Raw genomic sequence first — 72,089 nt, 5'->3', positions numbered from 1 at the left:
CTCCAAAGCTAAAGAGAGTCAAGTGATGTTGGGGCATCAAAACACTAAATTAAGCCCAATAATTGATATTTCGTTGGTCCCAGCCAAGCTTCTAGAATCACACGGTTTCTATGAAGGAAACCCCTATATTTGGGTTTTGAAGTTAAGAAAATCCACACCACACAAGCCTCTACAACCATGCCATCAATGCCAAACTAATGATAGAGTGGAGACCAAAAGTCATGCCTCTGATGTCAACTCCAAAGGTTAAGCAAGAATAGAGAATAGTGGCTTCCATCTCGACTTGTGTGTTGACACACACTTGCCCATGTGCAGTGGCCCTACCCATCACTATTCCCTTAAAAAGAGAGCCACCCATCCTTGTTCCCATGAAAGAATAGCCACCCATGGTGATAAACCCCAAGGATAATGGTACACCCCACAACCATCACCATGACCCCACAGCACCCATGTGCACCATACCGCAACATTAATTCCCTAACTAGAACTGGAAAGACAAATCTCAATCAAGTGCGCTAGTAAAATAAAGCTGGTTACAGTGATATCAAGGCTTTCATTGTGGATGGACAAGCAACTCTCTGCCTTTGCTCAATGAGGCCATACGGTAAAGCAATACCTTGAAACCCCATTGTACATATGTCACATAGCACTTCTTATTAATTGTACATACACATATACCTGGGAATGATAACAAACTTTAAACCCACAACTAAACTAAAAATGACTAGAAATTAAAAACGCACATGAACCTACAAAAAGCACAAAGTACATACACACCCCCAAACTCACCCGCATGTGCACCCACACATACATATACACACACTCATCCCCCCTTAAAAATTAACCCTCCTCATACATATACGCACACTCATCCCCCCTTAAAAATTAACCCTCCTCGTGACTTTTTAATTTTTCTCCCCCCTTAGACCCTTTAAAATTCTATCCCTAAATTTTTGAAACACTCCCTTCAACACACACACACACACACACACACACACACACACAAAGGCTTGAAAAAAAGTCTCATGTCATTACATTGGCTCATATATGCCATATCATCACATAGGCTCGCGTTGCCATGTCACTGCAAAAAAACTAAAAAAAAGTGCTACATTATCACATTAGCTCGTGTGCCATATGATCACATAGGCTCATGTCACCATGTTATAGGTAGGCTCACGTTGCCACATCATCACATAGGCTCGCGTTGCCATGTCACTGCAAAAAAACTAAAAAAAAGTGCTACATTATCACATTAGCTCGTGTGCCATATGATCACATAGGCTCATGTCACCATGTTATAGGTAGGCTCACGTTGCCACATCATCACAAAAAATTCTTTAAAAAACATGTTATCACATGGGCTCATGTGTGTTATGTCATCACATAGGCTCAAGTTGCCACATTATCCCTTAAAATTTTTAAAAAAAGTTACCACGGCATCACAATAGCTCTGTTAATCCCATTTTAGATCAACAAAGATGCTCCTCCAATTGAGGACATTAATAAGTGTCATGTAAAGGCACTATAAAAGTTGTACATTTTGAGATACTGGCCACCCAAGGTCTTAGTTATTAGTAAGTTTTGGGCGCCCAAGTGTGAATAAGGGCCAACTGTATAAAAGGCAAATTGTCATAATGAAAAGACACAATCCCCCCTTGTGCTATGAGAGCTCTTGCTTTGTCTTATGTGTGTGTGAGAGATAGTGAGAGTGTACTCTAGTGCATGTTCCTTTTCTATGCATGTGTGTGTGGAGGAGTGAGAGGTATAACCCCCAAGCCTAGCTGACTTCACCAGCTTGTAGAGCATGATGCTTGAAAACCCCCAGGCCTAGCTGGAATTAGACCAATTTGAAGCGGGTACGTCATATGGAGCTTTTTCCCAAAATATTTTGGTGCCTGCAAATCGCGTTGCCACCGTCATTCTACGCTGAATTTCTTCGATTGCTTTGAGCTGAGTGTAGGCCCTTGAGTCTAGTATGAGTCTCTAAAAGGGCTTGGGCAATGGTTATGTGTGAAGGGAGAGAGAGCTCCTCCATTGGCTGGGGGTGCAGAGGCTAGTTGAAAAAGTTGTGAAAATATTAATTTTCTACTAATCCTAATTAGCCAGGTGATTAGCAAGATAATGGGCTCACAAATTGATGGATTCTAGGCTAGGCTCTGATACTGTGTTGAAATTACAGCAATGTGATGAGCTATGGATCAAATGCTAGAATCAACATCATTAACAAAGAGATTAGATGATAATTAACATGTGATTAGTGAGTAATTAACTGATAGCTTAATGTAGGCATGGATAATCAAAAACCAGCAAATTCTCATTAGGCCAATGCCTCAATTTATAGAGTTTACATCCAAGCATCTAATCCCACTGATTTCTCCTTAATTCACTCCACCTCTTTTGCTTGATTCTCTCCACCTCTCCCAGAATATCTCTACACCTCCTAAATCTCCTCATGCTACCCTTTATTCTCTCCCAGTAGATTCTTCTCACCTTTTCGCAGGTTCTCACATTTACAGATTCTCTTTTACAGCCTCTAGCCAAGGGCTTGTTCCCACACACACCCTATTCACTTGTATATTTCAATAGGGGGTAGCTCCTTGAAGGCCAATTGTGAATCCTAACATGGACCTAAACGCAGTCACAAGGGCAAATCTTCTAAATATGGCCGTGGAAATGGGCCGAGGTATGGTTAGGGAGCGACACTGACCTGGAACCAGACCATCCCAGATGAAGCCACATATTATTTTAAAGCTTGTGCAAAAATTATCGGGAGATGGGGACCCGATCCAACATGTAGAGGTCTTTGAGTCTACTTGTGAAGAGCGACATAACCATGATACATGCTTTTTCTTTGACCCTAGAAGGGAAGGCTCACCTATGGTATCAAACACTAAAACCTGAGGATAAAGTCGATTTCACTCGACTTAAAAATGTGTTCATACTAAGCTTTGCTCGAAGTGGTGACAAATGAAGTCCTGTGGCTCAACTCCACAATATCAACAAGCAAAAGGAAAATGTGTCCATGCGAGATTATGTTTCTCGGCTCAAGTACTTAAATTCAAGATGCAAGTTGAGGGAAAGGCTAAGTGATGATCACTTATTACCTTGCTTCCGAAGAGGAGCCCGAGATCATAAGATGCATGATTATCTAGTGTTAGCCTGGCGACCAGCTACTCTAGATACTTGTTGTAAGCTAGCAATTAAATATGAGGACAATATGTTTGAGTTACCGAAACCACCAAAAGATGATGCCAAGGCAGCTTCAGTAGTGGCAACATCGCGAGTCTCAAGTCATTAGGACGACACAGGAACCAAAAGCAAGTAAGTTGGCAATATGATAGTGGAAGAACTCAGTAATGCCATCTTGGAGAAATTAAAAGTCAGGGATGGGAGAGAAGCATCGGGAAATGCTCATCTCTACCCTCGAAGAGAACTAAACTGGTGCTCAATTTGCAGATAGAATCACACGAGCACTGAATGCCCTCACTTAAGACCAAGGCAGTTACTCCATTGTGTTGACTGTCAGAGATTGGGAAACTATGACACTGCCATGTGTAGATATCCGAGGGTCTAGCCCTTAGCATAACTGTCAGCACCCAAAGTGCCGCTAGCCTTGCTAGAACCTCCAGTGCAAACAAATGTGACTACAGGGCAGCCACCTACCTACCAAGAGGGATGTTCCAAATAGAGGATATGTCACCTTTGCCGCCACCTGTTCTACCCCCACAGGCCAAAAATCTACCAGGTGTTGATTGAGGAGCCCTTGGATGAGGGAGAAATCATGTGTGAGGTAGAAGTCAATAATGACTACTACGAGGAGCCCACGGAGATCACACCAGAGTATTATGTCTTACAGATTAGCATGCCAGTAGTACTAGTGTTTCAAACCGTGGTACAATGGAAGAGAAAAGACATAAACTCAACTATGAGGAGGGGACCCATATAATGTTTTTATTGTTGTAATGGACCTCATCGAGTAGTGGAGTTTCCTCTTAAGAATGTGGCTAATGCTTGCCAAGCTCATTTGGTCACAACACATACCAACATGATGTGTACACTTTCATGTGTGAAGTGTGGTGTCAATCATTTGTTCAAAGACTGCCCATATCACGCCAGTAGTTCCGCTTATACTTTTAACCATGCCACTATCAAGACTATAAGTGTGCAGCTTGGGAATATCACGTCATTGAATGTCCTAACATGAGCCTGGGAAAAACCCAAGAGGTGTTACAACCTCTAAGACTGGGAGAAGAAGAAGAGTGAAAAAAGTGAGCAAGCCAGATACCATGGTCATAATTCAGGATGATTTAAAAAGATACCATTGACACTGGATCCACCCAATCAAAGGAAGAAGGTAACCAAGTGCCAAAACAGGATGGGCATGCCCAAGAATCTACAAGAGAGAGACCAGTAACCCCTAAGGGAATTAGAGAGTATCCAAATGCTGAAGAAGAAAATAAGAAAGCTTAAAGAAGCTAAGGACTTGGTTGAGGAGTGTTAACGCAATCACAAAGCCAAATTAAGAGCTAACCCGACTAGGGATACAATGTATCCAAGAACTGGGCTGTTAAAGGAAAGGAGATTGGATGTGCCTATCCAATCCCAAAAGAGCCGAGAAAGGGACTCAAAGTGACCTCATGGCAAGAATGTTTGAGGAAGCAGATCAAGATTTATCAATCCATTCATTCCCTAGGATTGAATACATGACAAACACATATAAGAAGCCCTCACTTGCCAGGGAACCTAGAGACATAGGCATTCTCATAGCCATATTGTCCACAACTATCAAAATGCCACTAGGACCATTGCTACGCAACACATTGGCACTGTGGGGGGCAGATGTCAAGGATTGGGTAGAAGGGCTATTGAACCCAATGTCCACTACAAAGGGGAGCCAATCACCTCTGGAAAAGAAAAACCTAATGTACGAGGAAGAAGGAACAACCAGATTTGTCAAAATACCTATCAACCAATTGGGACAGTATTATGAGAGTGATGATATGAATGCCACAAATCCAATCCACCACAATGGGTACCAAGCACTGACTATCCTGGATGGAGGCGCGGGTGTGAGCATTATTACCAAATAATGTTGGGAAAATTGGGGAAAACCAGAATTGGAAAGGGCAAATCTAATTGTCAAGATGGCAGATGGAACATCCTCTCAAGACCAATGGGGCTGTTGAAAAATGTTAGGCTTAAGGTCTTTTTATTCCACTACCATCATACATTTATTTTAATGGAATTTCTGTGCCAGCCAAATTCATATGACATTATCTTGGGCAAACCCTTCATGACGAAAGCCAAATTGGTGCATGATTGGGCATTAGATCATGTGCATGTTCGAAAAGATTCGCACATTGTAAAAATCGATCTACATACATGGAAGGCAACCCCTATGAAAGGAAACTATTTGGAAATGATTTGGTCACACCATTGAGCGAACCAGATCCTTACAAGTCTACCAACCCAGTTGAGGAGAATTCATGGGAAGAGGAAGAGGCTGCAATGTATACGTCGCTTCCACCTCCGGATTTTAATGAAAATTGGATGCACATGCTTGCCACTATAGATGTGTTGCCCCCCAAAGGAACCTAGCACGTTGAATCGAGAAACATTCCTACCACCTCAGTGCCCATGGTAGATGTGCAACCAATAAAAGAGGAAATAGAGGATAAAGCCTCCAACATAGAGGGGTCTAGGTCGCAAGGCCACAACAGCACCCAACACCTCAAGAGATGGCGTAAACAAAAGAGGTATATCACTTAACGAAATTCTCTACTACAAGTAAACACACAGATGCCCATTGGCTAAGATATCTTGAGGTCACTAAGGTGTACAAGGAGTTTTCTAAGAATTGGGGTGAGGAGTTGTGAGTAAGATTACCCTAGAAGGAAAACGAGAGAAAAAGGTTATGCCAAAAGAGCTAGAAACACCTAAACTCACTAAGTTAGGACGTAGAAAACAAAATAAAGCTCTGGTTGAAGCCAAGCACAAGGCAAAGAAGGCAATGGCTCGGATGAAGGATGAGGAGGACAATAAGCCATACCTACTCTTAGTACCAGACCATTTCAAAACATATACCATTGATGAACGAAAGGTGGTCCAATTGACGGCGAAAAGGGTAAAGGAAGATGGCCAATCTACTTCTTACAACAACGGCCCAACTGAAGTTAACAACTGAAGTTAAGGAGGTTGATATTACAAAGCCGGACACCAACCCTGTCTACATTGCTAAAGACTTAACTACGATTGAAGGACTAAAGACTTAACTACGACTGAAGAAGACGAACTCATTGCTTTCTTAAAAGAATTCAAGGACTATTTTGCTTGGAAGTGAAGGGTGTACCGCCCGAGGTGTTCAACAAACTATCCTAATCATGGAAGGATCGAGACCATCCAAGCAAAAACCATATCAGATGAATCTGAAATATGTGGCAATTATAAAGGAGGAAATTGATAAACTCATTGCTGCGGATTTCATCTATGAAATCGAGCACATAGATTGTCTTTCATCAATCATGGTGTGCCAAAGAAAAATGAGAAATTGAGAGTCTATGTTAGTCTCAACAAAAAGGTCAATGCAGCCACTAGGAAAGGCCACTATCCACTACCATATACAAAACATGTATTAGAATAGGTAGCAGCACAGGTGAATAAGCATACAGCTTCTTAAATGGGTTTTCAGGTAATCAGGTGACCATAGCACTAGAAGACTAGCACAAGATAGCCTTCAATATGATGTGGGGGACATATGCTTATAAGGTTATGCCTTTTGGCCTCACTAATGCCCTGGAAACTTTCTAATAACTAATGTGCACAGCCTTCAAGTACAACTTGCAAACGTGGCTGGAGGTATTCATTGACAATCTATGTGTACACTCACGTTGGATTGAGCACTTGGCTTGCTTGAGGAAGGTCTTTGAAAGATGTCAACTATATCGTATATCCTTAAACCCTTTAAAGTGTCAATTCTGGGTCAAGCACGATATAATCTTAGGGCATATTGTGTCTAAAAATGGTATTTCCACTGATGAGAGCAAGGTAATATTGATCTTGGAATTACCCCCACCAACCAACTACAAAGGCGTACAACGGTTTATGGGCCACGTTGGGTATTATGGACGATTCACCATATTCTATGATGTTGAAATTGCCAGGCCATTGTATAAATTACTCATCTTTGAATGGATTGAGGAATGCCAAGAGGCCTATGATAAGTTAAAGAACGGATTGAGGAATGCCAAGAGGCCTATGATAAGTTAAAGAATGCATTGGCTCGTGCGCACCAATCTTGAGACCACCCAACTGGGATCTTGTATTCCACGTGCACATCGATGCATAAAACTTTGCTATAAGATGCATATTGGCGCAACCTGGGGAATCCAAATTGGATTACCCTGTTTACATTGCTAGTCATCAAACTAAATGATCTAGAGATAAACTACACCACCACCGAGCGTGAAGGGTTAGCCATGGTTTATGGTCTAAAGAAATACACACATTACCTACTGGCCAATAAATTTGTATTCTTTGTGGATCATCAAGCCCTATTGTATCTAGTGAATAGGCCTTACACCACAGGAAGAATCACGCGATGGTTGCTTCTACTCCTGGAATTTGACTTTAAAATCACAATGAGAAAAGAAACGCAACATGTTTTGGCGAACCATATATCTAGAATTCCTAATGGAGAACCAGCAAAAGAGGCATTGTCGATGACCTTCTAGGTGCTTTTTCATTCAAACTTGACATGGTGCCTAAGTGGAGTGAGGAAATATCTGACTATCTAGCTCATGGATTCCCACAAGATCAACCCTTCAACAAAGATAAGATGCGTCAGCTTATTAAGCTGGTTGCACCTTACCAATTGATTGTTGGATAATTATATAAGCTAGGTGAAGACGACATCCTTAGGAGATGTGTGCGAGAAGATAAGTTTGTCTCACGATCTTAGAAGAAGCACACATAGGAATAGCCGAAGGATATTTTGTGGGAGAAGTTACAACTCACAAAGTACTTCAAGCAGGACTATGGTGGCCTAGTTTATTCAAGGACACCATAGAATTTGTAAAGAGATGCAAGGAATGTCAACCATTTGCTATTCCACAACAAAAGGACAGGATGCCGCTCACTCTTGTGATTGTGAGACAACCCTTTGGGTATTGATTTTGTTGGACCCATTAGTCCGATTGCACATCTGTCCATAAGCCCATTATGTGATCGTGATGGCTACAGATTATTTCACCAAGTGGGTAGAGGCGAGAGCCTCTAAAAGAGCTGATGCTCGGACTATGGCCAAGTTCTTATATGAACAGATCATTTCTAGATTTGGCTACCCACTTCAATTAGTCAGTGAACCGAGGTTCACATTTCATTAATGAGGTGATTGAACAATTACTTACAGGATTCCTTGTAGTACACTGTAAATCATCACCTTATTACCCACAAGAGAATGGCCAAGCCGAGAGTACAAACAAGATATTATGTGCTATCTTGACGACTAAGACCTTGGAAGCCAGTCGCACAGATTGGGAACTCAAGCTGACTACAACACTATGGGCCTATCGCACATCATATAAGGTAGCGATCGACGGGATACATCCCCCGTCTAGCTTATGGCATTGATGTGATCTTGTCTATGGAATTTTTAGTTCCCAACCTACGAATTGCCGTATAAGAGAGGCTCACTAAAAATGCATTAGCCAAAAGGTTGGTTAACTTGGAAAAACTCGATGAGACCCAACTGATTGCCTCACATGGGCTTATGGTTGAAAAACTACAAAGAAAACACCGGTTTAACCATTACTTGAAAACAAAGAAGTGGAAATGGGGGATCTCGTCCTCATGTATGGTGTGGAAAGCACCAAGAAAAGGAAACTAAAATACAGAGGGTTAGGGGGCCCAAAATCACCCCTCAAGGGTTAGTGTGCATTGAAACTATCGAAGGGGTAGCAATGGAAGGGTATATCAATGGAAGTAAACTCAAGAAATATTATGGACCCCTAACCTAGGAAATGCTCAAGAGCATCTCCTAAAACAAAAAAAAAGAGCTTGTCAAGGAAAACATCAAACAAGCTGAGAAGGAATCCAAGGGGAGGGAAACCAAAGCAAAAAAAAGACTCCAAGGGAGAACGCTACACGTCAACATGGCTTCACTCACCTTTCTTGATAAGGATGACTTGGATATTGAACCTGCACGAAAGGTCTCTACAAAGGAGAGCCACACGCGACAGGCATCACACTCATTGATAGAGGGTCAAGTCATAACTTAATTTCCTATGAGACATGGGTAGCCTTAAACAAACCCCCCCTAGAGGCAACTAATGTCGAGGTTCAAAGTGTGCATCCATCTGTTACACATACAATAGAGCTTTTGAATGTAAACATCTCTGTCAGAAATAATCCCTTGGTCGAGAAGGTGTTTGTTATGCTTGTAAGGATAATGGAAGAGGAAATGCTTCTTAGATGAACTTGGACTTGCGCCAGCAATTGCCACATCCAATGGGCAAAACGAGAAGTACAACTCAATGATGGCAAAGACACCATCACCATGCCATTATAGAGTCCATTGAATAAGGGGAAACATGCAGTGACATGCAAGATGGAATCTCCACTGCCTCTCACGAAAAACAGAAGTCCTAACAGAACAAGCATCCACATCGAAAGGTCTTTCCTCTTCAAGAGAACCAAAGCAAAGGCAACAAAAGTATCTAGGAAAAAAACAGTGGGTTTCCAAGGCCCAGCTTCAAGCACAAGGATACTATGAGACAGAGAAAGCCTCATGTTTATTCGTTTCATGTGTACACTTCTATTCCTTAGAATGCATAACATATAGCCTTGGAATTCTTGAGCATATAGAAAACAATAGGGTATCAATATTTGCATGCATAAGGGTACAAGTTGTTTCACGTTGTGAACCGGTTCAGGCTAGTTCATGCCATGAACCGCTCCGGACTGCGTCACGCCGTGAAACAATTCAAAATGGTTCACGCCATGAACCAACTCATGCCACTTCGTATCGTGAAACCGTAAAAAAACCCTCCACAAATCGCGAGCAAACACATGGCATACCCCGATTATGTGCATCGCCAGTGTGCTTCTTCCGGTGATTACTTATGACCATTGATTCCCAGGTAGGAGATCTTCACACTTTCAATAATTTCATTCGTCTTCATTGCATCAATGAAAACCATGGTTTAAGTCATTTTCATTAAAACATCTCTCCACTGCTACACACATTGACTAAATATGTGTATTTCTTGTATTCATCTAGTCATTCTTGTTTTAATCTTGAGACCAACAAATCTCATCATAAATGCATATGGGTATGACCCGTGAAATAGCAGTCTGCTATTTCACAGAGTCAAATGCGAATCTCGGGTTGGGAAAAATATAGTAAAATGGCTAAGATAGCATTGCCTACATCTAGGCTACCCATCACCACCGATAATCTAACACACCTGCTCTTTCACGAATTGACACATGCTTTTTCACACGAATTAATGCCTGCTACTTCACAAGTTAAGCCTTTCACGACTTAAGCCCTTCACGGGTTAAGCCTTTCTCGGCTTAAGCCCTTCACGAGTTAGCACTTCACAAACTAACCTTTCATGTGGTAACCCTTCACAGGTTAAAATCTTACGAATTAATCTTTCATGCACCACTCCTTCACAGCCTGCTCCTTCACAATTTAGGTCTAACTCCCGACAAACACTAATTCACACGCATCCCATCTTGATTTATTGCTCACCACACTAACACTCTTCCCATCATACACCCATTCAACTCACTAACACATTAATACTAATAAAAAAAGGAATAAGGAGGCCTAAGAGCTCCTACCAATCACAATGGTTGACTGATGTATTTTCACATGTTACAAATGGCCTCCTCCGCTACGTCCGAACTAGAGGTAGAAAGGAACTCGACCGTAACTCAAGCCAGTACCACAGGGTCACCAGGTAAAAAGCAGAAGAGAGCACCATGTGGCACCAAGTTAACCTACCTTGTGTCGTATGCACACACAGTCCAAGGTATAGTAATCCAAAAAGACATTCAGACAACTCACATAAAAATTATGTTCTAGTACCACAACCCTGAGTGTTTGAGGATATTAGAGGATACACATGTCAAGAACAAGCTAGAGAAAGTAGGCCTTGGCAGAATGGTAGAGATCCTCCCTCGCACCATCAACCCAACACTATGGGCGGAGTTCCTAAAGACATATAATAGAAACACCAAGAGGGGTACTGTCACAAAGGCAGATGGGTCCAGTGATCAAGTCCTCATCACAAAAGAAATGATCCGGGAATCTCTGCAGCTATCCCCACCCATGCCAACACATGTCCATACCATCGATTAGATGCCCATGAAGGATATGCTAAAGAGGGTCTCTTTCAACTCAAATGGAGCAGAATATCCCCACCCATACCAACACATGTCCATACCATCGATTAGATGCCCATGAAGGATGAAGTGGATGAAAAAGCTTGTAGAGCAATATCCATGCTCATGCAAGTCAAGCCAGTGGGCAGGTATAACAGGGTCCCCCTCAACAGAATAGCAAAAGTCCATGAGGAAAAACAAGAAGACTAGGCTTGGTACATCCACCGAGAGATGGAGAATTACCTAAAGTCACACTAGTCCAAGGTGTGTAATCCATATCTTCTCACCAAACTCCTTAGTCATGCAGCAAATCTTCCCATCCCCCAAGGCACTCAGGAAGTAGGGGTATCTCAGATTGAAGGATATTTGGAGCCCTCTACACACATTTCAGAAGAGCTGCAGTAAGGACATGCGGTCTTAAAAGAGACAAAAAAAGCTCATTCAAGAACTAAAGGGGGGTATGAAATCAAAGAAAGGTAAAAATATGTGTGACACCTTATAATAATTGGAATCCGAAACGCAATGTATGGAAGACAGGATATTGCATCTTTTCAACAGGTTTTGGAGTAAAAGGAGGCCATCGAGGTCCCTTCTTCCTCGGCCACCACAAGCTTTTCCACCTTTTTATACCCCTACCTCTCCACCCCCACTTCCTCCTTCCTCGACTTCTCCTCCTGCTCCTGTGCAACGGAGGATTTCCCCCAAGATTCCACGATGGCTAGAAACCACTATTCGTGATTCTCATCTCTTCGATATGGAACTTCATCAGCTTGATGATTCCTCAGCATAATCTTTGACACGGGCACAGAGATTATAGCATCTTTGTCATTCTTGTAACATCACCCTAAAATGAGTATAGTTATATAGTCATATGAGCCTACTACAGCTAAAGAGGCTCTTGCTCTTCGTGAGTGGTGGGGTAGCCATGGAGGTCGATCTTAATTCCATTGAGAGGAACAGTACATGGGAGCTTGTGAACCACCAACCTCTGCATGACAAGTTATTAGGGTCAAGTGAGTCTTTAAGACCAAGTTATGATGGATCTCTGGACAAACACAAAGCCACATTGGTTTGCAAAGGGGTACTCTCAGATTGAGAGTGTGGATTATGAGAAAACTTTTGCTCCTACAGCTAGATACACCACCATCCAGACAGTTCTTGCTCTTTTTGCTCATGAGAGCACTAGCCAGTTTACCAAATGGATGTCAAGTATGCCTTTCTTAATGGTGACTTACATGAGGAGGTGTATGTTGAACAACCTCAAGGTTTCCAAGTTCTCGACATGAGAGTAAGGTGTATAGATTACACAAAGCCCTTCATGGTTTAAAACAGGCACCCAAGGTGTAGTATGATAAGATTGATGCATTCTTTCTTTCCCTTGGATTCCAGAGATGCTTTGCAGACAACAATCTCTATGTCTTTACTGAGGGTGATCTCTATTTGATTGTCTTATATGTTGATGATCTAGCTCACATCTTACCAAAATTTAATAGCTCTGGTCAGATTTAGCTCTCACCTTTGAGATGATTGATTTATGACTTCTCCGCTACTTTCTTAGGATGGACATCTATTAGTCTTCTGATGGAGTATTTCTTAGCCAGTACATATATTTGCAGCAACTCTCATAGACATTTGGGACCGAGTGCCATTCAATTTCTTGTTCAATGGATCCTAACTCCAAGCTCTCCCATGATGATCTCTCTCCCCTCTTCGAGGATGGTACATAGTACAGAAGACTTGTTGGTTCCAAACTATAAAAGTATATATATGTAGACCCCACCCTCACTCTTGCAAAGTTTGGTCACCATTGGAGCACATTTGAATGCAATATTCTCACTGGCAAGCCTCTCTGAGGGTTCTGGACTATGGTCTCTCTATCAGAGGAGGCACTAAGCTAGTTGATTACTCTGATGTTGATTGGGTAGATGATCAAGATACTCGACGATCCACTTCTGGTTATTGTTTCACTTTTGGTTCCAGCCTTATTTTTTGGAGATCCGAGAAGCATATTAGAGTTTCATTATCTTCTACTGAGGCTCAATACCATGCTTATATGGATACCTACTATGAGATGTTATGGTTGTTTTCTGATGTTAAGCAATCTTGATGTACTCTCGGATTATCGGATCCATATTCTTAATGGAAAACTAGAGTGCCTTGGCGTTGACTCTCGAACTTCATCCTTCCATGGAAAGACCAAACATATTGAGGTCCACTTTCACTTTGTTTCCGAGCTGGTAGCTGACAACATCATTAAATTAGAGTATTGTCCTTCTTAGGACAACCTTGTTGATCTCTTCACCAAACCTCTTCCTCAAGATACTATTGATTAGCTCCTTACTCATGGGAGTTGGACCCCAGTGCTAGACTTGAGAGGAGGTGTTGGGCATGTCATCTCTAGCACATTTTGCTCCATTTTATCCCATTTTATTTCCCCTTTTATCCAGATATTTATCTGATGTAATTAGGTATTTTTTCCATATTTTTAAAGCTATTTTAGGCATTTTTACCAGTCGTGGACATTTGGCTCTATGGATATGTATATAAGCATGGACATTGTTTATTCATAATTAAATCAATACATTCCAGTTTCTAGCTCAAGTGTGGGATCTCTCTTGGCTGTCTTGTGTGATCTCTATTTGCTTTCGCTTCATATTCACATATTCTCACACCTCATGCGTGTGTTTAGATTCTTTTCCTTCTTCTTCTTCTTCTTTGAGGGTGACAGCATGAATCACACTCACCTTTTCCTTGCCTTGGGTATTGGGTTGAAAGTTCACGAACAGACCCAGTGTGATAGAGAAGCTTAGGAAATATAGTATAATTTTTATTATCAGTGTTTAATATTTCACAATTAGAGTATTTTGGCCTTATAAATTGCTCTAAAACTTGATAAGTGATAGATAAATGGTTTGAGATGTTTTGAAGGATAGAGTTTATAATTCTTTTTATATTGTGTTTTTTTCTCATAAACTCATTTTTATCAACAAGAAAACTTGATTAAAACTAGATTAAAATATTTAATCGATTCTTTTGTTTGTATTAAAATTAAACCCTCTTTTTCAAGGATTAGGTTTGAGAAAAAGGATAAGAAAGTTATATTGCCCTCGCCCCCTTCTCTCTCTTTTGGATGCTTTATGGGTGCCCACAATCTTGATCTCTCTTCAGTGCCCCTTTGGACCTACTTTGGTGCCGCTTAGTTTCCTCTGAGAGTTGTTATTGGGAAGATTTTGCCTTTGCACACTTTGTGAGTGTGAAGCAAAATTTTGAAGAGTCGTATTCTTCAAATTTGCGAATGGAGAGTTGATTGAAGCCTCTTTGATCACCGTTCATAATTTACTCTAACTTATAAATTATTTTTTTGGTGTTGCATATTAACTCTAACCTATTAATTAATTTTTTGGTGCTGCATATTCACTCTAACCTTATATTTATTAAGGTTTAAAACCTTAATAAATATAAGACTAAAAAAGAAATATAACAAAAATTAAGGTTGAAATGAACATAAGAAATAATAAGGTTCAAAGGTTTACAAATTTTACAACAAAAAAAAGAAAATTGTAAAGCGTATATAAATTCATCGACATCATAAAAGTAACGAAATTGTAAAGCAAATACAAATTACATATTGAAATTGTGTACAACGTTTAAAATTTTAACAAATGTTCAAGCTTGAATTTAAAAAAAAAGACAAGCTAAGAGATATGCAATAACGACACATGTTATTTATTCAAAAAGCTTACAATCAGCGGGGTGGAGTAATTACATTTGTGGAGAAGGAAAACATGACACTACACAAAACAGGCTTCTTCTTCTGTGTGAGACCAACGAACTTACAGACTTGAGGGGAGAGAGGGACAAATTCATCACCATCCACAATGGCTTTTTTAAATTTATATGCTCTCTCCCATACAGATAGATAAGATGTGCTGTAGTCATGCGATGATTGGGGTTCTTAATCATCATCAATGACTATTGGATTTGATCGACTTCCTGGTGTTGTATTGTTGTTGCCAACTGTATTTTGGATTCCATCACCATCGTCACTTTCCTCCTCTTGCATTGACGGGGTCAAAGTACCTAGTAGGAGGAGTATCCACAAAGAAAATCTCTTCTATATCTATGCACTGAGTGAGATGTGGGAGTTTCATAACTTTCCACACTGCCGCAGAACTTTTTTTGCTCATACCCGAACCAGTTTTTGGAATAATCCATGAGGCTGCCGGGTAGTACTTTCCAGTACGGACCATTTTGAGAAGAGTGGTTTGTAAAGATGCACCAAGTTTTTTGGCTATATAATTATCCATATAGACGTATGCTCTTTCAAAAATATTGACAGATGACAAGCACACTTTATTCTTTAAGTAAGCCTGGCCATATAAAGCATATAGCTAACGACCTCTAGTAATCTCCTCAGCAGATATGTTGTGCGAGAAAAATTTAAAGTGTGGTTTGTGCAAATCTTTCATACAATAACCTACCATGCCTTCGAGGGTGTGCATCTTAACCTTTCTAAGACCTCTACACATAACCAATGCACCCTCAGGCTTAAACAAATCCCATCCTAAAGATCTCTTTATAGTTTTTCCTATGCTTATCAGGGATGGTGCCATCAAACTAGCAACCATTTGAAAGTGCAAGTGGTTTAAGGTGCCTCCTTTCTTAAGTGCAAAGAGACCTTTTAAACACTCCCATCCTCACAAATTCCTCCAAGGGTTCCCAGCATGATAAGTGAATATCTCTATTCCTAATTGCAATTGTAACAGATACTTCAAAGAGCTTAGTTTTTTTTTTCAATGGAAAAGAAGGGATTATGTGTATAGAAGGTTCGAAATCTGCATTTTTTTTTTTGCTCTGCATTGGTTTTTTTTCTTTTGCATCTAGTTTGCTTGATCCTTCAAAAAACATGTGAAACGACAGCAAATTAAAACGTTAATAGGTTGAAAGAAAGCAAAACAAGCACATAAAATGTGTGAATGAAAGGGGATTAAATAAAGCATAAAAAAGGATCTCGCCATACTTGTTGTTCTTCGAGATTTTGTAAGGTTCTGGAAATGTTTCGAGGCACAGCCACATAATTGAGCGTTTTAATAATGAGAGCTCAGCCCAAATCCTTCTATTTCCTTTAAGAGTATCGAGTTCTATGGGTGATGCCCCCTCTGATGGGTCTATTGGAAGAGTGTTGATAAAAATTAAACATACAAGTAGGTGACCTGCATGTTGCTATGGCCAAGCTATACAACCAAAAATACTTTCTCAAGCATGACCCAAGCTTGAAAAATTATACCTTCATTTCACATTTCAAAAATAAAAAAATCCTCCTTTCTCCTTGGCCCCTTTTCTCCCTCTTGTTTGACCACATGGAGAGGGAGTCAAGTTGTGTTTAATAAAGAGTCGATAGATACTTAATTTCAATGTTAATGAAATGTTTACCATAGCATTCACTAACATTTTTCCATGGTATTGCACTACAAACTAGTTGTTTTTCCACGGTATTGCACTACAAACTAGTTGTTTTTCCACGGTATTGCACTACAAACTAGTTGTTTTCAAGGCTGATGTGTGTGGTATTCATTCATTTTTTGAGGTAATTTTTCTCATTTTTATAATATAGTTAATGAGTGGTTGAAAATTCAAGCATTGTGTGATAATGATCATTGATAAATTATCACCGATCTAACGTGGAATAAATATATTTGGATTGATGACATAACTTTTGAAGTTGGAAGTTGGAAAAATGTCCATTAAATCATCGGGATGTGGCCCACTGGCCCCTAGTGGTGTGACCTAGCATGATGATGTGTGAAGATCTCTTTTTCTCCTTAGTGCAATGTGATACAGGTATGTTATTCCACACTTACATGTAGATATAGGTATGTCATCCCACACTTACTTGCATTGTGATATATGTATGTCACCCACACTTACATGTAGCCTACTTAGCGTGATACTAAGCTTACTTAAGCCACCAATTAACCATCTAACAACTCACCCCGGTGTCCAAACCGGACTCTATTGGGCACCCATGCTACTTTAGAACACAGTGGCTGCACCTCATAAAGAGAGCCTTACAATGTAGAGCTAGTCGATACACCCACACAGTGAGGGTGGAGCAATGATATCCAACATAAACTTGTTGCATATGGGGGTTGAAATGGGTTGAAAGAAAGCAAAACAAGCACATAAAATGTATGAATGAAAGGGGATTAAATAAAGCATAAAAAAGGCATAAAATTTTTCACCATACTTTTTCTTTGAGATTTTGTGAGGTTCTAGAAATGTTTAGAGGCAAAGCCACATAATTGAGCATTTCAATAATGAGGAGCTGAGCTCAAATCCTTCTATTTCCTTTAAGAGTTATGTGGGTGCTGCACCCTTAAGAAGCGTGATGGGTCTATCGGAAGAGTGTTGAGATGAAAATTGAGCGGACAAGTAGGTGACCCGCACGTTGCTATGGCCAGGCTATACAACCAAAAATACTTTCCCAAGTATGACCCAAGCTTGAAAAATTATACCTTCATTTCAAATTGAAAAATCCTCCTTTCTCCTTGGCCCCTTCTCTCCTTCTTGTTTGGCCATGTGGAGAGGGAGTCAATTGTGTTTAATAAAGAGTAGACAGATACCTAATTTCACTGTTAATGAAATGTTTGCCATAGCACTTATTACTGACATTTTTCCATGCTATTGCACTACATAGTGCAAACTAGTTGTTTTCAAGGCTGATGTGTGGTATTCATTCATTTATAGAGACAATTTTTTCTCATTTTTATGCTTGTGACTCGTGAGGCTCAAAAAGTCAGGTTCGAAAACAGCCCATAAGGGAGCCATTTAATAATAGTCAACGTGAGTGGTTATAATTTCAGGGGGATAGATATAATTGGATTGATGACCTAACTTTTGGAGTTGGAAGTTGGAAAAAATGTCCATGAAATCATCGGGATGTGGCCCAGTGGGCCCTGGGGAGTGGTGTGACCTGGCACGATGATGTGCGAATTCACAAGGTCTACGTGGCTCAAAAAATAAAAAGGCAGCATTTTTGCTGAGACTAATGTAATAATGACGTAACCTTCAGGTAGCTTTGCCGCACTCCAACGGTAACACGTCAGAAGTTGGGGCGACCGGCTGCTACCGGGAGCGGTGGTCGTAATTAAGCGGGGTCAAGAGGAATATGTGACTGGCAACTGCTGAACCGCGCACATTTCCCGTCTCTGGGAAAAAAACCAGCTGCTGGCACCATCTTTGTGTTTTACTTCTCTTCGATTTCTTCTGCAAGACCCCGTTTTTCCCGTTGTATGTCGACAGAAGATCGCCTTGCGTTGAAGGGACTGGTTTTCTTCATCGCAGCCATGCCTGTAAAGCTTCCTGCTTGGCTGCCATAGGCTGCCGTTTGGCTGCCATCGCCTGTGTTTTTCAGGGCTTGGCTGCCGTCGCCTGTGTTGTTATCCGATCTTGGCTGCCAAAGGTTGTGTTTTTCGTGCCACATACTGTCTTTTCTCAGGGTTCCTATCAGAAATCAAGACCGAATTCCCCCTACCGAGCGAAAGGAGATGAATTTGGCTCCCTCCGACATACGAAACAGTGGAGCCGTATACGAGGGATGGCTCTACCATGTTGGCGTGAGTTCCCTTGGCTACCAGTTCTGCCGCTCCCGTTATCTCATCATCAAGGGGAAACATGTGGAGATGTACACTTGCAATCCACAAGAAAGGCTTAGAAAGGTATTCTGCATTTGCCCTCTGTGTGTGTGTGTGTGAGAGAGAGAGAGAGAGAGAGAGAGAGAGAGAGAGATTCCTCCTGTGCTAGTCAAAGGCATGCCATTAACAACTCCCAATGAAAAGAGCCTAGAAAATCCCCATATCATATGAGGTTTGATAGCATTTTCCCATGCATGCTAAAGACAATGATCAAAATTACAAGTCCCTGTATCTCTTTAGTTTGTGAAAGCGTTTCTCCATGCATCCTGAAGATAATGCCAATTATAATGATTGAAAGCCATGTTGGCTCACTGTCACAATGTAGATTGAGTCTGAGCCATTGCAATGTAGTCTGAGTAGAGACACCTAGAAACGTGGGCCACCTACTACTCCCAGAAATATGCTTACGATGTACACGTACATGCAGTGTAGGGTCAAGCATAGCTGTTTGCCCTTACTCATGCAAAACATGGTTCATCATCTACTACTCCCAGAAATATGCTTACCATGTTCACGTACATGCAGTGTAGGGTCAAGCATAGCTGCTTGGCCTTACTCATGCAGAATACTATCGTTGAAAGATCCTAGTTGATAGTGAAGCTGGATTTTAGAATTATTGGCAAGCATAGGTAACGTTTTTGCACCAATCTTTTTGCAGCCTGTCCGATGTGGTATTGTGGGAAATAATCTAATGGTCGAGGAGCTCGGTCGACAGATTTATCATGGCCGGGTAAGCTTCATTTGTGCTTAGAGGCATGGCTGTGGTCTCTAGTAAAAGTGTAATTTCTGGTATTGACTCTGTTTGTGATACAGGCCTTGTACGTGCTGAGAATTTACAGTCTTGTAGACTGCAACAAACAGGGAAAGGTATCTTGTATCAATCAAAACTCTTGATGTTTGTGTTCATTTTCCAGTGAATCCCCATGCTACTTGCGTCAACTTTACTAGTTAAGATTAGTGCTAGTTAAAAGTTTTTGGTGGCTAGCTTGCCTGCAGCAGTGCTGGAGAGGCTCAAAAGTGGCTTGCTGCATTTCAACATGCAAAAGACGAGGTAAGATTGTTGAAGCAGTTGTATGCCAAGTGATCATTTGGAGACTTGTGTTTTTCTCATGTTTGTTAATACAGGTTGCGTATGAGAATGAGAAGAGTACTGCTCGTAGGATGCTTGGAGCCGAAGAAGAGTAAGCAGACAGTTTTTGGTTTCTTTGTTGAGGGAACCAATTCCTTGGACTCCAAGGAGCTTTAAGTTGTGATTCTTGAACTTAACAGGTTTAGACTTGGTGGATCCTTACGCGACCATGCACGATCTTACATCAAAATACCTCGCCGTTCGATCAGAATTGGAAGAGGTTTGCTTTTGTCACTTTGGCTTGTTTTTTACTTCCATTAGCATTCGTGTTTACGAAAAACCCCTCTTTTCCATTTTTCTCAAGAAAGACAAAGAGATGGAAAAGAATTATGACAAGTAAAAGTATCTCCATGAAATTTTTTAAAAAGGCTTTCGCATATGGTGACAAAAGGGAAAAGGGATGGATTGTTTTGTCTAAGAGAAAGCCAAGCTACTTATAAGGAAACATCAAAAAGAGAGAAACTGGAGGAACGTTTTGAGAGAGAAGGTTCAAAGATAGTCTCCCAATCGGTAAGAGAGAGAGAGAGAGAGAGAGAGAGAGAGAGAGAGAGAGAGAGAGAGAGAGAGAGAGGGAGGGAGGGAGGGGATTAAGCTTTGAAATGAGCTACTAGCTGCATTTTTGCAAAAAGTGATTTAAGATCTTCTAGCTAGAAAGGCTCAAAGATAGTCTCCCAGGTTCAAAGATAGTCTCCCAATTGATACGAGGAAAAATGAGAGAGAGAGAGAGAGAGAGAGAGAGAGAGAGAGAGAGAGAGAGAGAGAGAGAGAGAGAGAGAGAGAGAGAGAGAGAGCAAAAAGTGATTTAAGTCATGAAAGAGCTTCTAGGTGCATTTTTTGTAAGTTTTATAATAATTGAGTAAACTTTTTCTGTGTATCAGGTCCAGAGTCATTGTTGTGGCGTCCATCTATGGTGGCACAAGATCCGGATGACATGGATAATTATTACAAACATCAAAAAAGTGATGCTATTGAGCAAGAAGATTGGAAGTGCATCATGACAGTTGATGGTAATTGACCACTCTAGCAACATTGAGGCTTTAGCAATGTTTTATATTCTCGTAATGAAAACTATGTTTCGCTTGTTTGAAGGTTTGCGGATTTTTGAAGATATCTCTAGTGCAAAGGTGAGTACATTCCTCGGTCGCCCATGGCTGCATTTACATTTGTTTGTTTTTCTGCATTAATGCCTTTTTGGGGACTAATGGTCTCGAGGTTTGTTTATATACTTTGGTCAAGTAGAATTTGAGCCCCTCTTGCTTGAGGTTCTCAAACGTTGGGCAAGGTTGTGCACTCTGGAAGCTTTTAACCCTATAATTACTTATGACTATGCCTCTACTTATAGATAACTATGCCTCTAGTTATAAGCCTCTTCCCACATTAGGGAAGACGCTAGGCACCTCACGTCCGGCCTCTAGTCTGACCCTGTGCGAGTGTGCACCTGCCTTGGACGTAACATACTTTCCCCCTTAAGGACCATTGATGTCCTTAGCAATGAAGCTGGGACTAGGCTTTGAGATTCCTCACAGATTCCAACGTAGCCTCCCTCTCAGATCTCCCCCTCCGCTTAATTAAGTACTCATTATGAACATAACATCTTGAATGCTTAGAATGTTGATGAAAATCTGTGAATAAGTGGTTGCAAGAAGGTACAATGCAAGCCATTTCAAGTTATACAATATATCATGTAGAACCACAAAAACTGATGGTAGACCAAGGAGATGGCGGGGAGATGATTTCCACCAATCTGATGATGAAGAGTCCACAAGAATATGTTGATGAAGAATCTCATCCATAGACACTCAAGTGTGCTACCATCTGTGTCGATGTAGCCACCTGATTCTGTTCCATGTGTTTGGGAAGTCAGCTTCATCTCCTGAAGTCCACATGGTGAGTCCTCTCTTGGGTCTTGAAGTTACAACACCAAACAAGTAATTGCATTCTAGAAATCATTACATCATTTTCTTGGACAACAACCCTCGAGTTCTAGAATACTCAATTCTCTGCACTCTCCTTTGTTCTTGGTTCCTTGGATGTCAAAATACAAAGGCCGATAACATCCCCTCGGCTTCTAATGAGTTGTCATCAAATGTAAAGCTTCCCGATATGCGTGATAAATTTTTATGGATACTCCGCAAAGAAGTTCTCATCCACCCACTTGGCATCCATAGCCGAATAATTCTTGAACTTGACAAGATACTTTCTAGTAACCTTGCCATGCGATTCCTTTCTTTCCTTTGAAAGACAATCTGCTCTAGTTGAAGAACTTCCTCTAGTTCTTCAACTTCTAGTAGATCCTTGCTCACTGGTTCCAAAAGGTTTGGGACTCTTATAAGCTCTTAGGAGACTCACATGAAAAGCATTGTGAATCCTCCAATGATCAGGTAATGCCAGTCTAAAAGCCACATCGTTGATCTTTTCCAATATTTGGAAAGGTTCATAGTACCTATTGGACAACTTAGGATAAACCTACTCTTTGCTTTCTCAAGCTTCAACAATACCCAAGCACATTCCCTGTACTCCTCCGTCCATCTATACTTATGCATAGCCTTTTTTTGCTCAACCCTTGGTTGTCCGCACCTGTGCAAAAGCCGTATCTAAATCTGTGATAGACTCATATGTTGCAAAGATCTCATCCTTAGTCCTTAGTAGTGGTAGTACGACTTTTTCCTAAACAACATCATACGTTGCCTATCGTGTGGAACTATGCATTGTATTGTTGTAGGCAAACTCTACTAGTGGAAGATACTTCTTCCACTCCGTTTTTTGTTCTGCCACATAGCACTTTAACAAATCCAATACGGTTGAATTTGCTATCTCACTTTGGCCATCCGTCTGTGGATGATACAAGGAAAAAAAATCCAATTTCGTTTCCATATTATCAAACAATGCCCTCCAAAATAAACTGGTGGTCCTGGGATCTCGATTACCAACAAGAATGGTGTTTGAACCATAGTAGCAACGGAATGGGAACGAGAATGGAACGAAAGCCCCATCAGGGAACGAGAACGAACCAAAAGGGGAATAGAAAGGGAGAATGACCTAGATAATTCCTAGAAATGACAGTAAATCTTAATATACATTGTGCATTTTAAAACTCTTATTACATAACCTAAAAACAAAAAGACATACTTATAGAATTTGCAAAATCCAACTAAAAAATGCCGTGCTTTCTAGCCAATCCAATACATCATCAATCCCTTTGTATAGGAAACGCATTCTTGATTGTAATCTTGTTCAAGGCTTTGTAATCCATGCACATGCGGAATGAGCCATCCTTCACTGGAGAACAAAATGATGAAGAACTAGGCTGTATCAACCCCTTTGATAGCAAGTCCTGTACTTGTGTCATAATCTTTTGCACTCACACGGTAAGGAGGTCGATTTGGGGGTGAACTCCCTGCAATCAACTCTATCACATGATCCTCTGGTTGTTCAGGAGACAACTCTCCTGGAATAACATCCATGAAGCAATCCTTGTATCCTTGTAGAAACTGTAGCCTCTCCCTCTCAAGAGAGTTCACATCCTTCACCGAGTCTTCGCACTTATCCTTTACAAAGATCATATACATGAAGATGGAAGATTCATCTGCTTCAAAAGTTGCGGGTAGAAACTTCTTGTTGAACATAATCTTGAAGTCGGTGGGTCCATGTCTTCGGCTCAGTTCCTTCAAGTACATGCGAACCATGTGAAGCTTGGACTTTTCGGAGAATTCTTCTCCTGGAATTGCTTAATAAAAGATAAAGCTTTTTGTGTATCCTGCTTACCATAGAAAACATCAAACTTGGCACTCTTCTCTCTTGGCTTAAAGTCCGCTTTGGCAGTTGTTGTGGGCTCCAGCAGCCTTCCTTTCTCTTGCTTATCTCGAAGAGGCTGCATTCAAGAGAGTAGCGCCTCCCTATCTCCTCTGCGAGAAGCAGACCCGGTGGCTCTAGATCTTTCCACAACGGTATCACTCCTTTGTCACGGAGATAGGCTTTAGTAGCTTCAACTCTTCGGCTTCAGTGGCTCTCCGAGCAAGGAATTCTTCATCCTTGAGCAAATGCTTGAATCGCAATCATTGTACTCTTCTGAGGACATGGTTGCGGTCTCATGAGTAATGGATCGACGACCCTGGTTGCCAGCATAGTTGTTCCCATCCTAAAGTCTTGGATTAGCCTCATAATTGTTCCCTTCATTAGGCCCTTACTCTCGACATGGTTCTGTCACCCCAAGAAAGATTTTTGGAGAGAAATCCTACTCTGATACCAGTGTAAGCCCAACGGGGCATGCTATGACAGATTCCACCATGTATCCAAGAGATAGAAAAATAGAGAGAGAATGAAATGATATATTGACGTCTCTAAGAGGTCATAATGGCCTATGAGACCAAAACTGAGAGTACATTTGAAGTTGGTGTCTCATCAAAGAGAACAACTAAATGAGACTAAAAAGTACAATAAATTGATTGTCTTACAGTTATAAAAAGAGAATTGTAAGACTCTGAGATGATACTGAGTAGAAAATACTAGAAAATATATATCAGGTAGATCCATGTATGCTGATCAGTTGAAGTATTGCCCTCTCCTTAGATGAAGTATCTCCACCATGGGGCTGTCTAGAATGGAGAGGTCATAGAAGCGAGGTAGGCGCCTCCGATGCCGAGCAATAATGGCTCTGATCTGGCGATGGTGAGGATGCCGTGGTTGGGATCCTGGTGGGTGTGGCCGATGAGCACGACATAAGATGACTGCTCTATCAGTGGTGACTCCTTGGGAGCGTGGTCGGTGCCCTGATGGCCCAATGGAGAAGGTATCAGGAGGTGTGTGGGCTGGGTTGCTTGTGCGTGTGCCGAAGAAATCTGTCAGGGTCCTCTGTCTAGATACATCATGGCTCGGTCTCCTTCCTGTCTGCCAAGAGGGTCTCTTTGTGTCTCCTGAGCTCAAGTAGGAACAATCCCAGGCATCTCTGATCCTCAAACTCCATGACCCTGCGTAACGGCCCAAAAACCTCTCGGAAGAGGTAGTGATATCTCCCTTGGATCTCATAATAGACTGTACATCGGCAAATGTAGTGTCACGTGCATCTCGCACTTGGATGCCACGTAGACATTTCTGTACAGAAGATGCAGGACTTGGGATGGTGAAGTGGTCCCATGTGAGCCCAGTCCGGGACGAGTCAGCCAGGGATCCATCTCAGTCGTCCGAGGTCAGGTGTGCATTGTCCTGCACATGAGTCCAAGGTCAGGTGTGCACTGTCGTGCACATGAAACAGTGCCAGTCCGCGCTGTGAGTCTCCCTCTAGAATGATGTCAGTGGTTCTGTGTATCTGGTATAGTATCGTATGCCAGATCACTGAGTAGATTATGTTTAGGACAAGGGGCCAGCCCATAGGACTACCCCGGATCTGAGTGTGGGCATGGGAATGGTGTAGAACCACCCCCATGAGGGCCAGGAAGGCCCAGGCTGTACCCACCAGCCATGGAGGGGCTGTAGGACAGCCCTAGGGCACAGATAAGGCAATCTCCAGGAGATTACAGCCTTTGTATGGCTGTAGGGCATGTATGGGGCAGCCCATACAGGCTGCCCAGCCTTGGGATTGTGGACAAAAGTGGTGTCCAGCCAATCAAAAGCAGGCGCATCACTTTCAGCCTGTTAGGGAAAAAAGGTATTATTTTTTGTGATTTAATTCAGCATTTATTGCTGAATTTCACCAGTCGTGGGACAAAGCTTGTTTTTTCAGCTGGCCGACTACTCCTCAGGAGGAGTATAAATAGTGGAGGCCATAATCCCATCATTCATCTTAGTTTTCACCAAGTGCTCAAGCCAATCAAGGGCCAGTCAAGCCAAGGAGATTGCCAAGAAAAGGGGTGGACTTGTGAAGGTCAAGGGCAGGATTTTCCAGCCAAGAAAAGGTCAAGTTTTCTGTATTTGTTTTCAGATTTACATCATTCTAATAAAGCAAATACACCATCCGTGGTGGGGGTCCTACAGAGGGTAATTGGGACCCAATACTATGTCCTCTCCATCTCCCCCTTCTCTCTCTATTTTTTGCACATCTCCTTTCAGTTTGTGCGTTAATTCCGTCGCGAAAAGAGTGCTGATTTCTGAGTTTTGAAGTACCGATCCTTCTCCGAAGCTTCCGCATATTATAGTGGTATCAGAGCCTACTTCAAGGACAAAGATTCAGCAAAGAAAACCAGAATTTTTTTTTTCGCTCGTGTGGTTGGTTTTTAGACGCCGGTGGACTACCCCTTTCGGAGTGACTCCTGTCCCTCGAAGGACGGTTGGTTTTTAGCCTCCGGAAGCCTCCGGAAGTCTCCCACATAGATAGTGGATGGTCAGATTGCGTTCCGGAAAGGAATTGCATTTTCCCGCTATGACGAGCTTTGGCGACGAGAGAGAACCAGAACCATGGGACCAGAGTGCACCAGGCAGCCCAGCGAGGGCACCCGGCTTGAGTGTCACAGACATGTTCCAGCAGATGATGCGAGCAATCGCAGACCAGACAACCAAGTTGGATGAGCAGAAGGCGCGGATTTTGGCTCTGGAGGAGCGTTCTCGCTCTCCAGCGTCGCGTTTTCCATCTCCTCCTCCCTCTCCTTCCGTATCCCAGATACCAGATCCTCGTCAAACAGGGACCCTCTCGCTGGGTCACAGCCGCAGCCAAGCTCCTTGCTTGAGATGCAGCTGCGTGCATTGGAGATCCGACAACGAGAAGACGACGCCATGCGACGTGTGGAACACGAGCGTTACCTCAGAGCTTTGGACGCCAGATTGACACCGGCGGCGCCCTCGAATCATTTTCCCGAGAAAATGAATTTCAGTAAGTATAATGGTAAACTCGATCCCACAACTCTTTATTCATGGTTGCATCAATTTGAAGCTTACTTTGCCGCAGTTAGAAAAACAGATACTGACAAAGTGATCTTAGCTAGTTGGTACTTGGAAGGTGAGGCCATTCCTTGGTGGACTCAGTGGGCTCATGCCCACACCAGAGCAGGTATGGCAGCTTAATTGTGGGACGAGTTCGTCCGCGACCTTAAGCAGCGGTTTCTACCGCCCCACTACCTTGAGCGACTCAAAGACGAGTTCAGGGGAGCGCGTCAGAATGCGCAACCAGTCCTTCAGTTTGCCAATAAAATTTCGACCTTGTGTCTACAATTAGGCTTATCTGATTCGGACAAGAAAGGGCAGTTTTTGTATGGCCTGGACACGCAAATCCAATGGGAGGTGCGTATGTTTAGGCCAGCCACCTTTGAGGACGCACTCTCGCTTGCGCAGAGTGCAGAAATGAAACACAAGACTTCCCAGCCGGCTTCTCCCATAACGCCTCGGGGGGCAAAAGCCAGAACTAGACGGGGTCTTCCCTAGGACAGAGCCCGGGAGCCTCTGGCTCCAAGAACTCGAACAATGCATCTAAGCTTACTCCAGACCAGAAAGCGGAGGCAGGCAAGACAGGTGGCAAGTCGAGTGCTGAGGAGCTTTCTCAGTACAAGAAGGAGGGTAGATGTTTCTTTTGTCACACAAAAGGACATACTTCTCGGGATTGTTCGAAGAAGCCTCCAAAGGCCGTCGCCGCCTCCACAGCTTCCGTGGTGAGCACAGCACCCACACAGACCCCAGCGGCTACCCCTAGTTCTTCAACCCCCGGTGCTTCAGTTGGAGCAATTATTAGCCGGGAGCTCGAAGATAAGCAGAAGGGCGCCCATGACCAGGAGTATGAGCGCAACGAATTGCTCAAGTCCTTTGGCTACATAGGTGGCCAGAGAGTCGTTGTCTTGTTTGACAGCGGCGGCACGGAGGATGTGGTCACAGAACAGGCCGCTAGGCGTGCCCGTTTCTAGCTGACTCCAGTGGACAAACAGGTTGAGGGTTTTAGCACAGGTATGACAACGAGCGTCAAGTATGAAGCTCTAGGTGCTAAGTTAGTGATTCAGGGCATAGAGTTTGTGCGTGACTTAATGGTTGCCCCTCTTGTAGGAGCATACATAATTTTGGGTATCCAGCGGTTTCACAAGTTTCTTCCTGATGTCAAGTGGGACAAGCACACGTTCCAGAACAATCGGAATGTGTCAAACACCTCGGTGACCATTAAGTGTGAGCCAGGGATTCCAAACTTTCCGCCCATAAGCCACTTGCAGGCTAAGCGAGCAGTCAGGAAAGGCGCACAGTGTGCGATGATTTACATCCAGACAGCCCAGACGGTGGCCAGTGCTTCCGAGAAGTACTCGGTTCTCCATGAAAAGTTCCAGAAGATTTTTCTTCGGGACAGTCTCCCTCCCCAGCTCCCCCCGTCCAGACCGGAGGATCACAGGATTGACCTCCTCCCAGTCTCGGAACCCCCGAGCAAGTTTCCGTATCGCCTTTCTAAGGCAATGGAATCGGAGTTGGACCGCCAACTCCAAGAATTGTTGCAAGCTGGCTTCATCCACCCCAGCGTGTCGCCATTTGCAGCACCGATCTTGTTTGTCAAGAAGAAAGATGGATCTTCCCGGTTGTGTGTCGATTATCGTGCCCTCAACAAGCTGACTATCAAGAGCAGATTCCCGATGCCTCGAATTGACTATATTCTCGAGAGGTTGAATGGAGCAAAGGTGTTCTCAAAACTGGATTTAAAGTGTGGGTACCACCAGGTACAGATTGTTGAGGGGGACATCCCCAAGACAGCCTTCCGTACAGAACGGGCCCACTATGAATTTGTGGTCATGCCATTTGGATTGACGAACGCCCCCGCTACATTTAACCGCATGATGATGCGTATTTTCCGGGAGTTGATTGGAGAGTGTGTGTTCATATTTCTGGACGACATACTCATATTTTCAGCTACAGTTGAGCAGCATGACATTGATGTGGAGAAAGTCCTTAAGTTGCTGGAAAGCAACGAGCTCTATGTCAATGAAAAGAAGTCAGAATTTTATCTGTTCCAGGTACATTACTTGGGATATATAATTAGTGCAGAAGGCATTGGACTTGATCCGGCTAAAGTGGCCGAGATTGTTAACTGGGAAGTACCTCAGACCGCTTATGACATTAGATCATTTGTGGGTATATGCCAGGCATATTCCACCCACATTGACAAGTTTTCTGATCTCTCGGCAGACCTCACTGATCTCCTAAAGGGAGTGAAAACAAGAAGGCAAAAGATTCGAATGACTCCACGAGCGTTGGAGGCATTCCAGAACCTCAAGGTGGCTTTGTCAGAAGCGCCTTGTTTAGCCCTTGCCTCGTGGGACGAACCATTTCAAGTGATCACCGATGCGAGTAACATCGCAATTGGAGGTGTATTGCAACAGAATGGTCATCCGGTAGTTTACATGTCTCGTAAGTTACTGCCCGCCGAAAAGAACTACTCAGTCTATGATCGTGAACTCCTAGCAGTTATACAGGCCTTGAAACATTGGAAACATTTCCTGTATGGCCGTGACTTCGAGGTTCGCACTGACCATCAGGCATTGCGCTGGATTCAGACGATGCCAAGTGCACAGTGGAGTGATCGATAACACCGCTGGAGTCAGATATTCCAACAGTTCGGTGGCATGATTGAGTACCTTCTAGGAAAGGCCAATCCAGTGGCCGATGCTTTGAGCAGGAAGGGACAAGTATTTGCGATTCAGACCACTACACTAGACTTGACCTTGTTGGTACAGGACTAGAAGACATGAAGCACACGTACGTGGATTCCGAGGAATTCGGTACTCAGTGGGAACAGGCATTGGATGCCACAGGACCATGCCATTTTCTGATACGCGATGGTTGGCTTTTCTATAAAGGCTGACTATGTGTCATGAAATCATTCCGGGCAGCTCTTCTCCATGATGCCCATGACGTCATTACAGGTGGTCATTCGACTCTGGAGAAATTAGAACGGCAATACTATTGGCCAAAGATGAGGCGTGATGTGTTTACATATGTACAACGCTGTGACATTTGTCAAAAGGTGAAAGCTCCTCGTTGAAAGAAGATAGGGTTGTTACAGCCTTTGCCAATTCCTGAGGGTCCTTTCCAGGACATTTCGATGGACTTTGTCACAAATCTGCCTCCTAGTCCGAGTAAGCGTAATACGCAGTGTTTAACTATTGTTGATAGGTTCAGCAAATTTGTTGTGCTTATTCCTTGCAGGGCCAATGTGACCGCCGAGGATGTTGCCCAGCTATTCATTCGGCATTGGTACCTGATTGGCGGGATTCCTAGAACCATAGTGTCAGACCGAGATGCCAAGTTTACCAGTCATTTTTGGAGGGCATTGTTTGATAATTTTGGTACTAAGTTGAATTTTTCCAGTGCATTCCACCCACAGACAGATGGCCAGACAGATGTGCTGAAGTGTTATGTCCACGATCAGCAAGGTAAGTGGGAATCGTTTTTGCCTTTAGTTCAAGCTGTTTTGAATGACTCTTTTTCTTCAGCTATTGGCAGGACTCCATATGAGACAGCGTTTGGAAGACCTTTTCAGTCGTTGTTAACCAGGACTTCGTCTTCAGTACCTGAGGCGAACAGAGTGACAGAGTCTTACCAGGAGATCCTAGAGTCCGTTAAAGACAGATTGGCTAAAGCGCAAGAGGCTTACACTCGACAGGCCAATAAAGATCGAAGGGACATGAAGTTTTCGGAAGGGGATTGGGTGTATCTTCGGACTATGAAGCAAAGATTGAAGCAGGTGGGCAAGCGATGCCCAAAGTTGTCTTTCAGGAGCTTCGGACCTTTTCCCATCCGGAAAAAGATTAATGAGGTGTCTATGCAGTTAAAGCTACCTCCGAGTTGGACTATGCACGATGTATTTCATGTCAGTTGGTTAAAGCCTATGCAGGTCCACCCCCTTCAGAGGTCAAAGACGAAGCGGAACCAGACATTGTTGATGAAGCAGAAGTCATGGTTCCAGAACAGATCCTTCTGCATCGTTTCAAGCATGGCTCAGGCCGAAGACTACGACAATTCCTCACGAAGTTTCAGGACCGAGGAACTCATGAAGCGGTATGGCTCGACAAAGAATTTTTCGAAGACTATCCGGCATTATTGACGGATTATTTGGAGGCTATGCAGCTTCCGTCAAGTTAAGCAGAAGGGGATGTCACGTGCATCCCGCACTTGGATGCCACGTAGACATTTCTATACAGAAGGTGCATGACCTGGGATGGTGAAGTGGTCCCATGTGAGCCCAGTCCGGGACGAGTCAGCCAGGGATCCATCTCAGTCGTCCGAGGTCAGGTGTGCATTGTCCTGCACATGAGTCCAAGGTCAGGTGTGCACTGTCGTGCACATGAAACAGTGCCAGTCCGCGCTGTGAGTCTCCCTCTAGAATGATGTCAGTGGTTCTGTGTATCTGGTATGGTATCGTATGCCAGATCACTGAGTAGATTATGTTTAGGACAAGGGGCCAGCCCATAGGACTACCCCGGATCTGAGTGTGGGCATGGGAATGGTGTAGAACCACCCCCATGAGGGCCAGGAAGGCCCAGGCTGTACCCACCAGCCATGGAGGGGCTGTAGGACAGCCCTAGGGCACAGATAAGGCAATCTCTAGGAGATTACAGCCTTTGTATGGCTGTAGGGCATGTATGGGGCAGCCCATACAGGCTGCCCAGCCTTGGGATTGTGGACAAAAGTGGTGTCCAGCCAATCAAAAGCAGGCGCATCACTTTCAGCCTGTTAGGGAAAAAAGGTATTATTTTTTGTGATTTAATTCAGCATTTATTGCTGAATTTCACCAGTCGTGGGACAAAGCTTGTTTTTTCAGCTGGCCGACTACTCCTCAGGAGGAGTATAAATAGTGGAGGCCATAATCCCATCATTCATCTTAGTTTTCACCAAGTGCTCAAGCCAATCAAGGGCCAGTCAAGCCAAGGAGATTGCCAAGAAAAGGGGTGGACTTGTGAAGGTCAAGGGCAGGATTTTCCAGCCAAGAAAAGGTCAAGTTTTCTGTATTTGTTTTCAGATTTACATCATTCTAATAAAGCAAATACACCATCCGTGGTGGGGGTCCTACAGAGGGTAATTGGGACCCAATACTATGTCCTCTCCATCTCCCCCTTCTCTCTCTATTTTTTGCACATCTCCTTTCAGTTTGTGCGTTAATTCCGTCGCGAAAAGAGTGCTGATTTCTGAGTTTTGAAGTACCGATCCTTCTCCGAAGCTTCCGCATATTATAGTGGTATCAGAGCCTACTTCAAGGACAAAGATTCAGCAAAGAAAACCAGAATTTTTTTTTTCGCTCGTGTGGTTGGTTTTTAGACGCCGGTGGACTACCCCTTTCGGAGTGACTCCTGTCCCTCGAAGGACGGTTGGTTTTTAGCCTCCGGAAGCCTCCGGAAGTCTCCCACATAGATAGTGGATGGTCAGATTGCGTTCCGGAAAGGAATTGCATTTTCCCGCTATGACGAGCTTTGGCGACGAGAGAGAACCAGAACCATGGGACCAGAGTGCACCAGGCAGCCCAGCGAGGGCACCCGGCTTGAGTGTCACAGACATGTTCCAGCAGATGATGCGAGCTATCGCAGACCAGACAACCAAGTTGGATGAGCAGAAGGCGCGGATTTTGGCTCTGGAGGAGCGTTCTCGCTCTCCAGCGTCGCGTTTTCCATCTCCTCCTCCCTCTCCTTCCGTATCCCAGATACCAGATCCTCGTCAAACAGGGACCCTCTCGCTGGGTCACAGCCGCAGCCAAGCTCCTTGCTTGAGATGCAGCTGCGTGCATTGGAGATCCGACAACGAGAAGACGACGCCATGCGACGTGTGGAACACGAGCGTTACCTCAGAGCTTTGGACGCCAGATTGACACCGGCGGCGCCCTCGAATCATTTTCCCGAGAAAATGAATTTCAGTAAGTATAATGGTAAACTCGATCCCACAACTCTTTATTCATGGTTGCATCAATTTGAAGCTTACTTTGCCGCAGTTAGAAAAACAGATACTGACAAAGTGATCTTAGCTAGTTGGTACTTGGAAGGTGAGGCCATTCCTTGGTGGACTCAGTGGGCTCATGCCCACACCAGAGCAGGTATGGCAGCTTAATTGTGGGACGAGTTCGTCCGCGACCTTAAGCAGCGGTTTCTACCGCCCCACTACCTTGAGCGACTCAAAGACGAGTTCAGGGGAGCGCGTCAGAATGCGCAACCAGTCCTTCAGTTTGCCAATAAAATTTCGACCTTGTGTCTACAATTAGGCTTATCTGATTCGGACAAGAAAGGGCAGTTTTTGTATGGCCTGGACACGCAAATCCAATGGGAGGTGCGTATGTTTAGGCCAGCCACCTTTGAGGACGCACTCTCGCTTGCGCAGAGTGCAGAAATGAAACACAAGACTTCCCAGCCGGCTTCTCCCATAACGCCTCGGGGGGCAAAAGCCAGAACTAGACGGGGTCTTCCCTAGGACAGAGCCCGGGAGCCTCTGGCTCCAAGAACTCGAACAATGCATCTAAGCTTACTCCAGACCAGAAAGCGGAGGCAGGCAAGACAGGTGGCAAGTCGAGTGCTGAGGAGCTTTCTCAGTACAAGAAGGAGGGTAGATGTTTCTTTTGTCACACAAAAGGACATACTTCTCGGGATTGTTCGAAGAAGCCTCCAAAGGCCGTCGCCGCCTCCACAGCTTCCGTGGTGAGCACAGCACCCACACAGACCCCAGCGGCTACCCCTAGTTCTTCAACCCCCGGTGCTTCAGTTGGAGCAATTATTAGCCGGGAGCTCGAAGATAAGCAGAAGGGCGCCCATGACCAGGAGTATGAGCGCAACGAATTGCTCAAGTCCTTTGGCTACATAGGTGGCCAGAGAGTCGTTGTCTTGTTTGACAGCGGCGGCACGGAGGATGTGGTCACAGAACAGGCCGCTAGGCGTGCCCGTTTCTAGCTGACTCCAGTGGACAAACAGGTTGAGGGTTTTAGCACAGGTATGACAACGAGCGTCAAGTATGAAGCTCTAGGTGCTAAGTTAGTGATTCAGGGCATAGAGTTTGTGCGTGACTTAATGGTTGCCCCTCTTGTAGGAGCATACATAATTTTGGGTATCCAGCGGTTTCACAAGTTTCTTCCTGATGTCAAGTGGGACAAGCACATGTTCCAGAACAATCGGAATGTGTCAAACACCTCGGTGACCATTAAGTGTGAGCCAGGGATTCCAAACTTTCCGCTCATAAGCCACTTGCAGGCTAAGCGAGCAGTCAGGAAAGGCGCACAGTGTGCGATGATTTACATCCAGACAGCCCAGACGGTGGCCAGTGCTTCCGAGAAGTACTCGGTTCTCCATGAAAAGTTCCAGAAGATTTTTCTTCGGGACAGTCTCCCTCCCCAGCTCCCCCCGTCCAGACCGGAGGATCACAGGATTGACCTCCTCCCAGTCTCGGAACCCCCGAGCAAGTTTCCGTATCGCCTTTCTAAGGCAATGGAATCGGAGTTGGACCGCCAACTCCAAGAATTGTTGCAAGCTGGCTTCATCCACCCCAGCGTGTCGCCATTTGCAGCACCGATCTTGTTTGTCAAGAAGAAAGATGGATCTTCCCGGTTGTGTGTCGATTATCGTGCCCTCAACAAGCTGACTATCAAGAGCAGATTCGCGATGCCTCGAATTGACTATATTCTCGAGAGGCTGAATGGAGCAAAGGTGTTCTCAAAACTGGATTTAAAGTGTGGGTACCACCAGGTACAGATTGTTGAGGGGGACATCCCCAAGACAGCCTTCCGTACAGAACGGGCCCACTATGAATTTGTGGTCATGCCATTTGGATTGACGAACGCCCCCGCTACATTTAACCGCATGATGATGCGTATTTTCCGGGAGTTGATTGGAGAGTGTGTGTTCATATTTCTGGACGACATACTCATATTTTCAGCTACAGTTGAGCAGCATGACATTGATGTGGAGAAAGTCCTTAAGTTGCTGGAAAGCAACGAGCTCTATGTCAATGAAAAGAAGTCAGAATTTTATCTGTTCCAGGTACATTACTTGGGATATATAATTAGTGCAGAAGGCATTGGACTTGATCCGGCTAAAGTGGCCGAGATTGTTAACTGGGAAGTACCTCAGACCGCTTATGACATTAGATCATTTGTGGGTATATGCCAGGCATATTCCACCCACATTGACAAGTTTTCTGATCTCTCGGCAGACCTCACTGATCTCCTAAAGGGAGTGAAAACAAGAAGGCAAAAGATTCGAATGACTCCACGAGCGTTGGAGGCATTCCAGAACCTCAAGGTGGCTTTGTCAGAAGCGCCTTGTTTAGCCCTTGCCTCGTGGGACGAACCATTTCAAGTGATCACCGATGCGAGTAACATCGCAATTGGAGGTGTATTGCAACAGAATGGTCATCCGGTAGTTTACATGTCTCGTAAGTTACTGCCCGCCGAAAAGAACTACTCAGTCTATGATCGTGAACTCCTAGCAGTTATACAGGCCTTGAAACATTGGAAACATTTCCTGTATGGCCGTGACTTCGAGGTTCGCACTGACCATCAGGCATTGCGCTGGATTCAGACGATGCCAAGTGCACAGTGGAGTGATCGATAACACCGCTGGAGTCAGATATTCCAACAGTTCGGTGGCATGATTGAGTACCTTCTAGGAAAGGCCAATCCAGTGGCCGATGCTTTGAGCAGGAAGGGACAAGTATTTGCGATTCAGACCACTACACTAGACTTGACCTTGTTGGTACAGGACTAGAAGACATGAAGCACACGTACGTGGATTCCGAGGAATTCGGTACTCAGTGGGAACAGGCATTGGATGCCATAGGACCATGCCATTTTCTGATACGCGATGGTTGGCTTTTCTATAAAGGCTGACTATGTGTCATGAAATCATTCCGGGCAGCTCTTCTCCATGATGCCCATGACGTCATTACAGGTGGTCATTCGACTCTGGAGAAATTAGAACGGCAATACTATTGGCCAAAGATGAGGCGTGATGTGTTTACATATGTACAACGCTGTGACATTTGTCAAAAGGTGAAAGCTCCTCGTTGAAAGAAGATAGGGTTGTTACAGCCTTTGCCAATTCCTGAGGGTCCTTTCCAGGACATTTCGATGGACTTTGTCACAAATCTGCCTCCTAGTCCGAGTAAGCGTAATACGCAGTGTTTAACTATTGTTGATAGGTTCAGCAAATTTGTTGTGCTTATTCCTTGCAGGGCCAATGTGACCGCCGAGGATGTTGCCCAGCTATTCATTCGGCATTGGTACCTGATTGGCGGGATTCCTAGAACCATAGTGTCAGACCGAGATGCCAAGTTTACCAGTCATTTTTGGAGGGCATTGTTTGATAATTTTGGTACTAAGTTGAATTTTTCCAGTGCATTCCACCCACAGACAGATGGCCAGACAGATGTGCTGAAGTGTTATGTCCACGATCAGCAAGGTAAGTGGGAATCGTTTTTGCCTTTAGTTCAAGCTGTTTTGAATGACTCTTTTTCTTCAGCTATTGGCAGGACTCCATATGAGACAGCGTTTGGAAGACCTTTTCAGTCGTTGTTAACCAGGACTTCGTCTTCAGTACCTGAGGCGAACAGAGTGACAGAGTCTTACCAGGAGATCCTAGAGTCCGTTAAAGACAGATTGGCTAAAGCGCAAGAGGCTTACACTCGACAGGCCAATAAAGATCGAAGGGACATGAAGTTTTCGGAAGGGGATTGGGTGTATCTTCGGACTATGAAGCAAAGATTGAAGCAGGTGGGCAAGCGATGCCCAAAGTTGTCTTTCAGGAGCTTCGGACCTTTTCCCATCCGGAAAAAGATTAATGAGGTGTCTATGCAGTTAAAGCTACCTCCGAGTTGGACTATGCACGATGTATTTCATGTCAGTTGGTTAAAGCCTATGCAGGTCCACCCCCTTCAGAGGTCAAAGACGAAGCGGAACCAGACATTGTTGATGAAGCAGAAGTCATGGTTCCAGAACAGATCCTTCTGCATCGTTTCAAGCATGGCTCAGGCCGAAGACTACGACAATTCCTCACGAAGTTTCAGGACCGAGGAACTCATGAAGCGGTATGGCTCGACAAAGAATTTTTCGAAGACTATCCGGCATTATTGACGGATTATTTGGAGGCTATGCAGCTTCCGTCAAGTTAAGCAGAAGGGGATGTCACGTGCATCCCGCACTTGGATGCCACGTAGACATTTCTATACAGAAGGTGCATGACCTGGGATGGTGAAGTGGTCCCATGTGAGCCCAGTCCGGGACGAGTCAGCCAGGGATCCATCTCAGTCGTCCGAGGTCAGGTGTGCATTGTCCTGCACATGAGTCCAAGGTCAGGTGTGCACTGTCGTGCACATGAAACAGTGCCAGTCCGCGCTGTGAGTCTCCCTCTAGAATGATGTCAGTGGTTCTGTGTATCTGGTATGGTATCGTATGCCAGATCACTGAGTAGATTATGTTTAGGACAAGGGGCCAGCCCATAGGACTACCCCGGATCTGAGTGTGGGCATGGGAATGGTGTAGAACCACCCCCATGAGGGCCAGGAAGGCCCAGGCTGTACCCACCAGCCATGGAGGGGCTGTAGGACAGCCCTAGGGCACAGATAAGGCAATCTCTAGGAGATTACAGCCTTTGTATGGCTGTAGGGCATGTATGGGGCAGCCCATACAGGCTGCCCAGCCTTGGGATTGTGGACAAAAGTGGTGTCCAGCCAATCAAAAGCAGGCGCATCACTTTCAGCCTGTTAGGGAAAAAAGGTATTATTTTTTGTGATTTAATTCAGCATTTATTGCTGAATTTCACCAGTCGTGGGACAAAGCTTGTTTTTTCAGCTGGCCGACTACTCCTCAGGAGGAGTATAAATAGTGGAGGCCATAATCCCATCATTCATCTTAGTTTTCACCAAGTGCTCAAGCCAATCAAGGGCCAGTCAAGCCAAGGAGATTGCCAAGCAAAGGGGTGGACTTGTGAAGGTCAAGGGCAGGATTTTCCAGCCAAGAAAAGGTCAAGTTTTCTGTATTTGTTTTCAGATTTACATCATTCTAATAAAGCAAATACACCATCCGTGGTGGGGGTCCTACAGAGGGTAATTGGGACCCAATACTATGTCCTCTCCATCTCCCCCTTCTCTCTCTATTTTTTGCACATCTCCTTTCAGTTTGTGCGTTAATTCCGTCGCGAAAAGAGTGCTGATTTCTGAGTTTTGAAGTACCGATCCTTCTCCGAAGCTTCCGCATATTATAGTGGTATCAGAGCCTACTTCAAGGACAAAGATTCAGCAAAGAAAACCAGAATTTTTTTTTTTCGCTCGTGTGGTTGGTTTTTAGACGCCGGTGGACTACCCCTTTCGGAGTGACTCCTGTCCCTCGAAGGACGGTTGGTTTTTAGCCTCCGGAAGCCTCCGGAAGTCTCCCACACAGATAGTGGATGGTCAGATTGCGTTCCGGAAAGGAATTGCATTTTCCCGCTATGACGAGCTTTGGCGACGAGAGAGAACCAGAACCATGGGACCAGAGTGTACCAGGCAGCCCAGCGAGGGCACCCGGCTTGAGTGTCACAGACATGTTCCAGCAGATGATGCGAGCTATCGCAGACCAGACAACCAAGTTGGATGAGCAGAAGGCGCGGATTTTGGCTCTGGAGGAGCGTTCTCGCTCTCCAGCGTCGCGTTTTCCATCTCCTCCTCCCTCTCCTTCCGTATCCCAGATACCAGATCCTCGTCAAACAGGGACCCTCTCGCTGGGTCACAGCCGCAGCCAAGCTCCTTGCTTGAGATGCAGCTGCGTGCATTGGAGATCCGACAACGAGAAGACGACGCCATGCGACGTGTGGAACACGAGCGTTACCTCAGAGCTTTGGACGCCAGATTGACACCGGCGGCGCCCTCGAATCATTTTCCCGAGAAAATGAATTTCAGTAAGTATAATGGTAAACTCGATCCCACAACTCTTTATTCATGGTTGCATCAATTTGAAGCTTACTTTGCCGCAGTTAGAAAAACAGATACTGACAAAGTGATCTTAGCTAGTTGGTACTTGGAAGGTGAGGCCATTCCTTGGTGGACTCAGTGGGCTCATGCCCACACCAGAGCAGGTATGGCAGCTTAATTGTGGGACGAGTTCGTCCGCGACCTTAAGCAGCGGTTTCTACCGCCCCACTACCTTGAGCGACTCAAAGACGAGTTCAGGGGAGCGCGTCAGAATGCGCAACCAGTCCTTCAGTTTGCCAATAAAATTTCGACCTTGTGTCTACAATTAGGCTTATCTGATTCGGACAAGAAAGGGCAGTTTTTGTATGGCCTGGACACGCAAATCCAATGGGAGGTGCGTATGTTTAGGCCAGCCACCTTTGAGGACGCACTCTCGCTTGCGCAGAGTGCAGAAATGAAACACAAGACTTCCCAGCCGGCTTCTCCCATAACGCCTCGGGGGGCAAAAGCCAGAACTAGACGGGGTCTTCCCTAGGACAGAGCCCGGGAGCCTCTGGCTCCAAGAACTCGAACAATGCATCTAAGCTTACTCCAGACCAGAAAGCGGAGGCAGGCAAGACAGGTGGCAAGTCGAGTGCTGAGGAGCTTTCTCAGTACAAGAAGGAGGGTAGATGTTTCTTTTGTCACACAAAAGGACATACTTCTCGGGATTGTTCGAAGAAGCCTCCAAAGGCCGTCGCCGCCTCCACAGCTTCCGTGGTGAGCACAGCACCCACACAGACCCCAGCGGCTACCCCTAGTTCTTCAACCCCCGGTGCTTCAGTTGGAGCAATTATTAGCCGGGAGCTCGAAGATAAGCAGAAGGGCGCCCATGACCAGGAGTATGAGCGCAATGAATTGCTCAAGTCCTTTGGCTACATAGGTGGCCAGAGAGTCGTTGTCTTGTTTGACAGCGGCGGCAGGAGGATGTGGTCACAGAACAGGCCGCTAGGCGTGCCCGTTTCTAGCTGACTCCAGTGGACAAACAGGTTGAGGGTTTTAGCACAGGTATGACAACGAGCGTCAAGTATGAAGCTCTAGGTGCTAAGTTAGTGATTCAGGGCATAGAGTTTGTGCGTGACTTAATGGTTGCCCCTCTTGTAGGAGCATACATAATTTTGGGTATCCAGCGGTTTCACAAGTTTCTTCCTGATGTCAAGTGGGACAAGCACACGTTCCAGAACAATCGGAATGTGTCAAACACCTCGGTGACCATTAAGTGTGAGCCAGGGATTCCAAACTTTCCGCTCATAAGCCACTTGCAGGCTAAGCGAGCAGTCAGGAAAGGCGCACAGTGTGCGATGATTTACATCCAGACAGCCCAGACGGTGGCCAGTGCTTCCGAGAAGTACTCGGTTCTCCATGAAAAGTTCCAGAAGATTTTTCTTCGGGACAGTCTCCCTCCCCAGCTCCCCCCGTCCAGACCGGAGGATCACAGGATTGACCTCCTCCCAGTCTCGGAACCCCCGAGCAAGTTTACGTATCGCCTTTCTAAGGCAATGGAATCGGAGTTGGACCGCCAACTCCAAGAATTGTTGCAAGCTGGCTTCATCCACCCCAGCGTGTCGCCATTTGCAGCACCGATCTTGTTTGTCAAGAAGAAAGATGGGTCTTCCCGGTTGTGTGTCGATTATCGTGCACTCAACAAGCTGACTATCAAGAGCAGATTCCCGATGCCTTGAATTGACTATATTCTCGAGAGGCTGAATGGAGCAAAGGTGTTCTCAAAACTGGATTTAAAGTGTGTGGGTACCACCAGGTACAGATTGTTGAGGGGGACATCCCCAAGACAGCCTTCCGTACAGAACGGGCCCACTATGAATTTGTGGTCATGCCATTTGGATTGACGAACGCCCCCGCTACATTTAACCGCATGATGATGCGTATTTTCCGGGAGTTGATTGGAGAGTGTGTGTTCATATTTCTGGACGACATACTCATATTTTCAGCTACAGTTGAGCAGCATGACATTGATGTGGAGAAAGTCCTTAAGTTGCTGGAAAGCAACGAGCTCTATGTCAATGAAAAGAAGTCAGAATTTTATCTGTTCCAGGTACATTACTTGGGATATATAATTAGTGCAGAAGCACTAGACTTGACCTTGTTGGTACAGGACTAGAAGACATGAAGCACACGTACGTGGATTCCGAGGAATTCGGTACTCAGTGGGAACAGGCATTGGATGCCACAGGACCATGCCATTTTCTGATACGCGATGGTTGGCTTTTCTATAAAGGCTGACTATGTGTCATGAAATCATTCCGGGCAGCTCTTCTCCATGATGCCCATGACGTCATTACAGGTGGTCATTCGACTCTGGAGAAATTAGAACGGCAATACTATTGGCCAAAGATGAGGCGTGATGTGTTTACATATGTACAACGCTGTGACATTTGTCAAAAGGTGAAAGCTCCTCGTTGAAAGAAGATAGGGTTGTTACAGCCTTTGCCAATTCCTGAGGGTCCTTTCCAGGACATTTCGATGGACTTTGTCACAAATCTGCCTCCTAGTCCGAGTAAGCGTAATACGCAGTGTTTAACTATTGTTGATAGGTTCAGCAAATTTGTTATGCTTATTCCTTGTAGGGTCAAGGTGACCGCCGAGGATGTTGCCCAGCTATTCATTCAGCATTGGTACCTGATTGGCGGGATTCCTAGAACCATAGTGTCAGACCGAGATGCCAAGTTTACCAGTCATTTTTGGAGGGCATTGTTTGATAATTTTGGCACTAAGTTGAATTTTTCCAGTGCATTCCACCCACAGACAGATGGCCAGACAGATGTGCTGAAGTGTTATGTCCATGATCAGCAAGGTAAGTGGGAATCGTTTTTGCCTTTAGTTCAAGCTGTTTTGAATGACTCTTTTTCTTCAGCTATTGGCAGGACTCCATATGAGGCAGCGTTTGGAAGACCTTTCCAGTCGTTGTTAACCAGGACTTCGTCTTCAGTACCTGAGGCGAACAGAGTGAGAGAGTCGTACGAGGAGATCCTAGAGTCCGTTAAAGACAGATTGGCTAAAGCGCAAGAGGCTTACACTCGACAGGCCAATAAAGACCGAAGGGACATGAAGTTTTCGGAAGGGGATTGGGTGTATCTTCGGATTATGAAGCAAAGATTGAAGCAGGTGGGCAAGCGATGCCCAAAGTTGTCTTTCAGGAGCTTCGGACCTTTTCCCATCCGGAAAAAGATTAATGAGGTGTCTATGCAGTTAAAGCTACCTCCGAGTTGGACTATGCACGATGTATTTCATGTCAGTTGGTTAAAGCCTATGCAGGTCCACCCCCTTCAGAGGTCAAAGACGAAGCGGAACCAGACATTGTTGATGAAGCAGAAGTCATGGTTCCAGAACAGATCCTTCTGCATCGTTTCAAGCATGGCTCAGGCCGAAGACTACGACAATTCCTCACGAAGTTTCAGGACCGAGGAACTCATGAAGCGGTATGGCTCGACAAAGAATTTTTCGAAGACTATCCGGCATTATTGACGGATTATTTGGAGGCTATGCAGCTTCCGTCAAGTTAAGCAGAAGGGGATGTCACGTGCATCCCGCACTTGGATGCCACGTAGACATTTCTATACAGAAGGTGCATGACCTGGGATGGTGAAGTGGTCCCATGTGAGCCCAGTCCGGGACGAGTCAGCCAGGGATCCATCTCAGTCGTCCGAGGTCAGGTGTGCATTGTCCTGCACATGAGTCCAAGGTCAGGTGTGCACTGTCGTGCACATGAAACAGTGCCAGTCCGTGCTGTGAGTCTCCCTCTAGAATGATGTCAGTGGTTCTGTGTATCTGGTATGGTATCGGATGCCAGATCACTGAGTAGATTATGTTTAGGACAAGGGGCCAGCCCATAGGACTACCCCAGATCTGAGTGTGGGCATGGGAATAGTGTAGAACCACCCCCATGAGGGCGAGGAAGGCCCAGGCTGTACCCACCAGCCATGGAGGGGCTGTAGGACAGCCCTAGGGCACAGATAAGGCAATCTCCAGGAGATTACAGCCTTTGTATGGCTGTAGGGCATGTATGGGGCAGCCCATACAGGCTGCCCAGCCTTGGGATTGTGGACAAAAGTGGTGTCCAGCCAATCAGAAGCAGGCGCATCACTTTCAGCCTGTTAGGGAAAAAAGGTAGTATTTTTTGTGATTTAATTCAGCATGTATTGCTGAATTTCACCAGTCGTGGGACAAAGCTTGTTTTTTCAGCTGGCCGACTACTCCTCAGGAGGAGTATAAATAGTGGAGGCCATAATCCCATCATTCATCTTAGTTTTCACCAAGTGCTCAAGCCAATTAAGGGCCAGTCAAGCCAAGGAGATTGCCAAGCAAAGGGGTGGACTTGTGAAGGTCAAGGGCAGGATTTTCCAGCCAAGAAAAGGTCAAGTTTTCTGTATTTGTTTTCAGATTTACATCATTCTAATAAAGCAAATACACCATCCATGGTGGGGGTCCTACAGAGGGTAATTGGGACCCAATACTGTGTCCTCTTCATCTCCCCCTTCTCTCTCTATTTTCTTCACATCTCCTTTCAGTTTGTGCGTTAATTCCGTCGCAAAAAGAGTGCTGATTTCTGAGTTTTGAAGTACCGATCCTTCTCCGAAGCTTCCGCATATTACATGTAGTGCTCCTCTGTCTCTGCCTCCTGGTAGCATAGCTAACAAATGCGGTCATCCAAGATCTGATGCACATATCGCCCTGTCTCAATCCGTAGCTAGTGTGATGAGGTCCGGATCTGTCCAATGGCACAACGTATCCCATGTGATAGGGGTACATCCATGTACGCCGGGCGGGTGATAAAATCATCTAGTGAGAGGTGTAGAAAATGGCTCTTGTAATGAGCGATTTTCGTGCCTAAGGGCTCAAGGGGGCTAGTCCATGTCCTCTCTGTGTCCACTTTGATGATATCCATCCTGTTTTGCTCTGAGCGGGTGAGATCCAAAAATGGACAATCCAGACTGTACTGAAAGGGTGGTAGTGCCTCTATCCGCAAACCATGTAGGTCAAACCATGATCTCATCTGAGTGTACCAGCAATGAGTATCTCCATCCTCTGCCAATTGTATGGATGAGGTCAATGCCAATCGGGAGTACCTTTGCTGAGGGAGCTCCCATAGCCGCTGTAAAAAGGTAACTACCTGGAATAGGGCCTCAGTCACTACTGGTGTGGCACCCAGCTCAGCCCAAACAATCTCATGTGGTACTGATGATTTGCTCCGAATCATGCGGGCAATCATCATAATCAGTGGTCTCTCCATTTGCCTCCATCACTCATCCGTCCCTCTCTGAGATCTGTGATGTATGCTGGCCCCCCAAATTGGAGCTCCGTACAGGAGGGTTGGTGTGACAAGCGTATCAAATAGCCACAATTTGGTGCGTGGCTCCTGAAACTGTATGTGTGCACACTGCCTCCCAAGGCTGCATGCCCTCGAGCTGATCTAGCTGCTGTTGCCTCCTTTAGGGAGAAACGTGGTCTTGTGAAAGTAACTCCCAAGTAGACATATGACTTGACGTACTCAACCGGCTCCCCTCGGAAAGTGAACTGAGGCTCTGATCTCGTCACCCATGCCTGTGTGGTGTTAAACACCATAACATTGGTTTTCCCAAGGTTCACTGTTAGATCTCTGTCCGCACAAAAAGCCTGTAATGCATTGAGATGTCTCTGTAATCCCTCCGGAGAGTTTGAGATTAGAACAATATCATCAGCATATAACAAGATGGGTATCAACACCCTTGCCAGGCATGCCCCTGGGCCTCCCAATCTTTCTACATAATCAGAGACCGCATCAATGTACAATCCAAAGAGGGTGGGCGATAGCGGGCATCCCTGCTTCACCCCTATCATGCTGGTGCTGGTCACCATATCGGATAGTCCGCCTGGAGCTCGGACTCTGCCTGTCACAGACTCATACAAAGCATATATCCCCCACTGCATATCCTCGGGTACCTTAATGTCATGCAATCTGTGCATAAGCATAGCACGTGGTATGGTATCAAAGGCTTTGCGGAAGTCCACAAAGCAACAATATATCCTTCTCTTCTGTGCCTTGCCCTCTTCAATAAGTGCCCGAAGTGTCAGTATGTGATCTAAGGTAGTAAATCCTCTCCTGAAGCCGGCCTGTCCATGTGCTCGATGACCATGCCTCTCTGCCCAGCGGCTCAGCTCCGACTCCAATATAGAGCCATATAGTTTGGCCAAGTAATGACCAATCATGATCGTCCTGTAGTTGCTTGGTACAATGGGGTCCCCATTCTTAAAGAGTGGTACAATGATATGCTCTGTCCAGCTTGCCGGAAACCCTCACAAATGGCACGATTAAACACATGTACGATGAGCGGAGCCAAAGTGTCACGTGCATATGAGAAGTGCTCTCCAGTGGAGGGGGGTGGGGGGCTATCTTGCATCATATAGCTCTCTAGCATAAGTATGCCATGCCTCAGGTGCAGTAATCGAAGTACCAGGCTGTCTCTCCTGAAACATCTTCCATGCCCTCTTGCTGTCCTTCCCCAGGAAGAGTTGGTAGATCTCCTCCTCTAGCTTAGCTAGAGTTGGTAGATCTCCTCCTCTAGCTTAGCTAGATAGGCTCGTTTCTTCCTCTAGTGTAGCTAGAGAGAAGATAGAGAGAGGGGGAGAGAACTTTGCACAGGACACGCACACTGCGCGGGGAACAGGCCCCGCCCCCTTTCAGGAAATTATTCAAGAACAATCCACGGGCTCGGAAGCCAGGATCAATACATCAATGAATACAAAAGCAAACAATATGCCGATGTAGAAACCAATTGCCTAAGCACAACAACATGGGGACGGCCCACAAGATCTCTCACCGGGCTAGTACCAAATCCAACGTACCCCAAGCTTGTAAACGAGGAACAAAAGTGATCTGTGAAGATGATTAAGCTTATGATGATCACGATAGATTTGTCTCCCAAACCAGAGAAGAAACAGCCCACAAAGGTCGTACAGTTGGCAGCCAGTTCAGTAGGCACACAGTTCCATACATGGTAGCAGCGCCGTACAATCGACAGCAGCAGTACAGTCAGAACAGCAAGGGCAGCCGGCGATGAAAACTTGCGCTTGGTTGATGATGAGAATCAAGTGATTAGGATGAGGGGGGTGGGTCACATAAAGGGGGGATGGGTGGGACAAGGAGGGAATACAGGGAATAGGGGATATGGAGAACAAACTTTAAGCTGATTAGGATGAGGGGGGGGGGGTGTGTTTCGTGTCCAAGCATGAACATCATCAATACCTGATTAGGATGAGGGGGGTGGGTCACATAAAGGGGGGATGGGTGGGACAAGGAGGGAATACAGGGAATAGGGGATATGGAGAACAAACTTTAAGCTGCAATAGCCTTGAGTAAGATTAAAAAAGCATACATTGAAAAGAAAATACAACTAATGAGATTTTATAGTTTCGCAAGCTGGAGATACATCAAGACTAAAATGACAAAATATCTGGATGATGGCTCTTTTTGAGATCCTCGTACCTTGTCTTGTTATGCTTCTTTCTGCTTCATTTGAGTGGGTGCAAGCTCCTGTGCTATCCATATGTTCATGCCCTGTTTGAGGATACAAAGCCTACACTCTCCTGATCACTCCTCTTTATACCACTTCTTGGGTAGTCCTCCCACTTGGAGTTCAAGAGCTGCACACTCTCGATGTTTGTGTTCCACAAGTTCAGATGTGACTTGGGTTTTAACCTCCTTAAGGTTCCTAGCTGTTTCTTGCAAATTGTTCTCAACTTCCTTGACCTAGATTTTATCCGTCCGGGGTAGAGAGAGAGAGAGAGAGGGTCATAGCACGATTAAACTTTGACTGTTGAAAGATTTTTCTCATTCAACTCTCAAGGCTCAAATATCAAATGGCAAATGTGTTTTCAGGAGTATGTTAAATTTGACGGTTGTGTTTGCAGGGCAACAAAGGTTCTAAATTTTTGAAATCTGTTGGTGTGGTAGAGGCAACACCGGATCAGATATTTGATATGATAATGACACTCCACAAGAACCAGCGTTACCAGTATGTGATTTTTCTTTTCACATGCATTTATTTGGATCGGTATACTTTGTAATCATTATAACATTTCAGAATCTCTTGTTTTGGTAGGTGGGACATCTTAACTGGTGATTTGGTGCTGGTAGAGGATATCGATGGCCATTCTGATATAGCGCATGGGGTTTATGATCCAAGGTTTTATAGAAGGTTTGCCTTTCACTTTGATATATCTTGTGGTGTCACCCTTTTCTTCATGTGTCAAAACCTAGAAACAGAGCATTGCCATGTATATGCTTGTGTTCATATGGATGTTCTGAGTAGTGTTCTCTTTCTCTCAGATGGAGCTTCAAAAAAGATTTTATATTTTTGCGCCGATGGCGACATGATCAAGATGGCTCTTTTTGTAAGTCTTTATGTCGATAACATCCATCACAAGGTTATGTCACATCAAATTTGATACTTACTATTACTTTTAATGTTAATCATTGCCAGCCATTACTGAAGACTCAGCTGTTCATAAGAAGTGTCCTCGCCGTTTTGGCCATCGGCGGGTCAAGCTAAATCGTATGTATCATGTCAAAAAGAACCACTTAAAAGAAAATAAAAATCTATATCATAGTAGGCTGTGGTTAATAGTTCTCTGTTGGCTAAATGGTATGTGTATCCTGTGAAAGAGCATCACTCCTAATTATGGTTCTGATTTTAAAAATCCAATATCATAGTAGGCTGTAGTTAATAATTTGTGCTCTCCTGGTTGCAGCAACTGTATGGGAAATCTCACCTCTTCCTACAAGATGTGGCACACCAAGATCCCTTGTTACACAAATAATAGAGATCAGGCCTGTGGGATGTAATTTACTGCAGAAATTATTTCCCTCTAACTTCCAGACAACAATACCTTACTTCTTACTATGCAGGACCGCTGGTTAGAAAAGTTTTCATTCTGTATGTTGTGATAATTGCCTCCTCTCATGTCAACCTGAAGCAGGTATGTATCCTAACCTCATATGTACGCCAGGTCTAAGGGAGTTCTTTGCAGCAAACAATGAAGCGGGTGTTGATGGAGAGCATGTGGATTCCTGCTCAAATGTACTCACCACTGAAGGAGACTTGACCTCACAAACTATACAAGAAGCACAAGCTCCAGAAGTTAGCGAACAATTTTATGATGCCATTGCTTTAGATGATCTGTCAGGGGAAGATGATGGTGAGGCAGAAGAGGAACTTGTAAGAAAGTGCAAGGTTGTTCTTTCACCATCCAAGTGATTTGGATCATTGTATCTTCTTTCTCAAAGGTTTTCAATGGTGATTTATGCATATGTCTTATCCTATCTGAGATCTGAGTTTTATTTCACCTATTCGTGTCTTAAGTTTTTAACCTGGTAGGGTATGGATGTGGGCCACATTAGAGAGCTGTGTCATGCCGGGATATTGTCCAAGCTCTCCTGAGATATGGACAATCTTGCCGCTTGAAAAGAAAGGGAGCATGAAACATCTAGTGTTCTCGTGCTGCTTTAACACCTTTCTCTGATGAGACAATGATATAGCAGTATGATGAACATGCAGTGTAGTATACCATGCACTCTAGAGTGGAGAGAGAGAGAGAGAGAGAGAGAGAGAGAGAGATGGATGCTATTCTTCTGTAAGCAGGGGAAGGCACCGGATAGAAGCTCATCTTGGACTGTGATGCTAGGTCTGCCAAGCAAGAGACCACCAAGTCAGTCCTTAATCTGCTAGTAGTTATCATGATTTAGCTTCAAAATCTGTTGGCAAAATGTTTGTTCATGTTCTACTTCTCATTGCAAGATGCAAATAAGTCAGTCCTTAATCTGCTAGTAGTTATCATGATTTAGCTTCAAAATCTGTTGCAAAATGTTTGTTCATGTTCTACTTCTCATTGCAAGATGCAAATATTTGTAGGTCGTCAGGAGAATGACGATCTAATCATAAGTGCTGAACCTGTGGACATTGATGTGAACATCTGCAAAGCCTCATTAAGACAAGGGAATGATGATGCTGATTCAGACTGCTGGAGTGACCCTGGAGGACAAGGTTTTATGGTTCGTGGACGGACTTACATTCATGACAATATCAAGGTCAAATGTGTACCTACTGTTTGTAACTTTTTGAAACCTTTTTGACCATGTGCAAGGCCTTATTCACATGAAATCTGCTTTTCTTTTTTCCAGGTGCCAGGTGGAGATCCCCTCTTAAAACTTCTCGGTGTGGATTGGCTTAGACATGAAAAGAGGATTGACTTGGTTGCTCAACATCCTCGTAGTTTGGTGAAGGTCAGAAAAAGTATTGCCTCCATTAACTTCATGCAAAGACTTGTCTTGTCATGTGCTGACGTTGTTGTTTTGCAGATAAACGAAGTCGAGAAATTACCTTTTGTGCTGATTATCAACCTCCAGGTAAAAAGAAGCTTTTTATGGTTATCAGCCTCCAGGTAGGTAAAATGAAGCTTTTCTGTAGGCTGATAGGGAGTTTGATTGAGAACACTAACTAGTTTTTGCTGTATTTATAGCTTCCTGCCAAACCTAATTATAGCTTAGTATTCTATTACGGAGCACATAAACCCATAAGGCCAGGCTCTTTACTCCATAAATTTGTCACTGGGGATGATGCATTCCGTAACTCACGCCTCAAGCTCATTCCGAGAATAGTTGAGGTATATTGTACTCGGGCTCCACCAAAATTAGTAGCATTCATCAACACTTGTATGCCTGTTCTGTTGGGTTCAATCTCAGGTATTCTTTGTAATGTTGTGTAGGGATATTGGGTGGTGAAGCGTGCTGTTGGAACCAAGGCCTGCTTGCTTGGCAGAGCATTAACTTGCAAATACTTTAGTGAAAACAATTTTTTAGAGGTTTGTGATTGTCGTGGATTCATTTATGGGTGATTCTTGAGGTTTGTGATTGCCTTGAACTTGTGTATGTCTGTGGGTGGTTTTTGCAGATAGATGTAGACGTGGGCTCTTCCTCGGTAGCACGTAGTGTATGTGGCCTGGTTTTGGGTTATGCCACGAGCGTTGTGATTGACTTTGCAATGTTGATCGAGGTATGGTCATGTGACCTCTTTAATCTGCTGTGGTGGTGGTATGTAAGTACGTGAAGCTGAGTTCAATTGTTGCTTTTGCAGGCTAGGGATGAAGGTGAGTTGCCAGAGTACCTGTTAGGTGCTAGTAGGATACACCGGATCAACCCTGAGTCTGCATTGTCTTACGAGGAGTTGTGATCAATGATTCCATTTTTTGCTGGGCTTCATCGTCAATTTGTACCAATGCAGCAGCGAGCAAGTTGATACCAATGCTGTTTGCTTACGTTGGTTCTGCAGAAGGGACCAGGGTGAGCGGCCATGCTTGATATGCTGATGACCTCCAGACACCACCTTGCACCCGCCACACTCAATTCCTTCTGTAAATTAGCATTTTTTAGACCAGAAACAGTAGATTTGATAGTCTGGTGTCCCCCAAAATAGTGGGTAGTCAATTTTTTGCTCTTCTTTGAATAGGAAGAGAGATGGGCAATAAAATTATACCAGACGCCCCAGCCTGCCTCTGGTTCATTCAGACCCCAGTGTTATAATTTTTGAACGGTTTTTGTATTTTATTTACTTAAATCATTCATGTGGGTCAAGGCTTTGAAGCTAAGAGCATTGAAAGTTCGGGGAAATTGTGCAAGGAAAAACGAAGAAAGCCTGGATCGCCATGTGTTTGACTCCATGCGGTTTGCCATGCCGTCTTACAGCCCCGTCTCTCACAGCTCAGCACCACACAGGCAATCTCTCTCCTTCTCACCCCCTCACCCTCCCTCTCTCGTACAGTGCATCTCTCTCTCTCTGTCTCTCTATCCGAGGCGATTTGCCGATTTGCACTTTGCAGGCGATTTGCCGATGAGGTGATTTTCTAGGACCAAGGGGTCCGGGGTTCAATTTTTCAGGGCTACCAGTTCGCTCTTTTTCATTTTATTTTTCATCCTTAATAAGGGGTTGAAACCTTAATAAGGTTTAATCTGTAATCCTCCTCCTACCTATCCTCCTCCTCCTACCCCTTCCCTCTTCATCACCCTACCCTGCCTTGTCCACTTAACCTCCTCCTCTTTTTCTTTCTCTACCTACCCCCTCCTCCACCTCCTTCTACATCAACGGTGCCATTTCCTCCTCCTCCGCCTACCCTTGTGTCCTCCTCTTTCTCTGACTAGTAAGGAAGAGAGGGAGTCTTGGTGATATTTTGTGTAAGCCATGCATAGTCGACCTACTCATGCGTCCTCCTTTGCGGGGACGAGAGAGAGAGAGAGAGAGAGAGAGAGAGAGTCTTAGTGATATCTTGTGTGGAGCCATGCATAGTCGACCTACTCATGCGTCCTCCTTTGCGGGGACGAGAGAGAGAGAGAGAGAGAGAGTCTTGGAGAGAGAGTCTTGGTGATATCTTGTGTGGAGCCATGCATAGTCGACCTACTCATGCGTCCTCCTTGCGGGGACGAGAGAGAGAGAGAGAGAGAGAGAGAGAGAAAGAGAGAGAGAGTCTTGGTGATATCTTGTGTGGAGCCATACGTCCTCCTCCTACTCATGCGTCCTCCTCCTTTGCGAGAGAGAGAGAAAGAGAGAAAGAGAGAGAGAGTCTTGGTGATATCTTGTGTGGAGCCATACGTCCTCCTCATACTCATGCGTCCTCCTCCTTTGCGAGAGAGAGAGAGAGAGAGAGTCCTGGCGATAGTGGAGCCAAGTGTCTTGCTTGGCTATGCTCTACAGATAGCAAACGGGAGAGACATACAGAGGATAAACAGGCAAAATCGAGAGAGAGAGAGAGAGAGAGAGAGATGGCCTGGGCACATGAGAAGCTCAGGCCGACGAAGAGCTGCTCAAAATAATAAAAAAATTCGTTTTATTATATTTTAATCCTCCTCTGCACCGAACGTTTCCTTTGGCCGACCCTTTTCTCCCCACCTATTGTCATTCCAGCCCAACACACCGACTGTCACCTCCACCTCTATAAAGATCAAAGGAAGGCCTTTTTTATCCTACAATATTGACATGCGTTTTCATGCTGCGATGGAAAACATGTTAAAGCGGCCTACCATAGTTGCTTAGGAGTTCGATTCCCCTTAGGCTCGATAATTTTGTTTATGCATGTGAAAAGGTGCATTGTTGGCCGTCCATTGGTCGGTCGGACTTTCATGTTGGCATGTCCGACCGGCAATGTCCGGCGGGTTCTTTGCCACCGGTCGGACTTTTTGGAGATCATGTGCGAGATACCACTCCGTTCGGCAAGGTCCAACCGTTCACTCTTTTGCCAGACGGAGGCCACCGGTCGGAGACATGTGCACAAGCTAAGAGAGAGGGAGGGAGCCGGTGTGCATGACATGTTTGTCAAAAAGGAGACGTGTCAAAAAGCCGTGTAGAATTTCACATCAACATCATGACATGAATCTAGCAAATCTTGTGTGTCAAGGGTCTAAAACCTTAAAGACGAAGGTGTCTACCAATTTCTTTTTTAACATCTTGATTAATTAATAGCAAAGTAGACGTTGGTGCTTCCTCGGTGGGCCAATCAGGGAAAACAAAAAGGGCATGTCGGTTAGAGGCCTCTTCCACTTGTAAAGTGGATATTGGGCCTAAGGCCAATCAGGAAAACAAAAAGCCTTGGCAAGCACGCAAAGAGGCATCTTCTAGATGTAAATTTGCTTTGAAAGTTAAACCTTATGTGCATAAACTAATGCACAAATTGGATCAACTTTTCTATCTTGCACGTATTTATGGGGGGCAATAACCATGAATCTCTAAATTTAAAATTAAATAAATTCAATATTCCTACCTAAATGCCTCTAGTCGTTGAAAAAAATCATCTCTCAATTTAGAAAGATAAAAATAAATAAAACCATACATATTTTTAATTTGTGATGACAAAATTTTGATAATTCAATATTGAGAGAAACAACCCTCCTCCACCAAATGGCAATCACACGCAACACTCTTTGACAAGTGATGACAAGCCGAGAGAGAGAGAGAGAGAGAGAGAGGGATGGGGTACATACTACAGTCCTCTTCCATGGCAAGAGAGAGGCCTACAGCCTGTTGCGATCTTTGTGGTGAGGAAAGATGGATTGCATGCGATAGAAAGGGTATGAATTAATTGAAAACCTTGAAAAACATATCTTCATGAATAGTACTTATATGCGGTAGTTGGAAGAGTGTAACATTTTAGTGCACATGAAATACTAAAAAGGGTTCGATCTCTCTAAGTAACTAGTAAATAACCTTTTTCACTCACTTCGTGCTTCTATTCGATTCGTCCTTGATATTGTTTCTATGTAATCAATGTTGGTTTAAACTATATGTCTTTGATATTTTTGTGATGTAGTTACTGCTCGTTCAAACTATAGTCTGATTTTATTTGGTGCGAAGTCAATGTATTGCCAAAAGAATAGGTAATTGTATAGAATTATAGAGCGAAGTTCAAAACCCAGTTAACCATAGAGGTAAACCCAAAAAGAGATGTTAGTAGACACAACCTGTGCAAAGAACTCTCATGGTTGTAAGGCTTGTGGTTCTCTGTGTGAAATCTCGGACTTGCATAATCGCATCTTGTTGAAAGGGGTCAATGGAAAATAATGCCAAAATGTCAGTCAAGTAGGCGATAAATGGGTGAATAGGAGCAAAAAGTGAGTGAAAAAGGTTATGTATTTATTTTGAAGAGAGCCCTTTTTACAAAACTTTTATTATCTAAAGTGCACTGAAACGTTGCACTCTTCCAACTGAAGCAACTAAAAAGTTGCATGCAGAGCGAGTAGGTGATAAATGGGTGAATAGGAGCGAAAAGTGAGTGAAAAAGGTAATGTACTAATTTTGAAGAGAGCCCTTTTTACAAAACTTTTACTATCTAAAGTGCACTGAAACGTTGCACTCTTCCAAAACTGAAGCAATTGAAACGTTGCATGCATCGCCCATGATACTCGCTCTACTCGCCTTTGAAAATCACAGCTCACAATCGAATGCATCAATGGAAAATCCAGCTCCATAATTATTTTTTTAAATTGTTTACAAAATTTCTATGGAAAAAAAAATAGCATCATCCTTCGTCGATCCTCCCTTCTAGCCTCCCCCTCCTCGCGCCCCTCAACAAGTCACTCCTGTACCTCTTAATGTCATTGCAACCAGAGGCAATGAAAAAAATGTCCCTTTGACACAAAGACAGAGCCAAGACACCTTTGCTACCATCACACTCAAAGGGCGTCGGCATCGCTTAGAATCACGCATTGCCATCCTCTGTTTGAAGCTCCAAAGAGAGAGAGAGAGAGAGAGAGAGAGAGAGAGAGAGAGAGAGAGAGGCATTCGCTTCGAATTCCAACTACATATTTTGTACAAGGACTTGACGCTAGAAGAAGACTAGATCACGACGGCCATCATCATCAACGTTGGAAAAAAAAAGATGCATGCTGTTAGAGAATGATAATGGACATCGTTTCATGAGAGAGAGAACCGTTTCATTTCATGTTTTTGTCGACCCATATTGTTTGTATTAAGGTCTCACGGGCCACCCCACCCCCCCACCAAGTAATGTATGTATTGATTTGTATTAAGGTCTCACGGCCCACCCCACCCCCCCCCCCCCCAAGTAATGTATGTATTGATTTTTACTTATGACTCATTGTGTGCCCTATGAAGATACAATTTTTTAAGGTTTTCAAGTCAGACTTTTTTGTCGCATGCAATCCGTCTTCCTCATCACTAGGATCGCATGCCTCTCTCTCTTAATGTGGAAGAGGCATGTACCATCTCCCTCCCTCTCTCGACCTGCCATTGCTTGTCAAAGAGGGTTGTGTGTGTGACTTCGCCATTTGGTGGAGGGGAGGGTTGTTTCTCTCAATAATGGGAATTTTTGTCATCACAAAGTAAAAATATGTATGGTTTTATTTCTCTCTCTCTTTGGATTTTTTTTAAAAAATGGACCAACTCCAACTCCTCAAACCCTTTTGGTTGTCTTCTCACGCGCAAAGCTGCGGGCAGTCTTAATTTTGGACGGAAGGGTCAGATCGAGCTTTCATTCCCTGGGTATCTGCAACAGCATCGGACAAACTTGCAATTCTAAAACAGCAGCAATACAGCAATGGAGAAGGTGCAGAGAAGGAAGCCTCCATCGTGTCATGCAACGGATGACATTTAGGAGACATTCTAGAAATCGACACACATCATCAACATACACGAACCAACAGACTTAAATAAGAAAACATGAGCACAAATAAAGGAAAACATGAGTCTACCTTGCTCCCTTAAGGTAATAGAACAAGGCCCAATTTCCACAAATGAAAGTACATGCACAACAACTAAGGTTGACCCTGGTGGAGCATAGGAGCTACATGCTTGATTGTTAAAGTTTTCTATGCTTAAATATCTAACAATTATGTCACTTACCTTGCAAAGTAGAGGATTATGTTATCACAACAAACACTTACTTTGCAAAGTAGAGGATTCTATTATCACAACAACCACAAGTATCGACATAGTATGCTAGAGAAGCTTATAGTGGAATGGCTTCGTGTTCTATCCAGCTCGCCAGCCACTACCTATGCATTGCCTATGGTGTTACGTTTAAGGGATATTCTATACTAAAAGATTGGATTTTGCTTACTAAATCCAAGATTTTGTATTTATCTCATGAGTTCTTTGTTGCACCCATAGCTCCTTCAGTAGCATGTTTCATTGCAAGCACTAAAATTAATCATTATTTGTGTTTTGACTTTTTGTTTACACCTCTCTCTTTACCAGTTGCAAAAAACAATGCAATGGAACACACTTGTCAATAACTAGTTACCTTAATTTCTATTGGCTCAAAGCTTTTGAATGTTTGAGATGCCAGTAGCTAGGTTAATTAATGAGTGATCATCTGAATGCACCTGTCGTTGTTACCTTTCTAACTTCTTCTACTCCAAAATTTTGACCCTAGAGTCCTATGGCTTCAATGTAGAGAAATCAGAAGCCTCGACCTCAAAACTTGAGAAATCATAGGAGGCAAGTTCTAGACCAGGCAGCTCTATCTAATGCCATTATAGTAGTAGACCAGGAGGAAGAAGAAAGAGGCAAGATTCCTATTGTCATTGAGCATCAGGGTCAAAATTAGCAATTGTTAATAATCCAATCGACTAAGTACTCATAGATCTCAGTCTCCACGACACTCCTTAGATCAAACCAAACAAATCAATGACAATCGGAGATCTACTCAATCCTGTCATCATCGCCACTATGGAGGATCTACTCATCCCATTATGCAATACCAATAGGAGAGATCTACTCAATCCCCATTATTATCAAAATATCGAGAGATATACACACCCCACCACAATGTATAACCAGGGCTATTGATTGCACATTGGAATGATCATGTTCAGTCCAAGAGGGATCAAGGTCTTGGAGGAACACATTCGTGTGAAGGTCCCAGTAGGTAATAAACCACATGGCATTACACCCACCTGTGAGGAAAACAATACTTTTATAAACATGTCACTGTGGCATGTAATATCTGCCTTTGGAAAATACCTTTAAAAAGGTAGAAAATAAAAAAGTTTACATGTTAAAAAATGTATACGTATATATATAACATAAATGACTTGTAATAAAAAGTTTCCTTTTCTGTGCTAGCACCTAACATGATGTTAGCAACATGCCTGGAAGATAAAGGTGCACACCAAAACACTGCATCTAGAGAAAAAAAATATTTTTTGTAAACGAGAGTACCTTTTCTCAGAAACACATCACATATTTCAGAAACAAATTAGAATTTAACAACAACTAAAAACATATATAGAACCTGGAATCAAATTCTTAGCCTATCCAAAGTGAATAAAACCTCAGACACAAAAGAAGAATTAGCTTTATTAGAGTTGTCCCTAAAATGAAATAACAAATAGGTAAGCTTCATGAAGCAAACTCGTGCAAAAACATAAATGTCTACATACACTCGCACCTTTCAAATACATACCCACATACATAGACATGCATTGATATCCATCCATATGCCAATTATGTTGCAAACCAATTACCATGCACATACAAAATACACAAACACAATATGCACCAACATAAATACAAATGTAATCCAAATATGTGCTTGACTTTATCACTTGGTAGTATCCAAAATCTCTTTATAAACAATACTAATCACGTAAGTACATCCCTTCAAAAAGATAAGCTTTATCATCATCTCTAAGTAAAATCTTCACTCCTTTGAAAGTTTGTGCTAAAATGTAACAGATAGTTACCCATGTGTTAAAAACAGTCGTGGGTGGCTAAGTACAACTCTAACACACTTAGTGTCAGTCATTATGCCTTATTTAGAGGCATTTTGAATGCGAAACGTTGGTAACCTAACCAAAACTTGTCGTGGAAAGTTGCTGATCTGCTGAGCTCGAGTCGTGCTCAAGAGCTCCACCGTCACGTGTGGATAGCCATTTGTCATCGTGATCCTCTTGCACTCGTTGTCACACCGAGGTAGTTCCTAATCCTATGCGAGTGGTGCAACTGTTCTCGCAAAGATCGTGTGGGATCTCCATAGAAGTTGATCGCGGTGATAGCCTAATCACTCAAGGAAGAGGGAGAGAAGAAGAGAACAAGCGATAACGCTAATTCACACCCAAACCCTAACCCGTATACCACACATGATAGTTTGGAGTTGCAAGAGCGAGGAAGAGAGAACACTCCAATTTTATTGCATAAATGGGAGAATGAGTTACAAACAAGAGAAATTGACTTTTATAGTTCCAAGCCTTTTCGTATGAGGCCACTCGGAGCAAGGCGCCCGGAACATAGTTACAAGGCTTTTCTTTATGGTTTGGCTAATTAGCCGAGATCCTCTTGTCTGTCCTTTGAAGCTCAAGACTTGGGTGCATATTTAGGGTGTTTTTCTCATCAAATGATGAGATTTACAATATAGTACGGGCGCTTGTTACATAAGTGTGCAAACATAGTTATTGTAGAAACAAGCCACATGTGGTTAACATACTTCCCTTCCTAAAGTCGATCGCGTCCTTGTGATCGATGAAGCAGCTGTCGAGGTGCGTTGGAAAGTGTCATAGTTGGTTGGTCCTCTGTCTCTCCAGAAAAGAGAGGGGATAGAGGGGTTGGTAAGATGGAAAGACATTAGTGGAGTATTGGCAATTAAGTATCCATCTAGTCGTATGGGCTCTTGTGAATTTTACTTTCTTGTATGTGCCGAGTAGTACTCATTATTTTGTTTTTGTTGTTTTCTTTTTTGTTGCCTTTTCGGCTCTAACATCCTCATGGGAGGAATCAGAGTACTTAAATGAATAGACTAGCACAGAATACTAAGTGACCAATATCCAAGTGGTAGGTGGTGGTGTTGATGAGGGGTTAGTAAAACGATAGTGTTAGTAAGCAAGTGGCAAGGTGGTGGTTTTGGAGGGACAAGGAGGTAACTCGCACATGGAATTTGCTTACACTCCAAGACACTGTATTCCGCTGGCACCCCACCACAATGTATAACCAGGGCTATTGATTGCACATTGGAATGATCATGTTCAGTCCAAGAGGGATCAAGGTCTTGGAGGAACACATTCGTGTGAAGGTCCCAGTAGGTAATAAACCACATGGCATTACACCCACCTGTGAGGAAAACAATACTTTTATAAACATGTCACTGTGGCATGTAATATCTGCCTTTGGAAAATACCTTTAAAAAGGTAGAAAATAAAAAAGTTTACATGTTAAAAAATGTATACGTATATACATAACATAAATGACTTGTAATAAAAAGTTTACTTGTCTGTGCTAGCACCTAACATGATGTTAGCAACATGCTTGGAAGATAAAGGTGCACACCAAAACACTACAGTTGGTAACCTAACCAAAACTTGTCGTGGGAAGTTGCCAATCTGCTAAGCTCTAGTCGTGCTCAAGAGCTCCACCGTCACATGTGGATAGCCATTTGTCATCGTGATCGTCTTGCACTCGTCACACCAAGGTAGTTCCTAATCCTACGCGAGTGGTGCAACTGTTCTCACAAAGATCATGTGGGATCTCCATAGAAGTTGATCGCGGTGATAGCCTAATCACTCAAGGAAGAGGGAGAGAAGAAGAGAACAAGCGATAAGCGCTAATCACACTCAAACCCTAACCCGTATACCACACATGATAGTTTGGAGTTGCAAGAGAGAGGAAGAGAGAACACTCCAATTTTATTGCATAAATGGGAGAATGAGTTACAAACAAGAGAAATTGACTTTTATAGTTCCAAGCCTTTTCGTACGAGGCCACTCGGAGCAAGGCGCCCGGAACATAGTTACAAGGCTTTTCTTTATGATTTGGCTAATTAGCCGAGATCCTCTTGTCTGTCCTTTGAAGCTCAAGTCTTGGGTGCATATTTAGGGTGTTTTTCTCATCAAATGACGGGATTTACAATATAGTACGGGCGCTTGTTACATAAGTGTGCAAACATAGTTATCGTAGAAACATGTTAGCCGCATGTGGTTAACATACTCCCCTTCCTAAAGTCAATCGCGTCCTTGTGATTGGTGAAGAAGCTGTCGAGGCACGTTGGAAAGTGTCATAGTTGGTTGGTCCTCTGTCTCTCTAGAAATGAGAGGGGATAGAGGGGTTGGTAAGATGGAAAGACGTTAGTGGAGTACTGGCAATTAAGTATCCATCTAGTCGTATGGGCTCTTGTGAATTTTACTTTCTTGTATGTGCCGAGTAGTACTCATTATTTTGTTTTTGTTGTTTTCTTTTTTTGTTGCCTTTGCGGATTTAACATCCTCATGGGAGGAATCAGAGTACTTAAATGAACAGACTAGCACGGAATACTGAGTGACCAATATCCAAGTGGTAGGTCCAAGTGGTAGGTGGTGGTGTTGATGAGGGGTTAGTAAAACAATAGTGTTAGTAAGCAAGTGGCGAGGTGGTGGTTTTGGAGGGACAAGGAGGTAACTCGCACATGGAAACTGCTTGCACTCCAAGACACTGTATTCCGATGGCAATGTATATGTGGTTGTAGCATCTTCATCGATACCTTAATGAGCATCTTGGCTCCCTTGGGTGTTGATCTTTTGGTGGTCGGTGCTCTCTCTTTCTCTTTTGGTGGTTTGTCTTCTTCTGCCATTGTAGCTCATGTGACTGGGATCTTGTTTTGATGAGAGTAGTAGTTGAGGCGAGGATCCATAACTATAGTGCAGCTTTTGATTATGGAAGTAGAATCTACTTTGGATTATTTGGCTTCCTAAGCTAAGGTATCACCACAAGAAGAAGTTGCAGGTAGGGTCAATGAAGCATGAAGTACAGTTATTTGGTTGAAGCGGAGATGATCAAGAAGATCTAGGCAATGGGTCGTACCATTGACCAGGCTTGCACCCTCCATGGTCCCCCCATCCAGAGATGTACCTAGATGGCTATCGATGATGAAGCTTTGTGCCGTGTGTGTGCAAATGACAAAGTCCCAAGAGAGTTGCAGGTGTTGTGCATGGGCGAGGGCAAAAGGTGTTTCCGTGGTCCTCCTCACCTAGACATGCCTAATCACCTAGAGACGCTTGAGTGTGTTCTGCGATTTGTGTTTTTTTATTTTTTATGTTTCTTTTTCCTTCTCGTGGGTGAGGACTTGAAGGTTGTTTATTTGGTTAGCACCCCAAAAGAGGGTTGTGTACTGATTAGACCATTTGGCTAAATTTTTGATCTTACCCTTGAGGCTGTCTTTGAGTGGCTGTATAAGATCTGGCATTCGTGGCACTGCCCCTTGATGAAGTTGAGGGGCGGGTTGGATCATTGTGGACAAGGCTCTTTTTGTTGAAAGGGTTGGTAAAATTGAGCTTGTGAGTGCGCATGCTTTGTGTGTGGGCAAGTTTGTGAGATGTGTTTAATGAGGGGACTTGCTTCCTCTTTGGTCGCCAAACTAGTTGCATGGATTGGATAGGCACTTGCATGGCTTTTTTGGATTGGGCCAGCTGGTGAGATTTATTCTGTAGGATCCAAATGATGAAGTTGACATCATTGAGGCATTGGGATTCTAAGAGATCTTTTGGCACCCATTGTTTTTTGAGTGATGAGGGCCCATGGTGGTTGATGAGGCTTCTTGGTTTTGGTTGATGGGGCTTTGAGCTATGAGTAGGGTGTCAAGATGTTGACGACCAACTTTTGATTGTGGCTTTGGGAGCCACAATTGTGTGTTTCCTTCATGGAAGCCTTGAGCTCTAAGCACGTTGGTAGGCACCCATCGTTGTTGACTATTGTGGTTGGGGTTGCCTAACTTTTAGCTGTTGGGCCTTTTGTCACAGCTCCTTGGGGATTTGTTGTGGTGGATGAGCACATCATGCTGCATTCTTGGGTCGCCAAAGATGAGTGTTGCCTTCATAGTAGCGTTGTGCTCTTTAGCAACCGTTGAAGGTTTGGCTTAGGGTTGGTTTTTGTCTGCTTGGTTTGCCTTTTGTTGCTCTTGTGTTTCCAAGATGGTTGTTGATTCTCTCCACCTCTTCTCTTTTCCCTGAATATCTCCCAGAATAACTCCACACTCCTAAATTCCCTCATGCTACCCATTATTCTCTCCCAGTAGATTCTTCTCACCTTTTCACAGGTTCTTTCACAATTACATCTTCTCTTTTACAGCCTCTATCCAAGAGCTTGTTCCCGCACACACCTTATTCACTTGTATATTTCAACAACCTTTGCCAATGTGCTTGGAGCATTGTTTTTTTTTATGTGGCACATTTGGTAGCTAAGGTGTTGGATTGCTTTGGTTATTTGGCCCTTAAGCGTGTGATTACATTCAATGGGAAAGTGGACATCTTCCCATGTTGAATGCTCAACGTGTTGAGGGATGGTATGCCTTCAACCATGGAGCTAGAAACTGATTGCAACGAGAAATACTTAAAGTAATAGTCGATCCCACAACTGTGATGTTGGGGTGTCAATGGCAGGCTTTTATTATAAGGGCATTCAACTACTCTATGGGGTCCCTAGAAAAGGAAACACTAAAGAGGTGCTCTCTGCGGGCACACCTATGGTGTGCACAATTTGTTTAGAGTCCATGTGAGGCACATGCAAAGGAAGGTGATGTGTTATGGGTGCCTCACGGGTGGCGCTCCATGGGCTTGGCAATGGATCAGGTTTTGATCATTCCATGATCAATGGGTTTTTCTCTGAGAGGCAATGGTTGAAAGATGGGCACTGGAGACGGTCGTGGTGGCTCTATGTGCGAGTGGGGGGTTGGGGGTGGTGCCACCATTAATGCATGGTGCCTGGGAGGAGATGAGATTAATGTAACAAATGGGCTTTGGGTTTCCATTGGCTCGGTGGTGGCCAATTGCATGGAATCACTTTCTTGCATATTGTCATCGAGAAAGATCGCCCATTTTGCAGGCTTGTTCAAAGGTTAAGGGTTTCTTCATCACTAATAGACAGTCCTGAAGCTTTGGATTGTGCAAACCCAAGAGGAAATGGTCCACCGATTTCTTGTCACTCAATCTTTCCTTTTCTTTGCAATGCGAATCAAGGTACTTAATGGTTGTAATGTAGTCGCGTAAAGTTTCCTTTGGCTTTTATTCGAGGTGGAACAATTGGATAACAATGCTCGATTTGGGCCCTTATGGTGAAAATCCAAGAGTGAAGGCCTCTCTCATTGCTTTGAAAGTGCCTTTGTGCCAAGGTTCCAAGGATTAGAACCATTCAACAGCCTTGCCTTCAAGGCTTTGTCCAAAGATATGGACTTTTTTTGCATCCTCTAAATCTTCAAAAACGACAGATTTGGTGAAGACCTCAAGGTGGGATACGGGGTCTCCAACGCCATGGAGTTTTGGCATGAGTTTGAAGATTTCCACCCACATTGATCATGTATGTGATGTCCATGGGTGTAATTGTTGTGCCACTCCCCTTTACATAGCTTGTGCTGCTAAGCCCAAAATGTCAATTTGGGATCAAAGGGAGGTGGTACGTGGGTGGGGGGTGAGAATAGGCCCGTGGTTATAGGAGGAGGCACGTTTGTGTGCTTGGGGCATCTATTCACGTCTTAGTGCATGTACAAAGGTGCACCACTAAATGAGGGCTGTTCATAAATCGTTTTGCCCTCACGTCCAAATGTGCTTGGCATGTCGACCACATGTGAATGTACAATGGTGTGGTGGTGTCGCTAGGGGTACTCAGGGCATGCAACCATGATCGAAAGGTTTCCATGGTGTGCGTTGAGTTGGGAGATTAATTGATTGAAAAAGAGATAAATATATTTCAAGATATCAAAAAGGTGATTGTGATTTATAGGCGATTGTAGACATGGGTCCATAGCACATTCCATTCCTAAACTAGCCTACATATTAGAAGATCTATTGCAATATCTAGGAGATGCAAATTAGCTCCCACCCACTAGGAAACAGAAAGGAGTTTGCTGACTCCAAGTAAGAAATTAATTAGCCATATGTTTAGCGACGCAAAGGTCGTTCACTCAAAAGTATAAAATTAGCACCGTAATGAAAGTCTTATCACAACATGTTAAACATTCATATTACTAATAGAGTGAGATAATGTGAGTATAGAGTGTAAAAAAATTAAGCAAAGGCTTATCATAACATGCTAAGCATTCTTATTAAATAGAGTGAGGTAATGTGATTATTGATGATATTATCTTGAAGAATAAATACTAATAATAAGAACAACTTTTTCTTCAAGAAAATCAATGAAGAAAGAAATAAAATACAAAATAAAAAAGTAATTTTCGTAAGGATTTAGTCATGCAATTAGCCATCTGGTTTGAAGATGACCAAGATCTTTATTATCAATGAGAAAATTTGTGATCTACGCAAAGAAAAATTAAGATAAACTACAAAAGCGACCATTCACATATCCTAATCCTTTCATAGAGAAGCACCATCTTCAACAAGCCCAAGTACTAGTACAGGACTGCCAGGCCCAGCTCGAGAAGGGAAATTATCACCGCCGAATGCTAGCACACCCTAGGACACACGATACCCCATTGATCTATTTACTCGACATCTGGGAAAAGAACCTAAACTTATGTGGCAGGTAAGGAAGGAGCCTGAGCTTATGCTAGAGAACGAGGCAGATCCATTCGCCAACTTGACGTTGACAAACAAAGATCTTGCCCCACCTATGCCTCCTAACCCTCCATTGCCTATTCCACAGGAGGCCCCATGTTCACATCGAAGAACTCAATGTGGATAGTGACATAGAGTCCGACGAGGACTCACAAGGTGCCCACTCCCCTTCCTGGAGGATCATCATTACCTTTCCCAAGAAGCTCGAGTAGCTGTGTTGTCAACTGAGTTGATTGTACATGGGGCATTCTTGACCCAACTCCCTCCAAGAATGACTGCTTCTTTGGTCTCACTTATGGGAACCACATAAAACTTACAAGCCAATGGGTTAGAGATAGTATGTACCGTTTGTGTAAAAGACACAAGGCTTCGTATCCATTTTCCACTAAGCAACTAAATTTTGGCATGAGCACGATGAAGAGATGGTTTGCCTAGGGAGACCCATGTCTCCCATGGCAAAAGTTGTGGCTAGTTGTTGGAGACAGTAAGGCACGCTTTCTTTGTATATTTTTGCCAAAGGGGAAATCTAACCATACCCAGAGGGTTAAGATTTCGTGTTGGGAAGCTCCGCTCACACGTAAATTTAGATTCCCTTGTAACAAGGTTGCAATGATTTCGGAGGAAAGAAAGGCTGGCAAGTTCTCATTGATGAGGAACTCCTTGATTTTCAGGGCCTGGTTCATAGGTTGGAGTGGCAATGGTGTATGGAAGTTTAATTTGGTCCTTCTTGGGTGTCATAAGAGGGTAAAGTACTTCAACAAATTTTGAGTGGGCACCTTGTGAGTCTTCGTCGGACTCTTTGTCACTATCCACATCGAGTTCTTCGATGTGAACGTGGGATTTATCTTGGCCTCGTGTGGAATAGGCAATGGAGGGTTAGGAGGCACAGGTGGGGCAAGATCTTTGTTTGTCAACGTCAGGTTGGCAAATGGATCTTCCTCGTTCTCTAGCATAAGCTCGGGCTCCTTCCTTACCTGCCACATAAGTTTAGGTTCTTTTCCCAGATGTCGAGTAAATAGATCAATGGGGTATCGTGTGTCCTAGGGTGTGCTAGCATTCGGCGGTGATAATTTCCCTTCTCGAGTTGGGCTTGGTAGTCCCGTACTAGTACTTGGGTCTGTTGAAGATGGTGCTTCTCTATGAAGGGATTAGGCTATGTGACCAGTCGCTTTTGTAGTTTGTCTTAATTTCTTGGGGCTGCTTGGTGGAGTGGCATTTGGCACAATCATCACTCCCTGAGGAGGAGGATGTGTTCTTTGTTGAGCCACTTTTGATGGTGACCCGATCGTCACCTTTGCCAATGTGCTTGGAGCATTGTTTTTTTTATGTGGCACATTTGGTAGCTAAGGTGTTGGATTGCTTTGGTTATTTGGCCTTCAAGCGTGTGATTACATTCAATGGGAAAGTGGACATCTTCCCATGTTGAATGCTCAACATGTTGAGGGATGGTATGCCTTCAACCATGGAGCTAGAAACCGATTGCAAACCAGAAATCCTTAAAGTAATGGTCGATCCCACAACTGTGATGTTGGGGTGTCAATGGCAGGCTTTTCTTATGAGGGCATTCAACCTCTCTATGGGGTCCCTGGAAAAGGAAACACTAAAGAGGTGCTTTGTGCGGGCACACCTATGGTGTGCACACTTTGTTTAGAGTCCACGTGAGGCACATGCAAAGGAAGGTGATGTGTTATGGGTGCCTCACGGGTGGCGCTCCATGGGCTTGGCAATGGATCAGGTTTTGATCATTCCATGATCAATGGGTTTTTCTCTGAGAGGCAATGGTTGAAAGATGGGCACTGGAGACGGTCGTGGTGGCTCTATGTGCGAGTGGGGGGTTGGGGGTGGTGCCACCATTAATGCATGGTGCCTGGGAGGAGATGAGATTAATGTAACAAATGGGCTTTGGGTTTCCATTGGCTCGGTGGTGGCCAATTGCATGGAATCACTTTCTTGCATATTGTCATCGAGAAAGATCACCCATTTTGCAGGCTCGTTCAAAGGTTAAGGGTTTCTTCACTAAAGACAGTCCTGAAGCTTTGGATTGTGCAAACCCAAGAGGAAATGGTCCATCAATTTCTTGTCACTCAATCTTTCCTTTTCTTTGCAATGCGAATCAAGGTACTTAATGGTTGTAATGTAGTCGCTTAAAGTTTCCTTTGGCTTTTATTCGAGGTGGAACAATTGGATAACAATGCTCGATTTGGGCCCTTATGGTGAAAATCCAAGAGTGAAGGCCTCTCTCATTGCTTTGAAAGTGCCTTTGTGCCAAGGTTCCAAGGATTAGAACCATTCAACAGCCTTGCCTTCAAGGCTTCGTCCAAAGATATGGACTTTTTTTTGCATCCTCTAAATCTTCAAAAACGACAGATTTGGTGAAGACCTCAAGGTGGGATACGGGGTCTCCAACACCATGGAATTTTGGCATGAGTTTGAAGATTTCCACCCACATTGGTCATGTATGTGATGTCCGTGGGTGTAATTGTTGTGCCACTCCCCTTTACATAGCTTGTGCTACTAAGCCCAAAATGTCAATTTGGGGATCAAAGGGAGGTGGTACGTGGGTGGGGGGTGAGAATAGGCCCGTGGTTATAGGAGGAGGCACGTTTGTGTGCTTAGGGCATCTATTCACGTCTTAGTGCATGTACAAAGGTGCACCACTAAATGAGGGCTGTTCATAAATCATTTCGCCCTCACGGCCAAATGTGCTTGGCATGTCGACCAAATGTGAATGTACAATGGTGTGGTGGTTTCACTAGGGGTACTCAGGGCATGCAACCATGATCGAAAGGTTTCCATGGTGTGCATTGAGTTGGGAGATTAATTGATTGAAAAAGAGATAAATATATTTCAAGATATCAAAAAGGTGATTGTGATTTATAGGCGATTGTAGACATGGGTCCATAGCACATTCCATTCCTAAACTAGCCTACATATTAGAAGATCTATTGCAATATCTAGGAGATGCAAATTAGCTCCCACCCACTAGGAAATAGAAAGGAGTTTGCTGACTCCAAGTAAGAAATTAATTAGCCATATGTTTAGCGACGCAAAGGTCGTTCACTCAACTTAAAAGTATAAAATTAGCACCGTTAATGAAAGTCTTATCACAACATGTTAAACATTCATATTACTAATAGAGTGAGATAATGTGAGTATAGAGTGTAAAAAAATTAAGCAAAGGCTTATCATAACATGCTAAGAATTCTTATTAAATAGAGTGAGGTAATGTGATTATTGATGATTAATTATCTTGAAGAATAAATACTAATAATAAGAACAACTTTTTCTTCAAGAAAATCAATGAAGAAAGAAATAAAATACAAAATAAAAAAATAATTTTCGTAAGGATTTAATCATGCAATTAGCCATATGGTTTGAAGATGACCAAGATCTTTATTATCAATGAGAAAATTTGTGATCTACGAAAAGAAAAATTACAAATGATTTCCTATAAGGAGAGCAAAATGTAAGGTAATGCTAAAAGCCTCTATGCAAATCTCTGAGCTTCGAAAAGAGAAATTATAAATGATTTCCTATAAGGAGATCAAAATGTAAGGTAATGCTAAAAACCATATTATTAATCAAGGAATAGGAAAGTGAGTGAATTATAGCTAAGAAAGAAAATATAAAGAGTGGAAATCCCAAAAGGCTTGTCATAACGGCTAGAGTATTTCAAGTATAATGGGAGCTTTGAGAATTAGTGGCCATATTTTAAAAATATTTTTTTTTGTTTGGGGGGTCACTTTAAGATTTCATACTGTAATAAATATCATAAAACGTTGGTGTAGGTCATTAAGAAGGGAGTGGGTAGTTTTGTCCTTGATAGTGTGACTCCATAAAAGATACTCATAGTTAAAAAAGTTATGGGGTTGTATTTTTTGTAGACAATTGTAAAAAAGGGAGGTTTTCAAGATTTGTAAGCATGAAATTGTGGTTCTTTAAGAGAGGCTTGGGTCATTTCCATGATGATATGGGCCATCAATCAGGGTGTGAGTAGCTTAAGAGGGAGGCAATTTTTGATTGAAAAAGTTATTTGAGAAAGATGGTTATGTTAAGAGAAGGTAAATGTAAATGTATGTGAGGCACTTCTCTTGAAAATTTCCTCTCACAAGACCATTCTTTAAATTAACCATGACACTATAACCATATGTGGCAAATCGAGTCTACTTGGATTTTGCCAAGCAAAGATCCAAAAGGTAAGCACAAAGACTTGCACATAATGCATCGGTTGAACCATTATACATAACATCAGTTGAACTATTGCTTATAGCAAGCAACCACATAAGAACCAGACCACTTCCCTTATCTGCAAGATATGTGATGCATACTATCATCTAATGAGATCACATGAAATGTATGTGCTCTCATCCACCATCAAAGATATCCTTTCACGTCCATTGGCATCATGTGTTGAATAGCTTCATTGGAAATACATCTTCCAATGTTTTTTAGTAGCTTCATGATCAATAAACCTCTTTTCATGAGTAGCGTACTTATCTTGTATCTCATGTAAATTTCTCAATGCATGAGAAAGAGGAAAGACACGACAACTAGATGATAATTCTCTAATTTCATCATCTATATTCCCCAAATGGACACTGAGATCAAAATCAATGCCACATGATAAAATATCTTGCATGCCACTAGGAGCTTCCAAAGAAATGGAAGATGATGTTGATCTAGATGCATCTCCTTGGGCTTCTCTCTTTTGAGAGAATGCGATAGAAATGCTTAGTTTAAGCATTTCTTTCTTAGGGTGTCCCCTTTTGGATGAAAAAACCATACAGAGCTTCTTTCTTAGGGTGTCCCCTTTTGGATGAAAAAACCATACAGAGCTTCTTTCTTAGGGTGTCCCCTTTTGGATGAAAAAACCATAAAAAGTTCAAATATTATAGAATAAAATATGTTGATAAGTCTCTCTCTTTCTCTCTCTCTCTCTCTCTCTCTCTCTCTCTCTCTCTCTCTCTCTCTCTCTCTCTCTACAAATGGAACCAAAAACAACCAATAAGTAACTCATAAGCATTTTTCATTGAAATAAATAACACTCAATCCATAAATAACTTATAAGCATTTTCCATTTTCAAAAAAGACTTTCCTAGACAGTGTAATCAACGCTCAACCTAATGATGGGTGCAGTGTTCTTAGTCAAATGATTGCTTTGTCATCGGCAAGTGTTGGAACTACCAGAGACTCCGAGAGATGAGTGAGGCTGAGGTTGGTGTCCCTTCACTTTGTGGAGGATCTTGAAGTACCTATTGTAACCAAAAACAACGTTGTATTAGTGGAGTAAAATGATAGGAGTCTTATAGATTTTGCCTCCACTACAAGAGGAGTTAGGAGTGTACCAACGAAACCCACCAACGAAATGAAGATCGCTAGTAACCAGCAAAGTTAACAACGAAATTACTTGCAAAACTTTTTTTAAAAAAAGCAAATGCACGCGATATGGGGGTATCGCCCAAAAGGTCTCCCCCGTTCATTGCACTCTACCTTGCTCTGCAGGCAAGTAGCATGCCCTCTCTCTTCCCTCTCATCACTCTTCTCCCATTTTCCCCCCCACACACATGTGCCAAGGTTCTTCCTCTCCCTTTTACACTCTCTCTCCCTCTCTCAATAGTGTTTTCTCATTAACCTCTCATGCCATTGAGATTAAGCTCTCTCTCCCTCTCATGCCATTGAGATTAAGCTCTCTCTCTCTTTATTAAGCTCTCTTATCCCTTATGCATGAAACCCTAATGGTCAATATTAGGGTTTGACAAGCATGGTCTCTTACACCCTCTCTCTTCTCCAAACACAAAACCCTAATGGTTAATATTAGGGTTTCACAAGCATGTGTGGGGAGCAAAGAGATTTTGGAGAGTACATATTAATTAATTTAGATTAATCTAATAGTGTAGATTGATTAGTACATGCTTATTATTCTTGAATACATAATGTAGGGTTTTGAAAAACTGACTCATTTTATTGTTATTGCGTAGGTTGAGAGCGGCATGAGGTGAAGGTTAAGCTTTCCATAGCTCCCTCCTTCTTGCTCTCTACCTAGCCATTGAATCTCTACTTGGGTGACACAAGTAGAGGTGGAGTGAGCCCCTAGCGGCTTCGAAGAGTCAAACCTCATTAGGGTTGGCTAAGTGCACCTCTCCAAACTCAACCTTTGCATATTGTCTCTCTTTTCTTCTCTCTCTCTCTCTCTCTCTCTCTTGTGTGCAAAGGTAGTATGTTAGGATTAACATCTTTGGTGTCGCTACCGCAGAATGTATTTAGCTTAGGGTCCTCCACTTTGTTCATTTCCTTATTTGGCCCGATTAGAGTGCAAATCCACCGGTTGGTTTCTTGATTTTGAGCTTGTTTTTGCTTGTTGATGGTGATCCCATGGAGCGATGAAAGTCGATCGAGCATTGGAGCATTGAGATCTTCACCAAGCATGGGAGAAGCAAGTAAGTGCTCAAACATTGCCCTTGACATTCATGTGAATCTCTGATTTTTTATTCTTTTTTCATCAAGCTTGCACCTTAGCTTAATTAACAAATTAATCTTAATTAGTTAGGTTTCATTAAGCACTGTAGGCATCAATAGATAGCTTGAGACTAGCCCTAGCTCTCTATTAAATCATCAAAAACTCAAAAATTAGTGTACGTGAAATTGCTAGAATGTGAGGGAAAAACAAGGTGAAAATCACATTCTACAGGAAATTCTGAGAAGTGAACAACCGTTCCTTTTACAGGCCACGGCCATGGCACTTGACACCCGTTTCATTCTCATTGACCAAATCTAGGAAGATCTCTAGCCTTGAATGTGGCAGTTTGCATTAAAGACAGAATAATTGCATTAAATGGGCATAAAGTGCATTCAATTACATTCAACCAAGTAGGTACAACTACATTGTCATGGAATATAGTGGGTGATTGTTAGACCTGAAGCCTTAAATTCCTTTAAGTCCCCTAAAAAATTTGAAAAAATCTATGAATCTGACAGTGCCGCGACGGTCGCTCCACATTTGCCACGGCTGTTCCTTTTGTGCCACGGTTGTTCCTTCCCGAAGGGTACACCCGTTCTAAAGTCTTCATTTCATTTGCCACATCCGTGTCTGATTGGCCACGCCCGTACCACTTGTCCTGTCTAAAGCGAATGCTGGGACCAATTGTTCTGCTTGAAACGTATGCCCATGGCAAATTTGCCACGCCCGTAACATTCACTTGCCACGCTCGTACCTTCTCCATCTCAAAGTGCACACCCGTTCCTTTGTGAAGCCACGCCCGTGTCCTTCAAGTTGTGAATGCCCGTGCCATCTGTTCTCTGAGAAACGTACATCTGTTCCCTTCAGCTCTAGTAGAAAGCATATGCCCGTACCATCCCAAAGCATACGGTCGTACCATTTTCTTTAAAAAAAAAGACTTTTCATAGGGGGTTCGGCATAGTAGTTCCACATTTCCATGCACTTACACTCGGGTAAATTGGTACAAAACAATCCCAACCCTCTTTTCAACGACATGAACTCCTCGGAAGCTCCCTTACTCGTAAGGCTGGACCCATCGGTCAATACTGCGTGGAGCCAAACGATGCTCATCTTTGACAGCACCAAAATGAGAGCGAAGACCATCCCAGCACGGAACGAGAAATACTTGACCTTGAGAGACAGAAGATCCCGAACCTCAGTGCATGGACACACCAATTGTCTAAGAGCAAGCTCCTACCTCTCCCACACATTCACAGAGAAGCCTTCGAGGCTCCGCAATTTTATCCTGCAAAACAAAAATCGAAAGAACCGCAATCTAGGGTGAGAGGTATGGACCGTCCCAGAAGAAAGTGAACCCACGCCGTCTCTAAATCCTAGAGAGAAAATAGGGCAAAGCGAAAGCCATTAGACCCAAATTGAACCACCAATTTGGAGAGCCATGCCTGTCTTAGGAGTGGCTGATTCTTATAGGGCCCAAAGTCCTGTACTCTAGATATTTCCGTTCTCGCTTGCAATGCCAAAGACAAGTTCTCTGAAGAAAGACTAATAGGG

At 43.7% G+C, this 72,089-nt stretch overlaps 1 protein-coding gene across 1 annotated transcript; it reads left to right on the top strand.

Moving 5' to 3' along the window:
* The first annotated feature begins 18,567 nt into the window (after positions 1–18,567).
* LOC147642475 (protein ENHANCED DISEASE RESISTANCE 2-like) lies at positions 18,568–50,694 on the top strand. The gene is made up of 22 exons (XM_086806887.1): positions 18,568–19,109; positions 19,744–19,815; positions 19,899–19,952; positions 20,071–20,136; positions 20,211–20,266; positions 20,355–20,434; positions 21,093–21,221; positions 21,304–21,338; positions 46,963–47,066; positions 47,154–47,249; positions 47,381–47,445; positions 47,535–47,606; positions 47,803–47,967; positions 48,061–48,284; positions 48,693–48,759; positions 48,963–49,138; positions 49,232–49,333; positions 49,409–49,456; positions 49,570–49,713; positions 49,816–49,911; positions 50,001–50,102; positions 50,184–50,694. Exons 1-22 carry the CDS (start codon positions 18,939–18,941, stop codon positions 50,277–50,279), a joined length of 2,220 nt encoding a protein of 739 aa, XP_086663013.1. The 5' UTR covers positions 18,568–18,938; the 3' UTR covers positions 50,280–50,694.
* Positions 50,695–72,089: the final 21,395 nt, after the last annotated feature.

This window comes from Cibotium barometz, chromosome 1 (assembly GCF_041138505.1).
Source record: "Cibotium barometz isolate CiBa-2024 chromosome 1, ASM4113850v1, whole genome shotgun sequence".
Classification (NCBI taxonomy): Eukaryota; Viridiplantae; Streptophyta; class Polypodiopsida; order Cyatheales; family Cibotiaceae; genus Cibotium; species Cibotium barometz.
This window is presented reverse-complemented; position numbering and strand designations above follow the sequence as displayed.

Coding starts and splice junctions, on each gene's coding strand:
- LOC147642475 (XM_086806887.1), top strand. CDS start 18,939: ATGAATTTGGCTCCCTCCGACATACGAAACAGTGGAGCCGTATACGAG. Junction 20,267..20,354: donor ATGCTTGGAGCCGAAGAAGA/GTAAGCAGACAG, acceptor TGAACTTAACAG/GTTTAGACTTGGTGGATCCT. Junction 48,760..48,962: donor GCCAAGCAAGAGACCACCAA/GTCAGTCCTTAA, acceptor AAATATTTGTAG/GTCGTCAGGAGAATGACGAT.